Source organism: Bidens hawaiensis, unplaced genomic scaffold (assembly GCF_021521415.1).
Source record: "Bidens hawaiensis isolate Kalapana, Puna unplaced genomic scaffold, B.hawaiensis_p1.1 tig00011858_1, whole genome shotgun sequence".
Taxonomy (NCBI): Eukaryota; Viridiplantae; Streptophyta; class Magnoliopsida; order Asterales; family Asteraceae; genus Bidens; species Bidens hawaiensis.
Genome location: NW_027491943.1, coordinates 230,639 through 302,727, shown reverse-complemented (window position 1 = coordinate 302,727; position 72,089 = coordinate 230,639). Strand labels below are relative to the sequence as shown.

Below are 72,089 nucleotides of genomic sequence, written 5' to 3'. Positions count from 1 at the left end.
ATAAAAGTACCCTAAGTACATGTACAATTAATCATATACACAATATCATTTCTTTGAACAGTCTCGTAGACTTCCAGAGGCATGTTTGATGATATGCATGGCCTCGGGGAACTCCGAGTCACCATGTATGAATGGATCCAGACACTGTATACTCTTAATCTGAGTATGCCCGTTTCTTATAATTGTAACACAAAGTTTTAAGGATTCGTAAATCACATGCAAACAGTTCAGACTCTATAAGAGTTGTCAAAGTTTAGGGCGTATTCACCTTTTGTGATTGTAATCAGTTTCTGACACTGATTCATGTTTATTGATCAGTTTCTGCTACTAACCACTGTCTGTAAATCAATTTCTGTTACTGATTCTTGTTTCTGTTTTCAGCTTGATTAATTGACTGTTATCTCGGATCTATAGTACGAGATTAACATTTGTAAAAATATCTAGATCAACGATCTAGCTTCAGACCCCGTTGTCTGTATTGTATAGCTGTAACCTTGACAAATTATTTGTTTGTATAAAACATTTGGACCTTTAGTCCTTTTGTTTATTTATCAATTATATGTCAAGTTTCTTCTTCAGGAAAAAAAACATCTAAAACCAGGTTTCTTCTTCAAAAAGAAACATTACTTTAACTATAATCATTGTGAATGAATATTTCTTTATCATAAGGAAATATTATTTTAACTAAATCTCTTGTATATGAATGTTTACGTTTCTTAATAATGAAGAAACAATATTTAACTATAACCTTTGCTTATAAAAAGTTATATTATATTTAACAGTAATCAAGGTTCGGGCTATACCCCGACTATGGTCTAAGCTATTATAATAATAATAATAAAATAATAACTTAATCAGAACCCCTACCTCACACGGGTATTTGAAGTTAAATGCTTATGACTGGTCGAGCAGCACTTCTACTATATTTCACGTACTAGAGCTTAGACTATCAGAGCTTCGAGGCTTGACACGTACTACGAGATGCAGCACGCAAAACAATGTAAAACGTGTGAAACGTGAAATGGTTAGTGTGAGTTGGAATGTGCCGAACACCCCTCTATTTATAGCTAAAATTCTGCAACTTTGCGTCACGTGAAGGAGATGTTGTATTAGCGCGAACCGCCATAAATTAGATGAGTCATCACCGGTGCTGCCACGTGTCATCTCATGCTGCCACATGTCTACACTTGTCATCCATGAAGAATAAATAGTTCGCGTCGCGCGAAGGAGTACTTCGCGTCGCGCGAAGATGTACTAAGTTGGTTTAACTATTTTGTCTTTCGCGTAGCACGAAGTTCTTGAACCTGATTCTTCGCGTCGCGCGAAGATTCAATTTTCAGGGTTTCACTTTCAGCCCTTGTACTATCCAAAAATACTAAAGCGGTCGGCCCTTACGCGGCTAGCGACGATGTGAGCGTGCGAAGTGCAAAGTGCGCCATCAAAACGCCACATTACGCCCATTGCCCGAGTCCGTGTTCGAGTCCGAGTCTGAGTCCGTGAGCATGCGCGTCGGGTGCTTTGCACCCTCCCGCTAGGACTATAGAGAGTGGTTAGCCACACAAGAACATTACCATGAAAACTTGTTTCCTTGTAAAGAGCTTCCATTTCTTTTCTTGTTTCCATGTGGGATGAAAGTTATCTTCTTTATTTATACCCATGTGGAATGCTTTCACTTTCTTCCATCTTTCCATGTACGATGGATTTTCTTACTTCCTTAGCATAAAAATGTTTAATTTTTCTCATTTCATTTTTCCCATAACTTATCTTGAGAATATTTTTTAATCCTTCAACTTTCAAAATTGACATATTTGGTCCAAAATAAATATGGGTTTTTCCTAGATGTTACAACCTCCCCACCTTAAAATGAATCTTGGCCTCGAGATTCACTTCTTTGGATGTTTTTACTTTGTTGATTCAGGATTAGATTCTATCTAATCTGATTCTTGAGTTCAACTGTCATTGCAGAATGATTGAGATTTCGAATATGTTGCTAACTTTACATCTTTATTTGATGTAATCAGTCAATCGTTCAGAATATCATAAGTAATTACAAATTGCTAAACACAGTGATCAGTTGTGTTTGATTATTTATCTTACCTTTTGTATTCTAAGCATTTACTAAGGTTAGCTCTGTTGTTTCTTGGATTCGATCTGTCGAATCTATTCCATCTATTGATCCCGATTATTTATTTTCCTTATATTTTGACAATACCGTCATATTTGACATGCTATCAGTTATATTTTGTGAACATTCTCGTGTCCTTTTTCTTTGAATTTTTGATTAATCCCTGTTGATATCCATTAACAGTATTTCTTGAATACCTTGCGATCGAGCAGAGATAGATTTCAGTGATATATTGTCTTTGTATATTTTAATATCTCTTGGCATTTAATTTATCCTTTCTTAATGATATTTAGAATCTTTTCCCTCAGTATGCTATTAACCTACATTTGAAATAGGCTTGCATAAATATCTAGATGGTGTTTCTTTGATTAATCAGCAGACTTTAAGTCTGTTTCAGTTCAGCAGACTCTTGGTCTGATCAGCAGACTTTTAAGTCTGATTCAGTTCAACAGACTCTTAGGTTTGACCTAACCTTAATAGAGTTTTATAGTCGTTTTATATTTTGTATTTACATATGAAGTTTAGTATGGCACGCTTTGGCCTAATAGAGATAGTTCATCCAACTGGATGAATCTGTCAGATGATAAACCAATTAGCATGTTATCGATATTGAATGTCAGTTTTAAATTCAGATGCTCAATTGTCTTTCCTTTTAGAAATACTGAATATGAGCATTCTTGTGTGTTGACAAGATCTGTATGCTAATATTTCATTTATAACTTAGGGAATTAAATACCATTTCTCGGTTTACAAAATTTCTAGTTTCTTAACGAGTTACAACTTAATATACAAAAATTAACTATTCTATCTGACATTCTTTTGGTATTATCTTGTATGTGCCATCAAAACGCCACATTACGCCCATCGCCTAGGTCCAAGTCCGAGTCCGTGAGCGTGCGCGTCGGGTACTTCGCGCCCTCCGATAGGACTATAGAGAGTGGTTAGCCACACAAAAACATTACCATGGAAACTTACTTCTTTATAAAGAGTTTCCATTTCTTTTCTTGTTTCCATGTGGGATGAAAGTTATCTTCCTTATTTATATCCATGTGGAATGTTTTCACTTTCTTCCATCTTTCCATGTGGGATGGATTTTCCTACTTCCTTAGCATAAAAATGTTTAATTTTTCTCATTTCATTTTTCCCATGACTTATCTTGAGAATATTTTTTAATCCTTCAACTTTCAAAATTGACATATTTGGTCCAAAATAAATATGGGTTTTTCCTAAATGTTACAGATACAAACTAATTAAATGAAATTATTCAATTCAATATCCGCCATTCAAAAAAAATCATGGAGTGATTATGTAACATACGCCTTTCTATTGGCTTGTAGACCAAGGTATTGGAAAGATGAAGTCTAAATGAGACAAAAATGAGAAGTGTGATAAGAATTTATAAAAGAAAAAAATTCAAGAAAAATAATAAAAGATCATAATTTAAAATATAAATAAAAAACTAAAAGTTTTCACCGGTTTTCTTGTTAAAAAAATAGATAAAAATGACATAATAACGAAAATAAACAAAAAAACGCAATGATAAATAAAAAATGACACAATAGATCTTAAAATATAGCACAATTCCGAGCAAAATATAGCAAAATATTAAGTGATATAATGCAATATCAAGGAATAAATACACAATGTCAAGGAAAAAAAGTCATAATCATTGACGAAAACAAACAAAAACACAATTTATAAATAAAAATACACAATAATCTTTTTCTCAGCATTATCTCTTTTTTTATTGAGGAAGATGGAGAAACATTTTAGTACTTTTACTTTTTTTATACATTGAGTTATGATTTTTTTTTATTAATTATTTTAAGGTTTCTTTCTTTCTTTCTTTCTTTTTTTTTTTTGTGACCACGGATCCTTCTTATTTTTATCTCCCTTTGTAGCATAATTTAACTCATGTATAGAGTGTGTTAGTTTGTTATTCTGAAAGGAAATGAAAAAATTAAGGGGAAGATCTCTAAATTAGTCCTGTTGTAAGGCCCCGAACCCGGTAGCCCTACTTTAGCGTCGGATTTACTCATAAACACAGTTCTTCAAATCAGAGTTTATTAAAACTTTTCGCGGAATATAAAACATCAATCATTTGTTACAAAACGTTAAACCTTTTCTTTGATACCATAACACAAAACTTTATATTTAAAACATCTTTACTTCTTTCTTCAGATGCCAGCCGTTCAATCCATGCCGTGTGTCATCCTCATGCTAACTCTGTAATCAGCTCACCTGCGTGCATACTAAAAGTCAGCTACGCTGAGTGAGTTCTAGTTAATCAAACGCCATACAATACATACACATACATACATATCCGTAGATACATATCCATACTTTACTAGTTACCCTTCTGTTCTACTTACATACTTGCTACCATACATACATACATATCTACAATCACTATCCTCAGTCTACCGAGAGTACGTTCATAGTTCACCGTCTATACCTGTACTCAAGGTCGTGAACACGTACAAAGGTCCGCAGTCCTTACCTATGTTCACCCTTTATGGTACGTGCAAGGTCCGCTGTCCTTCCCTATACCATCCTGCATCCACAACACGTACAAGGTCCACAGTCCTCCCCTATGTTGCAACCTAAACCATAGCACGTACGAGGTCCGCAGTCCTCCCCTATGCTACCACAATACAACTACAGCACGTATAAGGTCCACAGTCCTTTCCTATGCTGATGCCTATCTATAATACGTATAAGGTCCGCAGTCCTTAACTACGTTGTCGTCTATTATCTGTAACACGTATAAGGCCCACCGTCCCTATCTACGTTTACATATATCATCTACTTTACGTATAAGGCCCGCAGTCCTTAACTACGTTTACATCTATCATCTACTTTACGTATAAGGCCCGCAGTCCTTAACTACGCCATCACCAGCCGAGTCTATGTCCGACAAAAGCTAGAGGGATTTGCCATCCTAACTTACTATGTCGAACGTAGAACTCACATACCATTCGTGTACCTGTATACACCTACTTCACATATACAATAATTACATCATAGCATAAGAACACCCTAGGCGTTCTTTACATCATTCATTTAACAACCATACCTCTTGTCGATACGTGCAATATCCGAAGATCATTCACGCCCCGACAAGTATTCATTTGAAATGTTCATACATCTTCGATGTATAATATTCGTACCTTTATTTTTGACCTGACAGTACGCGCAATATCCGAAGATCGTTCGCGTACCGACAAGCAACCATTCATATCCATCACATATATCACATATGGCATACACTTATCACTTAGGATAAATGTATTAACAACACATCGAGTATGCACACAGCCCCGAAAACATAACACATAAATGGGGCTAGAAACTCACCTGAATACTGTTACGCTCTCCGTTAATAGTTATTCCCCTCTTGAGCTGTGCACGGCTAACTGTATAATATTTACACGTATCAATTAGTTACTACTACTTATGTTGCGTTTCTATCTTTATATGACCCACAACGAACGGGGGTCCGGGGGCAGCGCCCCTGGTAGCGGGGTTCTAGGGGCGGCAGCCCCTAGCGGGGTCCAAGGGGCAGAGCCCCTGGCTGGGGTTAAGCTGCCAGGTCAGCTTGGAAAAATTTTATTTTCGATAACTGCCTTAACACATTTTCCATTAGGTTTTTAATTTATTTTATAAACGAACTTCACTTCAGGCGAAGTTAAACCTTAGGCGAACTTGGCTTCAGGCGAAGTTAAACCTTAGGCGAACTTGGCTTCAGGCGAAGTTATACCTTAGGCGAACTTGGCTTCAGGCGAAGTTAAACCTTAGGCGAACTTGGCTTCAGGCGAAGTTAAACCTTAGGCGAACTTGGCTTCAGGCGAAGTTATACCTTAGGCGAACTTGGCTTCAGGCGAAGTTAAACCTTAGGCGAACTTGGCTTCAGGCGAAGTTATACCTTAGGCGAACTTGGCTTCAGGCGAAGTTATACCTTAGGCGAACTTGGCCGTAGGCGAAGTTATACCTTAGGCGAAGTTACGCTTGAAGGCGAAGTTACGCTTGAAGGCGAAGTTCATCAGGCGAACTTGATCTTGCAGGCGAAGTTGTCGCGCTGCAGATCTGTTTGCCCATAACTCCTTCGTTTCTTAGCCAAATAACTCGATTTTGGTACCCACGGAACCGTATGATCGGCGCCTACAAACCCCAACCATCAAATCGGCCTAAAATCGACGTTTTAGGGGTCCGATTTGGGCAGTTGGGTTTCGGGTCCGGTTAACCCATCCAATCCTAACCATTTTCAGTAATAATAGCTTTGTTAGATTAGTTCTTACCTTACCAACTCAGATCTATCAACAAATCTCGGGTCTCGGCTTCGAATCTAGATCGGTTAGAATGTGTGTTTTGAGGGTGTAAGGAGTGTGTGTTAGGGAGTTTGGTGAGAAAATGAGATATTTTGGGATTTTGGGGGTATTTATATCCCTGAAATCCCATTCTCATTTAACATATCTCAATTAACCCAAGTCCATAACCCACTTCCATTACCCGACACTAGCCCGACCCATACCAACTCCTATTCTTTTATTTATTTCCTGATAACCCGAGTAAACTTCCCATCTATTAATAAGTAATATAATTAATATTACCTTTGAAATTTCGGGATGTTACACCTGTTGACCATGCATTTCCAACTTTAGTCATTACCTTCACGATATCCCCAAAATAGCTAGTCAAGAACCATCATCGGGCGACGGTTCTTTAACAACCGCCAACGGATCTTTGCTACCACCCGAAGAAACTCGAGGTCCAGTGATATCACGCCACGTGTCGTTGAGTTATGATGGGCGAAGGAATAGTAAGACATCTGATGAAACTCAAAATATTTTGCTGGCATTCCCGAAAAAACTTGTAAACAGTCAGCCAGACGGTTTAGCCTATTCCATTCGTTGGCCGACGGTTTAACTTTCGCACCCAACCTACAGCAGAATATGCCAGGGCGCAACTTATTGCACAATAACTTACACGACATTATCTATATTATTATTACATTATAATGCATATAGGCACCTTTTCAACTCCTCCATTCTCTCTCCTTAAGACACCGTAAAATTAAATGTACATTAACGCTCCGGCAAAGACCTAATGCATGTTACCGATCATACTCCGGCGACCATCAATTTCACTTCGGTTACGTAATGTAATAAGATGGTCCAAGCAATTAATTCCGTTCTTTAGACATGTCAAGATGAATGCGAACCACCAATGTCACTTTATAAGCCTACCTTCCATTTCAATCCCTACACCTTTCAGGTCGCAACCCCTATTTCACCTCCCAATTGTCGTTCATTTGACCTCTAATCACTTTCTTCTATAACCGCCATTATCAAGGTATTCAATTTCGCATCAAATTCACATTCCAAATTACCAAATTGTATCAATTGTATACATGATTTCAAGGTTCGTAATTTTAGTAATTAATTGTAATGGTTTTTTTTTTGTATTTTTTAGCGACTTAATTTGGATAGTGGTGGTAAATTGCTAACTTGATAACTGAATACTTTCATTTGCTATGATTATGATGCGTGCTTTAGCCTAGAGAGCATAGACTGGTAAAGGTTGGCAAATTGCGGTAGTGAGGCCATGGATGGAGAAAAAAATGTAATATAAATATTATTTGCTTTCACTTTGAATATATATGTAAGTTCATTCTTTTTTAAGTTTTCATTTTTTTTTGTCAAGGTCATCACCACATGCTTGAGACTAGATGACTATGTCTTTATGAGGAACAAAGTGTTAGCAAGTTAAGGACTTACATAAACAAGATATCAGTTTATTCGGCACTTTTTGTTTCATTAGATTAGATTTATTCGGTTCATTTTCCGCTTAAACCGGTTATAATTTGGTTATTTAATTAAACTTGACACAAAGATTTGTGGAACCAGTCACTAAACAAAACTGAATTCACAATATGGATACGATTAGAAATAGATCAGATAACCGAATTTATCATTTAGTTCGGTTTATTCAAGTTCGATTTTCGCATTTTTCTGGTTTTTTTTGCACAACTCTACGTTTAACTCGCGACCTCGGCTCGATAATTAATATATAACACAATATATTATTTTTACTTTTTACCACAATTTTATATACAATAATAACGTACCATAACAAACCAAGCCCCTAACGACCCCCGTTGCGACCCTAAATATCTATGATCTCATATGAATTTTATTCAAAACCAAGTTTGCTCGCCGCTAGGTGGACTCTATACCAGGACTTTTTAGTCATCTAATCTTTTGCCATTTTAAATAAAACTCAGATCGATGTACCACAAACCAAATTCCCATTGTATCCCCGCTGCAACACGCGATCGCCTTAAAAAGGTATCAATTTAACTCAGGGTTAAAACATGTTATAGCCAGTATAGTTTGTTGAAATGGGTTGTTCTTTTAAAGTACCATAATAGACCGTTGTATTTTCTTATAATTCTAAGCATTGGTTGATATATTTATCTTAGAAACAACCTATCATAGTTTACTCTTTTTTTTCAACTTTCACTTCTTTAGTATAGTGGAATTGGCTACAATTGCTAACCTTTTGATGGTTAAAACAAGTTAAATAATCAATAGTGGTAAAAAGTTTCAGAATAACATAAATACCAGGGAATGCATTATTTTAATATTAATTAAATTAGTTCATATTTATAAATATTTAAATTTCTGATGTTGTTTTCATTAGAATTTATTTATAATATTTTTTAGTACTTAAAACTTTGTTAAGCGTATGCTGTTGTTATTGGTTAAAATTATTATTAATAATATTTTGATTATTTACAACTTATGATATTTCTATTATTGTTTTCATTGTAATCAATAGTATTAGTATTATTAATATAACTATTTTAAATATTATTATTGTTGTTGTTATTTGATTAAGTATGTCATGTTCATGACACGCTAATGCTAATAACTCGAAAATTTAAATTAAATAAAACTATAAAATAAATAAATAAGGAAACTAACAAATTACTCAACAGTATATTGCAATATGATTGACATTAAAAGAATAACGTCTTGCAAATTGTCTTGTGCTGACCTTAAACACTTCTCACTCTATTTGTCTCATTTGTCTTGTTTTTACTAAACCTTCAATAAGATCTCTTGCATTAACCTATAGCGAACTACGATACAGTCATGAATCGTACCGCTGTCATCGAATTTCTATAGCATCTCCACCCCAAACCAGATCATACCGACTGAATACGTATTGTGTCCCCGCTGCAACGCGCGAGCACACCTACTAGTTAATAATAATGACAATAACTATTTATTTAAATTCAAATAATCTAAATACATCATAAAATCCATAAATACTATCCAAATAAATCGTTTATTTCTTCAACTACCTAAAGTCCAACTAAATGTCTTCTCGAACTTCTAAATATTCAACTAGCAAAACTGTAACATGCGTAAAATTAAAGTGATCAACATAAAGTTGAGTGAGCAAAACACAGGTTTAAGTATGTAATTGTATTATAAAGCAAACAATTCATATGTGATTATAAACAATTACAACCTTAACGAAATATAGCAATTACCAAATAAAATAGATGTTGACCATTTCGTTATAGCACAAAGCTAGCTTACTAGGGTAATGTATGCATAGTAAATGGGGATGAGGTGGCCCAACTGTCAAACAATAAAAATAAACACATAACCATATAGCATGTCATCGATGAGCTATAAATCCATAAACACATAATATTCAATTGTAGTTAATGAGATATAGACAGAAATAAATAAATAACTTTGATGTGTATGGTACGCATGTTACCCCCAAAACATAAAAGAGGAAAAAGGGGTGCGAATTACTCACATTAAATATAGACAAGTGGATATATATATATATATATATATATATATATATATATATATATATATATATATATAGGGGTTTAGGATCAAATACAAATAAAATTAACATGCTAATTGTGAGAATCAAGTAGAGTAATTATATATACAAAGTAGCATAATTATGTAATTACAGCATAGAGTAATTATGTATATATAATTACTTTACTTGATTCTCACAATTAGCACACTAATTTCATTTGTTGGTTAACTTTCCCCTATATATATATATATGTGGTTAGATTAAAATAAAAATCTCACTTGAGTTGAGAAAACTCTAGAAACTCATTCTCAACCACATGTTTTTAATTAAAGTTTGAAACTTGTGACACACAATTAAAGTTAATGAAAATATAAATATAAACATAATTTTTTCTCTCTCCTGAAAACATATATAAAAGTTAGTAAAAAATGTTAAAAAATAGCAAAACAGTTTTTATTTTATTTTTTGATACCTTGTATTAAATGTAACAACATATATTACATACTAGTTTGAGGCTCGTGTATTAAACGGGTAATTAATGAAAATTTTAACCTTTAACCATTAAGTGAAATACTGTTAATAATATGATCATATATTGTTAATACAATTACAATTTACATTAAGATTACACAAATATGGTAAAAATAAGTAAAACCTTTCTTGTACACTACACGTGTGATTGTATTGGTCGGTATACATTATTTATCAAAAATCAAAATATCATGTCTGCTTGTAAGTCGTGATAAGGTAACATATAGGTCTGCTTATAACTCTTCTATGTAACAAATAAGGTTCTTCAAGTACATAACAACCCTAAATAATTGATAATATATCCATGAAACTAACAAAAAAAAAATATTCATGCACATAAAATATCATACCTTATAATTAATTAATGTAATGTCATTAGATATCATCTGCTCATGTTTATCAAAAAAAAAACATGATTATCCCAAAAACCAGATTACCTGAACGTTGTTGATATAATCATCCTTAGAATCTTTAGAATTTATGATAAATTTGTTGCCATTAATACTCTGTGTATGACAATTTTTAATTGATTTTATATTTTACAATTAACAATTGTATAATCAAGCAACATATAAAACTGAAAAACTATAACAAAATGATTTGTTTCATTTCATATGAAATGTAATTGCCAGGAAAATAACAAAATATACTAACCTTAAATCCATGTTCAAATAACAGTGAGTTAGCAAAATATTAAAAGATTTAAAGTTGTATAAAGTGAATATAGTTATTTTTATTTTACAGTAGTTGAAAGTATTATACTAGAAATGCTTAAATTTAAATATTAATCATGTGTTATTAATTAATATTATGGGAAGTTGTTGGAATATTTAATTAATCGATATATATATTTTTTTAACAACTTATAAAAAAAATAAGCAAAGATTTCGGATTTTATGGAAGCATGGTAAATGACTTATAACTAGATTAACTATTTTTTTTAAATTAATGTGAAAATTAAATATTTCTTAAAATGTAATGAGGAGCATGATTAAGTTATAAATAATAAAAAATAAAAATAATAAATATTTCTATAGGTTACATTATAATAAGTGTGAATCTTAATGAATTTTTTAACATATTTTAATAAGGGGCATTTGCATATTTCCCCTTCCTAAGTTCTTTATTTACATATATCCCCAACCTAAAAAAATAAATTACATATTTCTCCTTCTTAAAACATATATATTACATATATATCCATTCTATTAAAATTAACTTATTAATTGACTATGTTACCATTTTATCTAACAAAAAACAATAAAGTTATAAAACTATATATAAACATGCCCATCACTCATAAAATAAATCATATAATCTTCAAAAATGAAGATATCCAATTCAATGTTTACGTGATCATTGGAAAGTAAGATCTTATATTTCAAGTTTTCAACATACATGAGAAAGTAAGAATACAAAATCAAGAAAATATGAATGGATCTTTCTTCTTCCTGTCATGGCAGCCCTACCCTCACCCTTGTCATCTTCTCCGACGAACCATTTTTCCGATCTATCACTCTCTTTCACGGTTTCACCATAGATAACCCACCACCGCCACACACAGTTCACCATCATCTCGTTTGAGAGCTCGGGGTAGGGGAATCGGCGTTGTCGGTGGGGTTAGGTGGAGGGAGATCGGTAGAATTCAGATGATAGGGCGTGGAGGTGGAAGGAGATGAAATTAGGGTTTGCATCAATTGGCCGGAAACCCTCGAGTGGTAGTGGTTGTCATTTCAAGCTGTGATGTGGCTGGAAACTCGCCGGAAGTTGGAGAAGATGAATCTGTAGCTCCATAACTATTAATAAACCTTTGTATTTTGTTTCTTAATTAATTTTATTGTATTTATTAGTTATAAGGGACAAGGGTTAAATTAGTAATTTGATAAGAAAAGGGGAAATATGCAATTGTTTGTTTTGGGTTGGGAGAAATATATAAAAATCCCTTTTAATAATAAATGCTATGACTATACTTTTTAAAAAAAAATTCTATATATAGGTTTATTATTTCGAATATAAAGCATAATAAACACTTTAATTATGTACTAACCTACCATTCAAAATAAATATTATGTACTAACCAACATGTAACACTAACGTAAACCTAACTCGTTATATTTGTATAAAAAAAATTAATAAGCTAATATAATATTGAAATTATGCAACTAACTAATGAAAACGATATTCTATGTTTCAACATTCTAAATGATTTTGGAAAGCGAAAATAGTGGAATGAGATTAAAGCAGATTTTTTGGTTTCAAATTTTGAATGCTTTTAATTAAGTAATTTGTCTTAAAAGACATATTAAATTAGTTATATTTAAATGTATAAAAAAGTATAAATCAAGTCATGACATATATGTTTATCAAGCATTTTGTTCTGAGTTATAGAAGAAAATATTAAAAACTATATATTGATCTTCTTATTGCTAAAGCATTTTATACTACACAAAAAAGTCATATAAATAAAGGATTAATTTCACATATACCCTTATAAAATGACAGATAGTTCATATAGTATATCGTTATACATATGGATTATAGTTATAATATTCAACTTCAATGATTTAATGCTAAACACCAATATATATATATATAACAGGTATTCTCTATGTTTGCAATATTTATACAAAATGTTTGGAGAAAATTAAGAAAATACACATTTTCTGAGTTCAAATGCATTTGAGAAAAATTATTAAATCCAAATTTAAAACCAATCTTATATAAAAAATATTATGCACTCCTGCTCGAATCCTAGTTTAAACAATTTGTAGTTTACCAAACAAATCCAAATTCTTCGACAATGATGCATCTTTATTTTCTTTATTTACAACTAGGCTATTGACCCATGTACGACACATGTGGAAATATAGAAATCATCTAACAAACATATATAATTTTAAATGACAAGATAATTTGTAGTGTATTTTTGGGGACGAACACATGATATTTATTACGTACGTAACTTAAATACACAAATAAATGTGATGTAAAATCATTGAAACATGAAAAAACCTATATATATATATATATCACAAATAAATATTGTAATAAATACTGCAAACACATAATATAGAACATAAATACTTAACATAAGAAATTATATTGTCAAAAAGATAACTGAAACTTATCATGTCGGTCGTCCTTATGAAACATCATGTTGAAAAATACTTACACGTTGTATAAGTTCCAACAAAATCGATCCATTTAAACCATGATCATGAGCAAGTACATAAATATTAGAAATTCAGAAGAACTACGTGAAGGGGCGGCGGTAATACAGAGGATGCAAGCGTTATCGGTAATGATTGGGCATAAAACGTCATTTTCCAGCTCGATCCAATCCATTAGTTCATAGAGCTATTTACTCGATCGCGGACATTTCTAGACAAACAATTTAGCTTTAACCATGTTAATGGTCCCATATTATTGGTTGATAGAGAATCAAAGTGAATTCTTGTAACGTCCTCGTTTTGAGAACAAATAAATAAAGTAATACGAGTTTATTTTATTTATTGCGTCGCGTAATATTAATTGAATTAATTAAATAATATGGAATGAATGGATAAGGCTAGGGAGTTGATACGGGCTTGACAACGATTATGGGCCTACGCTTGGGCCTAGCCTATATAAGTTAACCTAAAACCCTAATCCTCATCACTATCATCATCACCCCATTATCAAACACACATACACGCGTACTCACCCTCCTGCTCACAAACATCTCTTTTCATTGTATCCAAGATCTAAAAAGAACCATTTAGGATTCAAGTAATCAAAATCTAATCAAATCTATAAGGTATGTATGTACTAGATTCATCAATATTCATTTCATCTTAATCTTGTTTCCATTTGTGTTAAGATCTAATAATAAAATGAATGAATCTTGAACACTTGGAAATGAAACGAGCCTAAAAAACCGACATAAATGAAATCTAAAAGAACCAAATAAGAAATCAGGTTCTTGGTTTAAATGAATTGGTATAATGTATATAAATATAATCGATTCGAGTAGTGAAGAAACACTAAGTTAACCCACGGGCAGATTATAGATAATCTGGGGGTTAAGTAATGTTTCCCACGAGGATGAGGTCCAGCAGAGAAGGTTGTTCTTCAGGGGACCTGCAAAACAGACACCGTAAGCTCGTCACTGAGAAGGGGGGGTTCCTCCTTGTGACCACCCTCCGGCGTGAGAATCAGACTAGATTGCTCTGAATATAGGTGTATATTTAGAGATTGCTAGATAAGATTGAGATATCACTTCATGTCCTTACCATTCCAAGGTGTTGGAGTATTTATAGCCGAAGGTAGGTTTCCTAGAAGGTACAGCCGGCTGAATAGTATTCCTGTTCCACCAACAGTGGATTATGCACAGGCCATGCTGGTTGGTGGATAGGCTACGGCCGACAGTAATAAGGTCGGCTGTACACTGTTCCTTTACTGCCGGCTGCGCACTGTTCCACCAACTGTAGGCTGCGCACGTCCCATCGTCAGGGTTGGTGAGTAGGCAGCGGCTAATAGTGACAAACGGTACTAGAGGGTGCTCCTCCTCGTACTGTTGTCGGTGAGCTGTCACCCTGTGATTGGTTCATGGGCTGTTCTGGTCAAATCGTCTGTTCTGCCCATACCTTAGTAGGTATAGTACAAAAGATCTTCCAGAAGCATACGGACTGGCTCATTTAGGCGGGAGTATTCCCGCCTTGCTCATTCCTTCTTGTGACTACTGAAGTAGCTAGTGCCTTGTGCGTGTAGCTTTGCTGTTAGTGCGGGTAGCCTTCCCTGATGGCTTGTATCCGCAACTGCGGGAACAGGCGGGGTACTTCACCATTGGGAGGCTTTCCCTGCGGGTACAGCTGGCGTACTGCGCGTAAGGTTCTATGAGCATGGTGGGTCCTGCTGGAGCAGTTGGTCGTTGCGCAGACGTCCCTGTTCAAGGTGAGTCTTGCGGGTCCAACTGGGCTCTGCTGGGACCTACCTCTTCAAGTCCCCCCAGTCCAATGTTCTTCTCATGAATTATTAATAAGTGAGGTGAACTTTTGGACTTAGCAAGGGGTTTTGAAAAGGGGTTTAGATCTAAGGTTTTCCGTGGTGATTCTCCCCGCGGTTTTCCTGATGTCACGCAGAAATTCCCGACTTTTCTGCTTGATCTTAGGGTATGAAGCGGGTAGGTTTGTAACCTTCTCGCAAGTCAGGAGCGTTGAGTCCCACTTGTGTGGATTCTCCATGGGGTTTTGATAGTTTTCAACATAGTGATCAATTATGCTAAAACCACCAATTCCATCTTGGAGTTTCAAACAATATAGTTCTCGACGTTCCCGTCATGCGGGGATGTTATTCCCGTTTCCGCAAGCATGGCCCAGAAGATCCTTCTTGGTTTGAATTCCCTGCAGAGTGCTAAGTATGTGAAGGGTTTTTCCTTGACACTGTACCCGCACTCGTCTTACGGTTAATTTATTCCCAAGGTATTCCTGGTGCCAATTCCCTGCGGGTGCTAAGTATGTGAAGGGTTTTGCCTTGACACTGTACCCGCACCCGTCTTATGGTTACTTGGTTACCAAGGTAAGGGGTATTTTCCCGCCTACTTTTGAATCTTTTTTTTTGAATTTTTTTGAAATTCGAAGAGTTGGTGAAAGGATAAGAACAGTCCAAACCTCTGAAACGTCGTGCGACGGTTTCTTCTGACTGTGTCAAGACGTGCAGGAAGTTATGGTGACGTGACAGTACATGGTCATTCCAGACGCTTTTTCAGGCGCGTGGGCGCGAGTTTTCGGGCGCGTGGCCGCGAAATTAATGGTACGCGTCCTTTCAACAGCTGTTGCCAGCTTGCTTTTTGCCACGTGTCATAGTTTCATTGCACCTTCGATTTCTCTCTCCGCATTAAATTCATCGCCTTAATTGCGATTAGTATATAAAGGGGGAGAGGGTTCTTTGTAATCCACACTTTCACTCTTCTCTTCATCTTAAGAACGATTTCCGGCGAATACTCATCTTTCAGTCGAGCATTCTCTTGAAATCGTTTTCTTCTTTCTTTTTGCAAGATGTCGTCTCGTGATCTCGAATCTACAGCCGATGACAAGAGTACTGCTGGCGAGTGCCAGTGTGCTCTGCCTGGCGATCTGTATCAGTACATCGTCAGGAAGTTCATGCTCGAGTCTCTCGAGCCTGAGTTTCCTGAACCCCACCAGACGGTGTATGATGCCCCCAGAGGCAAGATCGGGGTTTATGCTGCATTCTTTGTTTATGGGAATCTTAGGTTCCCATTGACAAAGTTTGTTTACCGTGTCCTTGAGAGGCACGGTGTGCACCTGACCGAGGTGCACCCGATGGCGATTGCCAAGATTCGGCACTTCGAGTGGGTGTGCCGGATTCTGGGCATTGAGCCCTATGTTGACCGCCTGATGACCTTCTACACTTGGAGGTGCATCCAGGGGTGGTATACATTGATAACCCGGATTAAGGGTTTGAAGATCTGCGCAACCGAGCGCAGTCTTCGCTCGTGGAAGCGGGAGTTCTTCTACATATCCGCTCGCGCCATCCCCCTTGCCATGAAATTCAAGAACGTGCAAGCACTTCCCAGCCTTCACGCCTCCAACTACGAGGAGGCGGAATGGTTTTCGAAGATATCCCGAGTCCAATCTCCGGTTTACCGGTTTGCGGAGTCCGGGATGGTGATGCTGGGGATGAGCCGGGTGTGGAAGGAGGCGGATGAGCGAAAGATTCCGATCGTCCTCGAATACGGTTCGAACTCTATCCCTTACGGTATGCTTTGTTTCTTTTTATTGATTCTGAATTTCTTCTAACCTTTTTTTTTCCTGTTTATTTCAGAGGGGAACGACTTGCAGTCGCTCCTGAACCCGCGGGAGGCTGACGGTCCCGCTCGGATGGGTACTCGCGCTCTAGACGAGAACGAGTTGCCCATCCTAGAACAAACGGCGGATCGGTTCGTGGAGGTCTATCCACTAGGCCACGAGATCCTTAGCGCCAGGCGGCCAGGTAAGGCGCTATTCGACCCTCGACCCCTCAATGTTGAAACCTCTGCTGGAATTCCTTTAATCGTATGTTCTGATGAGGAATCCGCAGATGGTCCTCCGTTGGTGCGGAAGAAGAAGGCTGTCGGCGGGAAGGGGAAGGAGAAGGTGGCCTCCACTGCCGATCCGGCGCCTCGGTCTGATTCGGAGACCGAGAGCGAAGAGGTGGCGGGGAATCCCGGTGGTGATAAGACCACCGCTCCGGAGGCTGCGACTGTCACCTCCTGAGAGCCCAAGAAGACGACGGTGAGCGGCGCAAAGAGGCCGGCTCCATCGGGTTCGTCCCCGCCTCTCCGTACCTTTAGGCTCAAGAAAACCCGTAAGTACAAACTTCCTTTATCTTTTAACTTCATAGTTTTCCATCATTAATACTTATCTTCTTTACGCAGGCGTGGATGTTGACGCATTCTAGGGTGGAGCGCAGAGGAGTACCTCTCCGCCAATGACGGTAGGCTTGGTCAGCCTACCTGAGGCGACGACCCAGGCGCCTGCACCTGCTTCCGCTGGTTCAGTTGCTCACTCTTTTGAGCCGACTGTTCCAGCTGTGATGACGTCACCGCCGGCTGTGAGTGCTATTTTTACAGCATCTTTCACCGAGCCGGCGGTTACTATTGCTGCGGATTCCGCAGCGGCGACCGCGGCGGCCGCTACCATGCCTCCTCCGTCATCGGCAACGACGGCCGATCCTTCAAGTATGCATGGGGCGTATCGCCAACCTCTGCCACCTTCCCATCTGCCTGACCTCTTGGATGGATTTCCCTTGGGTTCAGGTGATGGGTTCGGCGGCTATCGGCCTGTTATTGACCCTACAGGTGCGTAGGGTTCTTTTGGCCTATTTTATATTTTTCAATCATCTTTTCCTAACTGCTCTTTGTTTTTTGCAGTGTCGGATTCCAATGAAGTGTATGTTCCACGATGGAACATTCGCCGAGGAACAACCCTTCGCACCCCTGTGGAGTGCGTGGAGTGGGCTCGTCACACTGCTCCTAGTGGTGCGTTGGGGGAAGCCATGGCTAGCTACCAGGAGGGTAGGCTAAGCAATGAGCTTCGGGTTCTCCTGGCCCGGATGCAGCCGCGCGTCGAGCTGCTTTGTCGTGAAAACGACAAGTTAAAAGCAGCTCGCATTCAGGAAGTAGCTCAGGCGCGGGCTGTCCGGGAGGAGAATAGGAGGCTCTCCGCCGCGGCTGCGGAGAAGGAGAAGGCGTTCAAGGCCCTTGAAGTTGAGGTTCAGGCCCGTCTCGAGGCTCGCTCCAAGGCTGCCCAAGCTGTTAATGAACAGCTTCGGCTGGCTAAGGAGACTGCTAGGAACGCAACTGAAAGGGCCACCAAGGCTGAAGCTGTTGCCGAGCCTCTACGCGTGGAGAATGAAGAGCTTAAAGCCAAATTAGAGGCTCTCCAGCAGGCTCATGATGCCTTGGCGATGGAGGACGCGAAGAAGCTCCAAGAGATCCTGGACCAGAGGGGCGTGCTTGACCACACTGAGCGGAAGCTAAAGGGCGTCGAAGAGGCTGCTGCAAAGGAAGTGTTGCTTGCCAACCTTAATAAAAGTGAAGCCGAACGCGCCTGTACCCAAGCTCAAGCCGCCCTCCAAGAAGCTCTGGTTGCCAAGGAATGGCTTCTTCGAGAAGCGTTGTCTCGGGTAAGCTTTTCATGTCTTTACGCTTTCTTTTGTAAGTAGAAAAGGTTCTGATACTTGTATTTTTTTTTCTTTGTAGGTTGTGCATCGGGTCTTTTCAGAGACATCTTATGACGATGCTATGAGCGCAGCCCTCAACGCTTCTCATGAGGATGGGGAAAAGGCCGGTTTCCTGCTTGGTCTAGGGTTCGTTGAGAAAGGCATCCCGCCTTCCAACTTCCCTTTGTATGATGTGGATACTGAAGCTATTTACGACCAAGCAGTGAACCAGTATGCCGCCTTCCCGCATCCGGTGGTGGAGAAGGTGAACGAAGTCGCTGCTGCTGATGATGGGCTAGCTATTCTTAAAGCTTTCCTTGAACCACCACGCTCTACTGATGGAGCGGGTCCAAGTGGAAGTGGTCCTGAAGCTTGATTCTGAAGATCCCTTTCCACCATTGGCGTAGATTTTTGCTTTTGTATAGCTATCTTTGTAATATTTGAATTTGATGAAATAAAGATTGTGTTAGTTCTTTGCCTTGTTTATTTTACGCATGTTTTGATCTAACTTAGTAATTTCTTTAGTACTTAGATAAGTTAACTTTTTAACGTGGCAGATTATAAGTTTGTCTCGCTTCCTCTTTCATGATTGTGCGGGTATGACCGTCACTTACACTTAGTAGGATGGCTTGACTTTACTTATATCCGACCTGCGTGGAAGTTTTCCTCATCTTTTCCTTTGAAATTTTCTAAGTGTTCAGAATAAGTTAACCTTTGAACGTGGTAGATGATAGGTTGAAGTTTTGCTTCCTTGTTCGTGATTGTGCGGGTAAGACCGTCACTTGCACTTACAAGGATGGCTAAACTTTACTTACATCTGACCTGCGTGTAGGTTTTCCTTAAAACTTGAGATTTCTAGCGTTGTGTTTATGCGGGTTTTGCCGCCTTCCACACGTAACGACTTACTTCTTCCCCCATTTATGCGGTGAATACCGGCACATCAGAGTGGAAAGTTCATAAGTATAAAGGTAAGGCTATCAACACAATGTGATAAAGGAGAATCATTTCCATTAGAAGTGGCTCTAGGCCTTTTCTTTACAAGTTTGGAATTGATCTACATATAACATTTGCGTAATTGAGCTCCATTCCATGTTCTTGGGATGGGAGTGCCATCGAGCCTTTCGAGCGCGTATGCGCCCTTTCCCAGGACCTCTTTGATAATGTATGGCCCTTCCCAGACCGAGGCCAGCTTTCCTGGGCGTTCTTGGTTCGAAGCCTCGTTGTTACGCAATATGTAGTCTCCTACTTTGAAGTTGCAGAGTTTTACCCGCGTGTTGTAGTACTTTTGCATTTGTCGCTTGTAGTTCTCTTCACGCACTGCGGCTAAGTCTCTGCGTTCCTCGGTTAGCATAAGGTCCAACCGTCTTTCCGCATCATTGCCTTCTGGCTGAATCAAGACCCTTGGTGAGGGTAAACCAATTTCGACCGGGACCATGGCTTCAGTGCCATAAGTGAGGCTGAACGGGGTTTCTCCCGTACTGGCCTTCTTCAGCGTTCTGTTTGCCCAAAGGACGTGCGGAAGCTCGTCCACCCAGCCGGATCTGTGTTCCAAGAGTCTCTTCTTGATGCCTTCGACGATGCTCTTATTTGCTCTTTCCACCTCACCATTACCTTGCGGGTGTGCCACTGAGGTAAAGGTGTGGGTGATTTGAAGTTCTTTCAGCCACTGTTGTAGCTTCTTGTCAGCAAAGTTGGTGCCGTTATCGCTCACCAAATTCTGTGGAAGTCCAAAACGACAAATAATAAATTCCCAAATAAATTTTTTGATATGTTTTGCGGTTGTTTGGGCTAAGGGTTTTGCTTCTATCCACTTGGTGAAGTAGTCGATGGCTACCACTAGGAACTGAACATTTCCTGCTGCTGTTGGAAATGGGCCTGTCACATCGATGGCCCACTTCTGAAATGGCCATGAAGAGGTGACTGGAACAAGTTCATTCTTCGGGCGGTGCGTGTTGGGTGCGTAAAGCTGGCAAGACCTGCATTTTCTGATGTATGCCAGCGCATCCGTATGCATCCCCGGCCAAAAGTATCCCGCGTTGTTTAGCTTAGCTACAACAGCGCGGGGACCTGCGTGTACTCCACAGATGCCTTCGTGTACCTCCCTTAGGAGGTAGTCAGCATCTTGGTTGTCCACGCATCTTAAGAGTGGGCCAAGAAAGTTACGTCTGTAAAGGATGTCATCGATGAGTTGATAATTCAGTGCTTTACAGCGTAGTTTTCTTGCCTGTGTTTTTGACTCTGGTAGTGTACCTGCCGCAAGGTATTTTATTATTGGTGTCATCCATGTTTCTGTGCCGGTTTGGATGACACAAATTTCCTTGTGCGGGACCGAAGGTGTCTCGAGGAGTTCAATGCGGATGTCCTTTCCTAAGTGGGTGAAGGCTAACGATGCAAGCTTGCTTAACGCATCCGCAGATTTGTTTTCACTTCGCTTGACGTGTATGACTTTGCAGTCGTTGAAATCGCGCATAAGGGATTTTGCTTGTGCGAGGTACAGGGCCATTGTGTCGTTTACGGCCGTGTACGTCCCGTTGATTTGATTGGCTACTAACATGGAATCCACGTGGGCTTCCAAGTTTTTCACTCCCATCTTACGCGCAATTCTCAACCCAGCCAAGAATGCCTCATACTCGGCTTCGTTATTCGTACTTGGAAAATCCAGTCGAATAGCGTAAGTGTATTCTTGGCCTGCTGGGTTGGTTAGTTTCAGCCCTGCGCCTGAACCCTCGTTACTGGCTGCTCCATCAGCGTAGAGTCGCCAGACATCATTGATGTCTTGTGCTGGAGAGGGTTGAGCCTCTTCCTGGCACTCTTTTTCCCGCGATGCAGGCACTTCTGCAATAAAGTCGGCCAGAACCTGGCCTTTTATGGCTGGTCTTGGCTTATACTTTATCGCGTATTCCCCCAACTCAATTGCCCATTTGGCTAGGCGTCCCGATAACTCGGGTTTGCCTAGAACGTTTGCAAGTTTGAAGTTGGAGAGAATGGTGATTGGGTGACCCTGGAAATACCGTCTTAACCTGCGTGAAGCGTGTATAAGTGCTAAGACTAATTTTTCGAGGGTAGAGTACCGGGTTTCTACGTCTGTTAGGATACGGCTGACATAATAGATTGGCATCTGGATGCCTTTTCGCTCTACTAGCAGGACTACCCCGGTTGCTCTATCTGTTGCGGAAAGGTATAGGATTAACTCTTCTCCCGCTTTTGGTGCTGTGAGCGTTGGGAGTTCGATCAAGCGTGACCGAATCTCCTGAAAAGCTGCTTCCGCTTCTGGTGTCCAGCGGAAGTGCGTTTTCTTTAAACAGTTTCTCAACGTTGACACGAAGGGAAACGACTTATCCGCGTGGTTTGCCAAAAAGCGATTAAGTGCCACTAGTCGTCCATTCAGTGTCTGAGCCTGTTTGATGGTAGTAGGTGATTCCATTTTGATAATGGCTTCGACCTTTTCAGGGTTCGCTCTGAAGCCATCTTTAGTGACGATGACCCCCAAGAACTTCCCTTCTTCCATTCCAAAGGCACACTTGCTCGGGTTGAGCTTCATGTTTATCTTCCTGAGCGTGTTGAAAGTCTCTTCGATATCTTTCAACATCGCTTCTGGGTCAGGGCTTTTGATGACCAAGTCATCCATGTAGACTTCCAAGTTCCTCCCAATTTGGGCATGAAACTGGTTGTCCATCAGGCGTTGGTATGTGGACCCGGCATTCTTAAGTCCGAATGGCATCATTTGGTAACAAAATGTGCCATCGGGCGTCCGAAAAGCGGTTTTGTCCTGATCATCAACGGCCATATGGATTTGATGGTACCCCTTATACCCGTTCAGGAAGCATTTAAGGCGGAATGGTGCCAACGAGTCCACCTTAAGATCAATTTCAGGTAACGGATAACAATCTTTGGGGCATGCTTTGTTCAAGTCTTTGAAATCTATACACATGCGCCATTGTTTGTTATTCTTCGGTACCATAATGGGATTTGCAACCCAAGTTTGATATCTACTAACGCGTACGATGCCTGCGTCAAGGAGTTCCTTGACTTGGGTTCTACACGCGTTAGTTTGTTCTGGCCCCATTACTCTGCGCTTTTGTACGATCGGCGTAACAGCCGGATCGCATTTGAGCTTATGCTCTGCCTTACTTCGGGGTACACCAGTCATGTCAGCTGGTGTCCACGCGAAGATGTCAGCGTTTTTTTGTAATAAGCGCTTGAGTAAGGTGCGTGTGGGATCAACAATCGTTGGGCCAATGGAGACGGCCTGGTCAGGGTACTTGCCGTTGAAGGCCCATCTTTTTGGTTCGGTGATGGTTGGCTTAGCCATCTTTGGTTTGGGTTTAGATGAGACAGATGTGATGCATACCTGGGGAATGCCGGTGATCATCGCTACACCCTCAGCTGTTGGCCATCCCATCATGCTGTGGACTGAGGATACCACGGCGTTGAATCTTGCCATCCCGTCTCTCCCGAAGAGAATGTCGTATGTGTGGTGTGGCTTCCTCATCACGACAAAGTCCACATCTTCTGTGCGGGAGTGTTTCCCATCCGTAAGAGTGACGGGGAAAGATAGGATACCCAGGGGGGTGTTTGTGCTGCCATCAAACCCTTCCATCGAGGCGCAGATCGTTTCCAGGCGTTCCTTGTCTTCGTCATCTAGCTTGTCGAAGAACTGCCTGTACATCACCGTTGACGAGGCGCCGTTGTCAGCAAGAGTGCGAGAAGTGATGTAGTGCCCCAGCTGGCTTTTAATGACGATAGGGCCTTCTTTGCTGGGTCCTCCTGGCACTCGCGGGAAGCGCACCTCAGCTTCCTTCCACGCACATGGTTCTGTCGTTCGCCTTTTTATTCCTCTGATCTTACCATGAACCATGTTGATGCTGATGTCAACGGGCTTTCGTCCGTTGCCTCGGTACCGGTTGTCGTTCCTTCCTCCCTTCTTGATTGATGCCACCAGGTGTGCCAGTCTTCCATCCTTGACGAATGCTTCAACAATATCCTTCAAGGATGTACACTCTTCCGTACCATGACCTTTTGTCCCGTGGAAGTCACAGGATTTGCTCTGATCCGCATTAGGTCGCTGCCGGATCATTGGAGCTTTTGGCCATGGTAGCTTTTCAGTGGCAAATATCTCCGTGACGCTTTTGGTGAGTGGCGTCCACCAGTGCTTTTGGCTTGAAGGGTGTGTGTGATTTCTTCCGCCAACAAGAGGGTGAGAGCTGGATGAGGTGTCAAAGTTTACCCTTGACTGCCAGATACCTAGCTTCCTCTTTTTGTTCTGCCGGGCGATCCGAACATTGTTCTCTCTTGTCCTCTGCGTGTAGAGGTGTGTACTCTGGGGAAGATCCCTTCCCAGTTGCTTCTCCGTCTCGGCAAAGCGCTTGGCCGCCGTCATGATGGCATCCCATGTTGATGGCATGCCATCCTTACCCGTCAATGTGCGGATAAGCTCTGGATATTCGGCGCCCTGGATGAAAGCGGCGCGAACAAGATCTTCACTTATGTTGCCGAGACTTAGCTTTTTTGGAGTTGAAGCGAGTGATGAAGTCTAGTAAAGATTCATCCTCCTCTCTAACGCAGTTGAGGATCGTCCACTGTTCTTCAGTATATTTCCTCTGCTGGCTGAAGTGCTGGCTGAACTTGTTCTGAAAGTCCGCCCAATCATAAATGTGGTGGACCGGTAAACGGTCGAACCATGCCCTGGCCGCTCCAACCAGAGTCATCTGGAACATATAACACCACGTGGGTTCCGTCCAGTTACAGACGGTTGCCCCCGCAATGAATCTATTCAAGTGGTCGTCTGGGTTGGATAGACCATCATAAGTGCCAATGTTGGACATTTGTTTGGCACTTCTCGGGGCGATTGCTTCCGCAATGTCCCTTGCGAACTTTGACTTTCCTGCATTTGTAGCAGTTGGTCTAAAGGTTTTGGAGAAGTCACGCGGGTTTCTCTCCGCATTTGTTGGTTTAAAAGCTTCCCCAAAATTCCTTTTCGGTTGGAAGTCCGTTTCCTTACGCTTCCCTTTCGCCTTATGGCGAGGGTTTGCGTCGGTATCGGATTCTTCCCTCTCGTCGTCTGAGTACTCGCACTCACTGTTCATATTGAGATGTTGGCGAGTACTGCCGAATTCGTCAGCCTGTTGAACTGAATGCAAGCGTTCATCCAATTCAGCTTGGAACTCTCTCTGACGTGCTTTGGCCCACGCCTTCACTTGATCTAGTGTTTGGCGAGGGACCCTTGTTCGTTTTTCCAACTGGGCATCAGTGAACCCCAGTGGAATATTTACTGCACTTGCCCCGGCTTGGGTAGTCGGGGTAGTGTTCGTAATATTTGTATAACCGCCGGTGTTCCCCCCAGTTGCTGGGGTTGTGGTTACCGGGGTTTCTTGGTCGATTACTGGCCTTTGGACCGGAGTAACGTTAACCATTTCTTCAGAAATTTTGAAAAAACTAAGAATTAGTTCTAGCTTTTATGCACGGATGGCGCCAATGAAGAAACACTAAGTGAACCCACGGGCAGATTATAGATAATCTGGGGGTTAAGTAATGTTTCCCACGAGGATGAGGTCCAGCAGAGAAGGTTGTTCTTCAGGGGACCTGCAAAACAGACACCGTAAGCTCGTCACTGAGAATGGGGGGGTTCCTCCTTGTGACCACCCTCCGGCGTGAGAATCAGACTAGATTGCTCTGAATATAGGTGTATATTTAGAGATTGCTAGATAAGATTGAGATATCACATCATGTTCTTACCATTCCAAGGTGTTGGAGTATTTATAGCCGAAGGTAGGTTTCCTAGAAGGTACAGCCGGCTGAATAGTATTCCTGTTCCACCAACAGTGGATTATGCACAGGCCATGCTGGTTGGTGGATAGGCTACGGTCGACAGTAATAAGGTCGGCTGTACACTGTTCCTTTACTGCCGGCTGCGCACTGTTCCACCAACTGTAGGCTGCGCACGTCCCATCGTCAGGGTTGGTGAGTAGGCAGCGGCTAATAGTGACAAACAGTACTAGAGGGTGCTCCTCCTCGTACTGTTGTCGGTGAGCTGTTACCCTGTGATTGGTTCATGGGCTGTTCTGGTCAAATCGTCTGTTCTGCCCATACCTTAGTAGGTATAGTACAAAAGATCTTCCAGAAGCATACGGACTGGCTCATTTAGGCGGGAGTATTCCCGCCTTGCTCATTCCTTCATGTGACTACTGAAGTAGCTAGTGCCTTGTGCGTGTAGCTTTGCTGTTAGTGCGGGTAGCCTTCCCTGATGGCTTGTATCCGCAACTGCGGGAACAGGCGGGGTACTTCACCATTGGGAGGCTTTCCCTGCGGGTACAGCTGGCGTACTGCGCGTAAGGTTCTATGAGCATGGTGGGTCCTGCTGGAGCAGTTGGTCGTTGCGCAGACGTCCCTGTTCAAGGTGAGTCTTGCGGGTCCAACTGGGCTCTGCTGGGACCTACCTCTTCATGGCGCCATCAATATTCATTTCATCTTAATCTTGTTTCCATTTGTGTTAAGATCTAATAATAAAATGAATGAATCTTGAACACTTGGAAATGAAACGAGCCTAAAAAACCGACATAAATGAAATCTAAAAGAACCAAATAAGAAATCAGGTTCTTGGTTTAAATGAATTGGTATAATGTATATAAATATAATCGATTCGAGTAGGTTACGGATTCGAACCCAAATCGTACAAATGGTTATCGGGACTTGATCCCAATCGGTCCGATTGAGGTTATGGAACTCGACCAAATCGGGTCAAGTAGAAGTAAAGGGAATCGACTCCCATGCAACTCGAGCAAGTTGATTTGACTTGAATTGAGTCGAGTGGAATGGTGCATCGATTCAAAATCTAATCGACTCGATTATAACTCGGCTGGAATGTGAAATCATTGGCTCGAAGTGAAAACCTGGAATTAACCCGAGTCCTTACTCGACTCGATGGAAATCATGTATTCGAGCAGAGTAAAGGACTCGATTGGACCCCTGTTCGACTTGAGTGAAGAACTTGACTGAGCAGTAAAGACTCGATTCAAAATACCACTCGATTGAAATCATTTGATCGACTCGAGTTGTGGGTCGATTGGAGTAACGAGCCGAGTAAGTTAGGGATGGTAGACCCGATTGCAGTCGACTACAGTGTGGGGACTTCGACTGGAATCAATGGATCGACTCGAATTCTTCGGCTCGAGTGGGTATTGGTGGACTCGATTGGAATTGATGTATCAAGTCGATTGGACTTGTGAGTCGGCTCGATTGAATTGCCAAGGGAGATGGGTGCAACTCGATCCAACTTCAAACCAAATAAGGAACCTGACCACCAGCTTTTTCAACCGCTCTAATACTCTCCTGTCGCCATGGCCTCCGGAAACGGGGAGCACGATGGTGGCATCTGTAAATGTAAGGAAGGAGGGGTCAATGGATCTTATTATAAATAGTGAAGGCAGAAGGGGCAATTTGGTAATTTGGCTTTAACAAAAGAATAATAACAAAACATATATATATATATGCAAGGAGGTGACCCGAACCGGAGACCCTACTCGTTTAGAACCTGTAGCCCGCCTCAAATAAAAGAATATGATAAGAACATAAACCGAACCTAAAAGCCCAACTTGTTAGAAATCATAACTCGTGTGTTCATTAAGAAACCGTTAAAGTTTGTTAAAGAATCAGAGTAATAAAGTTAAGGTTTAATAAACTAATAAATGAAGCAAAATTTCATTAAAACTAATATAATCGGTTTGATAAGGTCTTATGTTCGGTTTGGTTTGATTAACTTAAAGGATAACTCCGTTAACATAATAAAGAGACTTAAAAATAGGGAATTAATGTGTGTACGTTATTAAACAGTCAGTCGAGTTCAATTGAAGAAAGACATTGCGATTAACTCAGAAAGGAATCGTCTATAGGTGAGTTCTAGCCCCTTTCTCCGTGACGTTTTTCAGGGCTGTGTGCATGCTCCTATGTGATAGTTAATACGCTTATCCTAAGTGATAAGTGTATGGTCTGTGTATGATTATGTATTAAATGTTATTATTATAGAGTGTTGTATGAATGCGCGTATATAATTATATATGCAATTAAAGGATATGAAACGTATGAAATAAATGTAGGGACGATTGACGGGACATGTATGATTGTATGGTTATGCGAGATAAAGCGACCAGACCCTAATAATATCTTAAATTGAGGCAGGAGGGACCAGACCCTAATAATATCTGAGACATGAGAGACTAGACCCTAATAATATTTGAGATAGAAGGGACCAGACCATGATAAATCTGAGATAGTAGAAGTAGGATAGTTTACGGTATACCATAGGAAAGTATGAAAGAAAGTATGTCAATACGTATGTATGTACGTAAAGTATGCATGAATGAGTAATGGTAAGTAAAGTATGAAATACGTATCTTCGGACGCGTATAAGTATGATTGTGAATGTAATGTATGTTAATTGATTAACTAGAACTCACTCAGCGTAGCTGACTTTTAGTATGCACGCAGGTGAATAGAATGAGGCAGGTTTCTTGATGGAGACACATGGCAGTAAGATGAAGACTGGCATCCTTAAGAGAAAGAATCGCGTGTTATTTACGTTTAACGTTTAAGACTATGTATTTTGTTTAAACCAGTACTTGATATTTGTATGAATGGTTGACGTTTATGTTCCGCGAATTTGTTTTAATTAACTCTGATTTCTGAATTATGCGAATGAGTAAATCCAACCCGAGCAAAAGTAGGGCACCCGGGATCGGGACTTTACAATTATCAAGGAAAGCCTTTGAAAATTTTCAGTCACTCCACCGACCGGTTGGAAATTGGTTAATAAGTAAAGATACATGTGCTTGATGAAATTATAATGTAATTCAAATTAGGCAAATTGGCTAAGTATTTATAATGGACCCAAAAATTGTTGCCGACTGTACCGAGGAAAGTAAACTAATGCGATGTTAAAATCTGTAGAAAATAATATATTTCTAAAATTCATTACTTCAATAGAAATATTTAAACAATATACTTTAAAATTTTAATAGTTAGTATTCATCACATTCACTTAAATAAACATAATAATTTAATTGGATTTACGTTGGTGGCACTATTACATCTTATGTTACACTTTTATTTATTACAAGCTAACAAAAACAACCAGAGTTGAATTTCGGCATTAAGCGTTAAAATGTATTGGGACGGTTAAAGACCGTCACCTACAAAACAAATTGTAACCTAATACTTTGATATTTCTATTAAAATAATAGTCGAATTCCGAAAACTTCATGTTGACGTTATCACAAGTGATTAACCTAAGACCATGTAAAAGCATGCTGCAAAAAAAAAAACAAACATAATATAACATTTTAGTTTTTTAATTGATTTACTTATGAATGGGACGACTTTGATTTTGGCAGGTGTGCATGAAACCAAATCAGGCTCATAACCGAAGTAACCTATATAACCCAACCCAACCTAAAATTGAATGAACCAATTTTGACGGATTTAAAAACAATATAATAGTAATAGATATTTTATTTTGGCCCATCAACATGTTACCAAAATTTGCCATTTATTAAAAAATGGGTTGAAATTGACACTTTTACTCAAAACATGATGACCACATTGAAAGAGTCAATGAACCATTATATCTATACTTAAACCTTAAGCAATGTTTTTTCTACTTACATGGGTTAAACCATTTAAATTATATAAGTGGTAACTTATAAAAATAGAAAAGTAGCGTATCACATTAAATAAGATGAATTTAATTTACACTTATAATTTACAAAATTATATAAATCTTTAAAAATATCCTTAACGAATACACTACAAAATGAATGGCACAACATAACGTACCTGAATATTGGGATTGTTTTGATGAACCTAGTGGATCAGCACAAAATAATATGACGGAGCTTATAAAATGTTATTATGAAATTATTTTAAAATGAATTTCAATAGTTACAGTAAAATTGAAAAGTGTATTTCGTGATTTTTTTAACATAATTAAAAAAAATGAAGACAACATGTACAATTCAAACATACATAATCAAAAGGTTTCCTTAAAAAATTTAATTTAGAAAGCAATTAAAAAGTTAGAAAATAAGTTACAAGTTAAATTTATTAGTAATAACAATAAGTCAATTATCAATAAATGAAAATTGATATGCATTTTAATTTCTTTTTGAATTATTTAATTGTGAAGAAAATCTAAGAATACTTGATATATATGAAAGTAATAGGGATGTACCAATCATAAAAGGTCATTTATTCAAAATCCTTATTTCTCTAATAGTATATACTTAGATTACCCGTGACTTTAAAATTTTATTTTAACAGACCTGCAACTTCAATTTTTATATTTCCTTATTTTCTTATTTCACCATTAATGTTAATAAATAAACCGGTTAGGATTTACATTTAATAAAATATTGAATTCATGTATTGAAATGACTTAAAAGATAAGGACCATATATTAAAATTAGTTGAAAAAAATGTGATGATGGCTATGAGATTGACAGTTGGCAAAAGTAGTAGTCTTTTTTTAGAATAGATAGATATAAAAAACGATGTTGCATAGGGTTTTCACAACTCAAATGGGTTTTCATTCTATACTTCTCATATATATATATATATAGGGGAAGGTTAACGTACAATAATCGCTTAACGTACATTACGTATGCGACATACGTTCAGCTAAATACGTTCAGTTAATACATTCAAACCTTTAAAAGTTCAAGCAAAAACTTAAACGCTCAGCTAATACGTTCAAATCTTAAACGTTCAATGTCAAAAACACATCATCCAGAACTCAAAATTGATCGATTGAAACTTCAAATTGATGATTAATTGAATCAATTTCAAAGATCAACCGATCAATTGGCTTCAATTTCAATTTAAATTCAACTGAACAAACCTGTAACGAGTTTTGCGTTTTTCCGATGAGTTAGTTGTCGATGGCGATGATGGTGACGAAGAGTGTTGATGGCGCCGGCGAGCGGAGGTGAAGGAGGTGTGCTGATGTCGGTGAGGGGTGGTGGAGACAGATTGAGGGAGAGGGATGAACAGATTAGTGTAATTGTGATTTTAGGAATCAACGGTAAGAAGTGTCGTGCACGTAATGTACGATAAAGGATTATTGTATTTTATCCTTTATATATATATTATACAATAACTTGAATTATGAGATAACTAAGCTGACAACCAAACTCAATGAAAAATCCCAATCATGAGGTCAAAATCATAAATAAATGAGAATAATGATAATTAAATAAAATAATTAATTAAACCTGATATGTTTAAAAGAAAAACAGAAAGTTCGTTTTTAAGCGAGTGTTCGATTCGTGTCTGACCCGAATGTTGATTTGTGGTCAATTTCGGGTCCAAAATGACCAAAACACAAATACAAACATAAAACATTGAAGAAAAAAAAGTTAATTCGGGTCAAGTCAAGGTTTAATTGAAAAGACCCAATTGAACTCCTAACATAAACCCTAGATCGAAATTGATTAAATTGAACATGAAATCCCCAAATCCATTGAAATTTTTTGAGGGCTTTCGTTCTAGGGTTCATAACTAACAATAAAAATCAAAACTTACCCGACAATTGAATGCGGAACTAGAAGAATTAAACTTGAAAGACCCGTTTGATTTTTGAAAGTCCAATCGTGAAGAACACCTGAGCTAGATCTTGAATTCGTGAAAGAGGAGGAGGTTTATGAGTATATAGCTGAGAATTAATGATAACATACATTAATTTATATTGGAAGAGGATTTAGGGTTAGTGTTTATCAACAAATCACTAAATTTTGTTTAAAACTCAAATATGAACAAGATAAACACTCAAACTTGATAATAATCTTAGATTAGATTATATAATTAGTAGATAAACGATAGATTATGCTAGGGAATATTCTATAACCAAATATTTGAACATTAGAAGAGATTATGATGAAGATTAAGAGATAAACGAGTCAAAAACGAGCTAAAACACGAACCAAAACAAATCTGATATGCTACAGACCCTCGGCCGCGTCGTGTGGCCGACCTAGCCACTCTCGTCGTGTGATGCGGCAAGGTAGTTTCCACCAGACTTCCATTTTTGACATATTTGGTCCCTATATGCGGCAAGGTAGTTTCCGCCAGACTTCCATTTTTGACATATTTGGTCCCTATAGTTTCCAGAAATGTCTTTTTTTTTTTGCCAAAATACATATTTTTAGGAGATTTTAACATGTTAAACTTCAAAACAATATAAAATAAATTAAATAACATGAACTACTAATAAACACTCGATTTCGTTTTTTTGACATATTTGGATCCTTTTTTACACAATTAAGCAACTTATTTATTGTCATTTCATTAATAATAAGAATCCAAATACAAGCCTGGGTCGAGTAAACAAATAAACCGAAATTTACGAATGTCACAGTATTCCCTACTTTTGAAAATTTTGTCCCGAAGTTAAGAAAAAACTACGAAAAAATTTGGTTAAATAAAATAAAAGAATTTTCTAAGAATTTTTCATAATAACAATTTTAAATTAACATAAAATAGAACTTTGCGTGACCTAGAGAAAAGTTCCAAATGGAAATAAAATATGGACACTTATATATAAGATGTGTCGGCGGCATATACATCATGTCCTTACCATTTTTACATTTGTATCGTTACCCAAAAGCACCTTCTGTTCTAAGTTATGACATGTAATCGTACATACTATGATTTCCATACGAGAACTTGGATAATTATGTTTCGAACATGATTATCTTTATCATTGGATGGTCCACATAATTCATCCCATTGTGCGGGTTATAAAAACATAAATTGTCAATAATATATACCTTTGAGGGAAAATAAGGTAACCGGTGAACTTTGATAAACTTAATAAATAAAAATAAAGAATATCGTTACAAATATACAACACATCATCAAAAATGTATTAAGTGAACATTCGGGTTTAAAATAAAGAAAGTCTTTGTTATATATAAAAATCACAAACAATCTTGAAATGAGAATAAACACAAGAAAATGTATAAAGATTACAAATATCGTGATGATGAATCCTTTAAAGTCAGGTATATAGGTTTGAACAAGATTATATGAATTGAGTTTGGATAGTTAAATTAACAAAATGTTATATTATAGTACATACGACTTCTAATAGTTAGCTATGATCATAGACATGCTCATAGCCCTGTTTCAATGAGGAATGAATGCTTAAGGTAAATGTTCATAGGCCGTTAATTTGAGAATAATTGAAAAATATAGATGAGGGTAAATGAATAATGATGGTAGTTGAATTAGACTTGATATAAATAAACTTGAGATAGGAATGAGTTAAACATAAGAACTTTAATGTGATACTACTATAAATAAGAAAGAGTCGTTACAATACTTAAAAGAAATACCAACAAAATAGAATGTTGCAAATGATGAAACTCTTTGAGTAGCTTAAATCTTTAGCTGTTGTTGACTTGGAACATCTGGCCTTGAGCACATTGAAGGATTTGATCTTTAAGAATTTTGAGTATTTTGGTTTGGTTGGGTTGGAATAATTTGAGTAAACTGGGCTTGGATGGGTTGCATGAATGGAATTTGATTGAAATGGGCCTGATGAACTTCAGCTTGCGGTTCTTGGGTTTGATAGATTTAGATTTGGTAGATTTAACTTGGGTTAACTTGATTTGGATAGACTTGAGCTTGATTCGCATATACAAGTCTAGGGCATGCATTGCGAAGATTACTAGGATCACCACAATTGTTGCAAGCTCGATATGTCGGGAATGATCGGGTAAAGGGTATACGGCTTGGTATTGGGTTGAGCAAAAGCTGCAGCAATGGCTTGAGCCATAGGTGGGTTGAGTTGGGTTTACGATAAACCAAGGGATACGTTGGTAACATGACCATAACGATGAAAATTGGAACATTGACGACATGGCGAGATAATAGGATGATGATACCAGCACGTGCTACATAAAGGATGTGGTCCGATGTACAGCTTCTTTGTTGGTTTGGGTTTGACTTTTGAGGGTCACGGGCTTGTGTAGGAGTTGAGTTGGTTAGAGCATAGTAATTACGTTTTGAGGCTTTGCAGTTTTTGGTGGGGATAGGATTTGATGATGATTCAGCTTTGACCTCCTTTGGAGGTTCAGTCTTAGCCGTCAAGGGTTTTGTGAAAACGTTACTCGAGTCAGGACCTAGTCGCAACTAAATACATCACATATAATAGATCAAATGAGACGTAAATAAAACGATAATCGAGTCGAATGATTGTTTCATTAACGATAACCGAATGAGTACAAGATTTCATACATGCATGCATACATATGGTTAAGCTCGATCCACATCGGTGTGCACTTCGAGATGGCCTATCATTCTAGAGAGATTTCTGCGTGGTTGGATTTACCTATTTATAGGTCCCAACCCCTTAGCTTAATCTTCCCTAGTGATGTTTCTTTATTTGTTCTTTTCTACTAAAAAGTTTTTACAATTCTAGCCTTAAACTATATGGAACTAACTGAATGCTTTAGTCGGAATTAAAGGTTTTTAAACAAGTCGAATAACGGAAGGTTTAAACTTTAAACTAATGAAGTTTGGATAAAGGCCCCAAATTTTGTTATAGGCCTCCAAAACAGTTGAGCCAATCGTGACTAGAATGTGTGAATGATTACGTTGTAATTTGTTGAATTGAATTAGACTATATTTAGCTAATGACAAGGTTTTTTTTTTATCATATTGTATTTTTATTATGTAATGAATCATATCAAGAAGAATATGTACAACAGTGACTTTTGCGAAAAAGTAAGATGCAGCGCAAGCGTGCAAGTGACTTTTTTGCATCCTCTCCACCGACCCACTAACCCACCACAAAAAATACTCAATTGTTTTCATTTTAATTAATATTATAAGAAACAATACACATCATAATAATGTAATATAATAACTTATTGTTCTGTTGTTTCCCTGTGTCTGTCATCACTTGATGATGAATAAACTTGAATTGGAATTTGGCCATGCAATGTAATGTTCTAATTATATAAAATTGGTGCAGAAGGGCCCACACCCAGATAATCGGCTTGGCGTAGGTTTCAATCAAGATCTTGTTTACGGCATAATTGGAATGTGGAATCTTGATTGGTGTATTCAAGTGATATTTGGATCCATCAAGTTTCATGCTTTCTGCAAATTCTTTGAGCTTTTGAAGGTTAGTGCTTTGTGATTTTTATTTTTTTTATTACTTAATGGTTTCTATCAATTTGATGAGTCTGTTAAGGTTAATTTATTGAGTTTTTGGAGGTTAGGTTTGGATCATCTCTGAGCAACAGACAAAGTCTGTCTGGAAAATGGTTATTTTATTCAATTTTCATTTTCTATAATTCATTAGTTAATCCTTTTGTTTATGTTATAGATTCGGTTGGTAGATGTTGAGACCAATCATGCCTTAGTAATCATTAAATCTCCGTGTTCTTCAATTGCCTGAAAGAAAAATGACTTTCTTGGTGATAAAATGATTAATTTCATATGCAGAAAAAGATTCATGGGCTGGTTAACCAAGATTCTTAAAGGATTCAGTTCAAGCAATAAATTAGGCAAACATCATGGAAGAGATCAAATGTATCCTCAAACGACAGTGGTATGATGTTCTTTACAATAATTTCTGTATTTTAATGTTCATACTTCAATGTTTGTTATAAACGTAGGACGCGCTATCGGACTTCGATAGCGAAGAAATCGATCGCGCGATCGCACTTTCGCTTCTAGAAGAAGACGCGCGTAGTATTGTCTCGACTGTTGAAGAAGTTGATCATGATAATAGTAATGATGATGATGATGATGATGATGATGATGATGATGAAGAACATTATGAAGATGATGATGATGATGATGATGATGATAAAAATGATGATGAACATGATGATGATCTTGATGATGACGATAATGTTGATGATGATGAACATTCAGTTTCATCAGAAGAAGAAGATCAAAACCAGACAATTTCATCACCAGAAGATGATGAAACAGAATCAAGTTATCTATCAGAAGAAGACAATAAAGGAAAAAAACCAATAAGTGAGTATAAATTTATTATTATTTTTTTTTATTTTCAATGATTCCAAAAAGAACAATATGCATACAAAGATTAATATGTATGCAACAAAGGCATGCATTTCTAAATAACACAAAACTCGCAGGTTTGGGTTTAGTATAAACGGGGTCGGGTCGAACCCGCCAACATGTTTAGCTAAACTGGTCGTGTTCGTGTCAACCCAGCAGGTTTGCGGATTGACCCGTCTAAATCGTTAATTTTTTAAAATGTGTTTAGTGGCTTAATTGAATGTCAAAATTTAAACTTGAAAAACAAAATTGACGTAAGATTTTAATTAAAATGTCATTGTTTTGTATACATCTATACTCTTTTGTTGTAAAATTATGATTTTAAAGTATTGATATGCGGAAAAAAATATGAAAAATAAAAAAGTTCGGGTTAAACAGGCCGTGTTCGTGTCAACCCGCGAATATTCATTTAGTGTTCGGGTTCACATGTTTAGCATGATTTTCGGGTTAGTGTCAGTTGAACACTTGAAACTATCAACCATCGAACACTTCCGGTTTAGCCCCCCTATTTACAAACAAAGATACCCAGTAAAATCCACTCATAACAAAAGCTATTGTAGGGTTTGGGGAAGGTGGGTCCCACTGAGACTCTCTAATAAAAAACCTTTCATTTTTTCTTTATTAATTTTAAAGTATAGTTAATCCAAATAACATAAATATTTAACATGTTTACAAACAAAGATACCTAGTAAAATTCCACTCGCAGCAAAATCTACTGGTAGGGTCAATGGAGCATGGACCCCACAAAGCCCCCCCGTTCCGAAAACCTTTTTTACATTCTTTTTTAGCATGTAAAATATAGTAATTCATATAACATTATAACATTTTATAACGTGTGTATATATTCTAATTATGTTTTAGATGATGAAGAAGAAAACGAACAACTTGCAAAAGCTCTTCAAGAAAGTTTAAACGCACCCTCTCCACCACGAAACCATCCCTCTCCGCCACGAAACCATCCCTCACCACCACAAATTCACCACTCGCCGCCACATAACCACCACGGAGGTGCATTTCCGCCAGTGCCATATTTTTATCCCGGAGGATACAGGTTTTACTTTATTAACAATTAATATTAATTCATGTTTTACATAACAAGTATGCGAAATAAATGGCGGATGATATAAATTGCAGGATATGTATAGGTTGCAATACAGAAATTGGGCACGAGAGGTTTTTAAACTGCATGGGAGGATCATGGCATCCTGAATGCTTCCGTTGCCACACATGCAATTTACCAATTTCGGATCACGAGGTCAGAGTCAACTCGATAATTTTTTTAAATGAGATTTGATCGAGAAATGAATTGACCCGGAAAATGTTTTATGTTTTTTTTTTTTGCATATGTAGTTCTCGATGTCGGAAAACCGTCAGTTTCACAAATCGTGTTATAAAGAACATCATCACCCGAAATGTGATGTTTGCAAGAACTTTGTAAGTTTACCTTAAGGTCTTCAAATTGTCATTATTTTGTTATATTAGGGATGTTAAATAAACCTGTTTGACCCTTTATTCCATTTAATAAAACGAGTCAAGCGTGTTAACAGGTCGATGGGTCACCTGTTGAAAACAGGTCAACCTGAACACGACCTGTTTAACCCATATATCTAAACGAGTCAAACGTGTTAGTGGGTAGACAGGTCACCTGTTTAAGTAAACGGGTCACACATGTCAACCCGAACACCACCTAACCCATTTATCTAAACGAGTCAAACGTGTCAACATGTTAACATGTCACCTGTTTAATTAAATGGGTCAAACAGCTCAACCCAAACACTACCCATTTAACCCATTTATCTAAACGAGTCAAACGTGTTAACAGGTCATCCTGTTTTATTAAACGGGTCAAACAGGTCAATCCAAACCCAACAAGTTTAACCCATTTATCCAAATGAGTCAAAACATGTTAACACATTTGACTCGTTTAACCCATTTACCTAAACAAGTCAAATGGGTCAACTGGTAACCTGTTTAATACAGGTCAACCCGCACACAACACGTTTATCAAACAGTTACAACAACCCAAAACCTGACTATTTTCGTGTCAAGTACCCCCCCCCCCCCCCAATATTTATATGTATGAAAAAATTTAACTTAGCATTTTCATGATTCGTATAGATTCCAACAAACGCAGCCGGTTTAATCGAATACCGGGCACACCCTTTTTGGCAACAAAAATACTGTCCGTCGCACGAGCATGACCGGACCCCACGATGTTGCAGTTGTGAACGAATGGAATCACGAGACACGAAATATTTGTTACTAGATGATGGTAGAAAATTATGCTTGGAGTGTTTGGACTCTGCAATTATGGATACTCATGTATGCCAACCACTTTACCTTGAAATTCAAGATTTTTATGATGGATTAAATATGAAAATTGAGCAACAAGTTCCATTATTGTTGGTTGAGAGACAAGCCCTAAATGAAGCCATGGAAGGTGAAAAAAATGTGAGTAAGTTCTTGAAAATAAATAATTTAAGCGCACCTGGTTTAGAGCTTTATTTCTATAACTTGAGCTCAGCTTGGTTGTTAAATGCTAACTCATTTTATTTATATACACTTATAATTATTTTTATATGTATTTAGAATTATAATATTATGTGTAATATAATGCATTTTAGCTAATTATTTTTATTATGACTTTAGTCTTTTGATAAGGCTAATATCATTAAAGAGCAACATATTTTGTAATTTTTCTCACAAAAGTCTGTCATCATTTTCTTTCACATCAAAGTTGCTCTACTAAATTTGAATAAAATGGTGAAAATAAACTACTTGGAGCAGATACCTCAGGCTGTTTTATATACAATTTAGATGTGCTTATATTTTTCTTAACCTACTTGTTTTCAAAACAATTTAGATGTGGTGGATCTTAAAGTCTTAGGGTATACAATACATAAAATTGCACTTCGCCAAGAAAGTTGAGGGGTATCCAGGGCAACCCCTTGGCCCCCACATAGATCCGCCACTGGGTTCTAAGTTGTTTTAAAGGAAAAACTTCACGATTTTTGATCAAATTTAGCATGTAGAGAGACTTTGATATGCAAAATAATTGTTGAGGGACTTTTGTAAAACAAACATAAAGTAGGTTTTTTTGGGTATTTTTCTTATTAATAATCATCATGGAAATATATTTTTGATATGTTAAATATAAACTATATATATAACAGCTTGTTTAGGGTCACAAGTTTCTCAATATGTCATTGTCACGCTCAGGCTCTAGTTTAAGCCTAGCTCAATTCGAGCCTTTAGCAAACCAATCTCGAGTATCCCAGCTCTGCTAGTTTACAACCCATTTTCATTTTTACCTTTTAATTGAATTATTTTCTGATGTCATGGTCAGGGCCAAGGTCATCATCATATGCCCGAAACTAGAGGGCTTTGCTTATCCGAAGAACAAACCATCACCACTGTATGAATGCTTACTTTAACCTTTAATTATCCGTCGTCTTCTTATTATTATTGTTTTCTTTTTTTCCTTTTTTAATTTTTTTTTTATTTATATATGAATATTAGATAATAAGGCGTCCAAAGGTCGGGGCAGGGCGGATGGTGGACATGCTTACAGAGCCGTATAAGCTAGTTCGTCGATGTGAAGTGACAGCTATTCTTATATTATATAGTCTCCCTCGGTTATTGACCGGTTCGATACTCGCTCATGAAACGATGCATGCGTGGCTCCGCCTTAAAGGTTTGACCTTTTTACTTTCGTGTTCGTTTTTCTGATATCTCAACATAAAAAATTTGCAAGATGGGTCAGTCGGGTTGAGGTTGACCCACAAACACTTTTTTGTCCCTTTTTTTTAATTTTTGGTGAATAATTAATGTGTAATATAGAATAATAAAAAAATAAAGGCTAGGTGACTTTTAACCTGTTTGGCTCGTTACCCTTTAGCTAAAGTTTCATAATTTGACCCATTTGAAATAAAACGCAGCTCAGTTTGGTCTGTTAAAAATGGGTTGAAAGCGCCTCTGCTCACAGTGAACGACTATTTTATAGGCTTGTAAACGGACCAAGAGAACCCAAAGAGCATGTTCCTGTTTGCTCATTAGACTTTAACAGAACAAATGGTTGAACATGAACAGTTAAATGAATAGGGTTTTCTTGTTCGTGTTCGTTCGTTAACATTACAAACGAGCGGTTCACGAACAAACAGAGTTGAACATAGATAAAAGAATATAACTGAGCAACAATTAGTTAAAAGTAATGTGAAGAGCAATGTATTGGGCCCAAAATGTTATTAATACTAGACTAAGCTGTAATGCGCCAAAAGTTTTTAGATGAATATATTGACAGAAGTAAACGATCGAACTTAAACAAACATAAACAAACGCAATTGACCGGAAATAAACGAATTTAAATAAAGAACGTTATCAGACATAAAAGAACAAACAAGACATGCATTTATGCTCGTTTATTAACTAAATGAACAAATTTCTTTGTTCGTGTCTGTTAGCTTCTTAAATAAACGAACATCCAGCCAACTGTACATGAAATGTTCATTGAATGTTCGGTTCATTTACAGGCCTACTCTTTCTTGTTTTGTTCTAATTATAAAAATAATATCACTACAATGATAATCTAAGTTTTTGTATTAAAGAAAAACTTTAGTTAACTTTCAACTTTTTTTGTCACGTTCCCTTTTAGCTAAAGTTTTTTTATATGACCCGTTTGAGATAAAACACAACTCGACTCGTTTAAAGCTTATAATCACATCAACACACAGGATACTCGAATCTTCCACCTAATGTAGAAGAAGGAATCTGTCAAGTGTTGGCTCACATGTGGCTAGACTCAGAAATAATGGCGGGTTCTGGTGGTACAAATATTGCGTTCATGTCAGCATCATCTTCTTCAACCGCACCTGCTGCCGAGTCATCAAAAAAGGGGAAAAGATCGGATTTTGAGAAGAAACTTGGTGAGTTTTTTAAACACCAGATTGAATCAGATTCATCTACAGTTTATGGAGACGGGTTTAGAGAGGGTAACAAATCGGTTCTTAAATACGGGCTTAGAAGTACCCTTGATCATATTCGACTTACTGGAAGGTTTCCGTTATAGGTTAAACTAAAGTGTAAAGAATTATTCACACTTGGAATTACAGAAATGTTCATAAACATATATATATATATATATATAGACACACACGTCATAGGATCAGGATATTCTGAGAACTAGAGTGAGTTTTGAGAAACACAAGAAGCTTGTGCAAAACATCAAACCTTTTTTCTTTTCATATGTATTATATACTAATTATAGGGGAAAAAAAACATGTGTAATTGACTTCTTACACATGTGTGATGTGTAACCGTGGTTGCAAAAGATATGTGAACAGTAAAAGTTACATATGTAATCATCAAACCCACATTTTTTTGCGAACGCAGATACACATCTATAAGAAGTCGACTTATGTTATTTTGTTTTTTATTTTTATATTTATAGTTATTATTAGCATATAATGCATATGAAAAAAGAAGAGAAAAAAGTTTTGAGGTTTGGACGAGTTCCTTGCGGTTCTCAAAACCCACCATAGTTCTCAAAATAAACCCTCCCTGACGTCTATATATACATATATATGCATACATGTATATATGTATATGTGTGTATAGGGAAAAAAAGGAATCTATATATAGAAAAACATGTGTTTTCTTTTGGTTGTTTTACAAGGCAGGCGACTGCTTTATATAAATGAATGTAAAGTGGGTGTTTAAAATATTTTAGTGAAAACTAGCAAAGTTGTCTTGTTACCAATTGGCAGTTTAGACAAGTTAAGGTGATTGGAACATGATGAATCTTTTACATTGTAGTGTTGGGCATGTTAAAAATCATAACTTATAAAACACTATAATGAATCTAAAATAATATTATTTTTTACAACTTTATACAAGTATTTTGTAGCGAACAATATGTAACACGTATTTTTACCAAAGGTGTGCACTTTTGTTGTACAAAGTAAAAAGTGGATGGCAAATCTAATACATTATAAATTGTCTATTTTTATAAGAAAACTATTATTAACACACTCCTGCGTTGCGGCGGAGGTGTAAAACCATGTATTTACTTATCCACTCCACTCGAAAGCATGAAGTTATCACCACTGCCTTCGTTCGTCATCCCCTCTCCCGTAGCCAGTAACTAACGTCAACCATTAAGAAAATTGAACAAACAGTAGACGTAAAAACGTCGAACCACACATGCTCGTTGCATCGCGTTAACATATAGAAATTAGACCAAAATATAAAATATAGAAAAAAAAATAAACTTAACATCTACATGTTGCAATGGGGCCGTTAAACGGGAAAAATAGACAAAAACATTCAACCACACAAATGCGTTGCAACGTGTTAACTCGTTAAATTCAGATGTAAACACTAAACAATACATAGAACCCCTAAAACATAAGGTACAACTTTAAAAGCCTAAAAACTCCCAAAATTGTAATATATATAATGATAATTGTGATACATCAAATGACAAAAGGTATACAAGTTAAAAGTGGATGGTATTAGTATAGATATATTGGTTTTTAATTAATGGTTCCAACTATTGTCTTTTGGTCACTGTTGGTCCAATAATGAATTGGCTACTGATGGTCCCAACTTTCAAAGTATTTGTTCCTAATGGTCCACGACTAACAGAATCCTAACGCCGTTAGTTTCAGGTCGTCGGGAAAACGTTTTTGGCCAGAAAATTCAAATTTGTTGCCGGAAAACACCAACTTGAACACCGCAACCACCGCCAATTGACTCACCACTAACCAACTACCACCACTTGAGCACCATCAACCGATTCCGACAATGGTTCTAAGATTTCCAGCGACCTCAATAATTGGGGCTTTTACTAGAAAAAGGTTCCTAAAGGTCCGATACAAAGTTACCAAGATGTTTGGGATGAAAATGTTGAGTTTTTGGGAAAAAATTGAGTTAGTCGCGGATTGTTAGGAACAAATACTTTAAAAGTTGGGACCATTAGTAGCCAATTCATTAGTTAGGACTAGCGGTGACCAAAAGACAATAGTTGGGATCATTAAAAACCAATATACCATTAGTATATTATATGGTTATAAATTGCTTCGTTTTATAATAAAAATGATAATTGTGGCCGGCAAATATGTAAGTAAAAAGTGGATAACGTTAGGGGTGTTCTTAAATGCCATTTTTTATAACAAAATTGATAGTTGTATCATATCAAATTGCTTATTTTTAAGTAAAAATAGAATTTCATAATTCTAGTCTCAAAACCCAACGTCACTTTGTAATTGTGCTTAAACCTCCCTTAACCCAACGTCACTTTGTAATTGTGCTTAAACATCCCTCGCCATTCCCGCTATTACCAAATCCCCGTCCTAGATGTAAACTTCGAATATGCTCAAGTTGGTATCCCTATGGCTCTATAATTCATGACTAATGCATCTACTTAGCTCCACTCAATACAACGAACCTAGAATTTTTACTACTCACAAAAATCTTCAATAACATATTCATCAATGATTCATTGAAGTAGGTGACAAAAAAATGTAACAAAACAGAATCTCTAACCTAAGAGTCTTCAATGTCTTCCACTGAGTCCCAATGCATCACTAGGACACATCCTCAGAAGCAAAATTTACTAATTTTGGACATCAACTCTAAAAAATGTCCACACCTCCATGCAGCCCCACCAAGACAACAATGCCCAGTTCATCCCTATTATCTCAACCGAACACTCCATGGAATAAATCCCCGATCGTCAATCACTGGAAAATGTCTTTACCCAGCACAAAACTCTATATGCCCTCAAATGTTGTACCATTGATCGCCACCGTACAAGAAATAGCTTCATGATTCCAAACGAACAATCATAGTTCCAGACCAACTAACAGGCAAACAGTTATATAGTAGTAGAGCTTTCATGGAAAGCAAGCGGTACCAAGGGTTTTATGACCGTACACAAGATCAGTTAACACAAACCTTAACCAAAAGATCTTTTAAACGAGCAATAGTTCACATGACCTGCCACTAAACTCCTTTTCCAGTTACATTATCACCAGCACACCCGTTGTTCCAATTTCTCCATGTTATATCCATCATCAGTACCACATGCAAGTTCATTTTGACAAACCAATTAACCAAAATGCATAACCATCGAACATTCCGATCACAACCTCCTGTCTTCAGTTATAACAAGAACAAACAGGAGTAAATCAGAAACAATAAACAGGCATAGCAATGGCATGAATATGAACTTAACAGCTATTCTACTGAATAGTATCAAACTTGCAATAACCAATAAATCAAGTGACTGAAAATAAACGGATAAATCATGCTGACAAATCTTGACCTGAAACAATGAAATATCACAAAATGCAGTTCCTCAACGCAAGACTGATAATTAATAGTCAAACCCGAATTTAGAAAGCAAACCGATATTCCAAAACTTTAAAAAAACAAAAAACAAAAACAAAAACAGGGCACAAAATCCAACATTCAACAGCCAATAATCAGCCCACTGCTTGGCCCAAAGCAGTAGGTAAGTAACCTAGTGATTAGCCCAATAACAATTTTTACCTTTGGTACTTAAGACAAACCATGTGACGAGATCCCGACCACAATCGCCCCAAAATAAAAAAGCTACTCACGGTTGTCTTGAGCAATCGAAACCACGACTGACTTCAACCAAAATGAGGTGATACAAATTAGAATCCTCATCAAGAAGAACTCTTCATGCAATCCATCAGTACTCACAAACCTAAGCTATGCTACCAACCATGTATTTGTTCGGTCCTAGCAATGAAGGACTTGCAACAATGTTATTTCAAGGTGCAAAGATTACAATTAATATAGGCCCAAACCCAAAGCCTTCACTAAACTTTGAAACCGACCCAATGAAATTTTAACATCGACTCTCAACAAATATTTCTTTAACATTGTAAAACCATAAAGATATAATTCTATAAACTTATTTAAAACTAATCAACATCTACACCCACAAGCTTTTCTTTGACAGGTGTCTTATTCACAGCATCTCCCTTGTTTAATTCTAACCTCATATTATTTTGCCATCTGGCATAACCAGAACACAGGACGTAGATTTAGGAAGTACAGCAGTTTTAATCCCTAATTATTTGGCAACCGCACGATGTTCTTAATCAAAAATCTTCTTCAACGATTTTCCTCAGATATTCTTAATCCGAATTTTATGAGAGCTTCATAACTGATAGTCGATGTTGTCGTTATCAACGATTATTGACGGATATTATTGGCAAACCCTAAATTTCCAAGCCGAATGTAGCGATTCATGGCGGATGTATTCGTTTTCCACATCAGTTGTTGAGCGACAACAATTACAGATAAGCCGTTTCATCTTATTTTCTTATTTACAGTTACAATAATAGATTTGCAGTTCTGTTTTTTTAGATTATTGTCACATACAGTGAAATCTAAATTTGAATAGCAATGAGTGATACGTGTGACTTGGTTTTATTCAATTGATTAACCCAAAGTTATGGACACTGCAATTAAGGTAAGCATCCATTTTCTTAGTAGTAGATTAGTGTTATGATTTACACTATCATACTGTATATGAACAATTTAGATTGTAATCTATAACAAAGTTAGGATTTTTATTGTAATCTATACATGACCTGGTAAACCTAAGTTTATTAAAACAACACATATCATAATGCGCATTAATTTTAATGTTATATTACTTGTGAAGCCCATCACAAAGAGATTCTAAGATGTCTTATGAGACATTGAAGAATGTCCCTAAACACCTGTTTATTCTTAAGATGGTTTTGAAACTAATGATGTTTTTATTTAAATGTGAATATTTTTTTTCTGCAAACAAATTAGATTTATCAAAGTTGCATTAAGTTAAACTACATACAATTGTAATGCTATTACCTTTATTTGACTTTCGTTTGTATCATTAATAAAAGAAAAGAAAAGTTTTGAAATAATGTTTTTCTGTTAAATTTTACTTGAATTCTTAGCTATAAAAAATGTTATAAATTTACACTATAAATTAAATACATAATAAAAGTATAAGGGGTAAATTGGTTTACATCAGGGGCTGCCAAGGATGATGTGGTAATTTGGAGTATTATGGATAATCAAAAATGTGGTCAAACTGGTTAGATATGTGATGTTGAATTTCTTTTTTTTTTTGCAATGCTGACTTTTTTTGGGCTAATTCAAGATTTTGTCCCGTTTAGAAAGTTTATGACAGGATTAGGACTTAGGAGGTAACAACACCAACCTTTCTTAGACATGTTTTTTTTTAATATAATAAATCTGCAACATGTTCATGTGTATGTATTTGAAATGTTATCTGATTAGTGCTTTTTTTTGTCATATTGGTGCAGGCTATAATGACAATCTGGATCATATTTACCAGTATGACATATGATCCTATTTCCTTTGTTACTATCACATTGAGCCAACATATACAAAATTGTGTTAGCAGGGTAATCACTTCTCATTTTGACTGAAATCATGTTGGAGGTCTTCTGCACTAAATATGCTTAATTTGGAAGGTGATTTATAATTGCGATAGTCCTTTTTTTTTTTAGTAAACGACCCTCGGTTCGGTTAATTTGGTTATGACACTGGAACTTAAATATGATGTAGTCAGTGCGTGGGATTTTTGTTTACAACTTCATGTAAGTTAAATATAAGTTATCATGTTCATACCTTTATTTTAGGAACATTTCAGTTTTTCTTATTGGTTCAAATTTATTTAACTCGGATTGTGTTAAAAATATTGCTTAAAACTACTCATTTGCCATGTGTGATGGCTGGGATTAATTTTCTGTAAAATCAGTTTTGTTTAACCATCTACGTACATTGATATATAGTTGGTTTTCTGGTTTGTATATACAGTTTTCAAATACTTGCTAAAACTTTAAGAAATCACCCCAACTTCATAATATTCTTCTCTCTTTTTGTTTCCAGAATGTCGATACTTAACTTGATTTCATGAATGAAAGTGCTTTTAACACTTAACAACATAGCAGAAGTGAACAAAAAAAACTGAGGTAAATATATTCCATTCCTTTTTAATTTAATATTTCGTTTCAAAATTTAACAATGATTATCTTAGCTTATTCAAATTGTAGGTCAAGTCTATTATCATAAGTCATCACCGGTACAATCATAAGTATTTTATTTGACATGGAGTGGCATTACAATGATAATGATTTTTATGTATAATTCTTTTCGTAAGTCAATAGGAAATGCACATCTAGAGTAGAGTATAGATATGGGTGCATTTGGGCTTACAAAAAAAATACTCATATTGGCAATTGGACTTAACAATAATTTGGCTTTTTAAAAATAATTCAATGAAAATATATGCGATTAAGTTTGTGATCATCCAAAATGGTTGGAAGTTTTCGCATGTAGATGGAATTAATGTAATGGGGTGAATTGAACCATGATAACTATTTCCTCGCGCTATCAAATAGTTTTTATTTGAATATTGAACTTTTAATTAAGAATTATTCGATCCTTTTATTTGTTGATGGTGTGCTTATGTGCATGCATGTTAAACATAATTAATGATGTTAAATTCACTGTTTTTATATCACAATCCCGTGTAGTACACGGGTTTATAACCTAGTAATAATACATATAAACGAAAACCCTAATATCCTACGTGTCGCGATGTGGTCGCTTCCTTCTTTATGAGAGCCACCAGATTACTTGATTTTTAAAAAGTTGCCTATCATTTATTTAACCCGGTTTTGATCCGGATAACCTTACGGGTCATAATACCCCTTCTTGTTTAAATCAATTAGTCTCAATAATTGTTCGTTCATCATAACCACAATCCCTAATTCGCCGGACCTTCTCAATCGCAAGCCCTAACACCTTCGATTCTATCAGGTAAGAACATCATCATCTCTATTCATTACTCATTCTTCGTTATCAATAGCCTATTCAACTCAATAACGTTAAACCTAACCGGTCAGAATTTGATTCGGATTGGTAAAGTTCGAAATTCGACTCAATATTAACATCTGTTATGGTTTTTAATGTATCTTGATATTAAAACATGTGTAAATAATAATTCTGTTGTTAGCAGCTGCAATTGTTAGGAAACCAGGGGCACCGTTGAGGAAGTGATGTTGGCTTCACCGCAAACTCATAAAGTCCGAATTAAAATCATGTGTACTTCTCTTTGTCATAGTGATGTTACATTCTGAAAATTGGAGGTGACGTTACATTATGCAAATTGGAGGTACAAAGTCGTTGACTTTTGAAATTGTGTTACTCCAGTTTTGTTGAATCTGAATCAATTGAGTGCTTTATTCATGAAGCATCCACCTGAAATTTTTTCAAGAATACCTGGTCATGAAGAAATGGGGTAAGTAAGATTTCATTGAATTGATAAATTTGAATGTTTGATTTGTTGATTTTTTTCTGTTTTGTGTGGTTGTTGATGTTTTTTTCCCTAAATTTTTCAACACGTGTGGTTGTTGAGCTTTTGTGAATAGTATGCATGATTGCTATTTTTGCCGGTTTTAAAAATTGGTTTCTTTTTGCAATGCGATCTGATGATGAAATTGGTAATCGTCCATTATTGTTAATTTTTAGTTTTCGTTATTTGGATATGAGGATTCGTTAATTTTTCGATAATCCTGAATTCGATTGATTAATCTCCCACCATTGTTTAATTATTGGTAAGTATCGATGTTGTCCAGATTTAGTTGCTTTTATTTTTAGGTTTTTTAGATACTTTATTATTATTATTATTATTATTATTATTATTATTTTAGTTTTTGGTGACAGTGGTGGTGGGTGTTAATGTGACGTATGATCATCGGGCAGTGGTGGTCGACGGAGGGTGTTGGTGTCTGGTTCTATTCATTATCCTCGGAGTACACTTGATGTGAGTGAGGGTGCACTATGGATATGGTGTACCTGCACACACTGAAGCACAGACACACACATATGTCATATTATTAGAGGTACACAAACCGGTTTAAAACCCAGAACTGGTTTGGGTTGAAACTGGTTTGGTCTGATCAAGAAAAGTCAAAACCGGGTTATGATCGGTTTTGGTTCGGGTTGAAATGGGTTCTGTTTGGTCAATAAAAGTCAAAACCGGTTTATGATCGGTTTTCGTTTGGGTTGAAACCGGTTCGGTTTGGTCAACAAAAGTCAAAACCGGTTTATGATCGGTTTTGGTTCGGGTTGAAACCGGTTCGGTTTGGTCATCAAAAGTCAAAACCGGGTTATGATCGGTTTTGGTTCGGGTTGAAACCGGTTCAGTTTGGTCAACAAATGTCAAAACCGGCTTATGATCGGTTTCGGTTCAGGTTTTAACCGGTTTTAGCCGGTTTCGGTACGGTTAACCGGTTTGGAACCAATTTCAGTATTGAGAATTACAAATCGGTTCCGAACCTACAGTTTCAATAGGTTCCAGACTGGTTTCTACATAATCGCTTTTAAACCGGTTCGGTTTTGGTTTAACTTTCGGGTCGGTTCGGTTAACCGGTTCTTTTACCCACCTCTATGTCATATGCTGCTTTTGTTTTATTTTTAATATACAAATTTTAACTTTTGGTTACTAAATATTGTAGATGTGGCAAGGGCTTATTGAGAAGTCTAAAGAAAGAGGTTTGGATTTGATTGAAACTTATGTTTTTTGGAATTTGCAAGAGCCTGTTAGAAACCAGGTTTGCTTATTTATTTATTTTTAGATTTTTAAAAATTTATAAAAATCTTGGAATATGATTTATAGTTGATATTGGAATATGATGTATTTTTATTTTACTCCTTTTAATGATTTTTAAGAATCTTGGATCATGATTTATGATTGATAAATGTTTCTTTAGACTTCTTTTTGCATAGTTTTGCTATTATTTATTTATTTTATAATGATTTTTAAGAATCATGGAATATGATTTATAATTTATAATTGATAGATGTTTTCTTAGGCACCCTTTTGCATATTTTTGGTATTTGTTTTTTTTTTTTTGATGATTTTTAAGAATCTTGGAATATGATTTATAACTGATAGATGTTTTCTTAGACACCCTTTTGCATATTTATGGTATTTATTTATTTTTAATGATTTTTAAAGATTTTGGAATATGATCTATAATTGATAGATGTTTATTTAGATACCCTTTTACATATTTTTGGTGGGAAGTGTTTGTTGGTGTTTGATAAAGTTATGATTTTTAGATGTTTATTGTGTTGTTTCCTTATATTTTCAAGATTCTTGATAATGTGATAACCTTTTTGCAGTTTTTGGTGGGAAATTTTTCTTGATGTTTTGGTGTTTGAAAAAATCTATAAATTTTTAATCTTTCTTATGTTGTTTCCTTTGATCTTCATGAATCTTGATATTTTGGTGTTCTAGAAATAGGATAAAGTTTATATCTTTCTTTTGTTGTTTCACTCTCAGCCACATGTAAAGAAAAGTAACCTTTTTTATTTGCTTAAATTTATAAAATTTTATTGAAGTTAACTATTTTTTTTAGTATTTTGGGTAAATCTTAAAAAATATAATCAAGATTATGTTGATTGAGATTAATGCTTAACCAAATCTTGAAACTCAACAATATGACTTTGAAGGAAGAAAAGATTTGGTTAAATTTGTCAAATTAGTGGTTGATGCTGGTCTTTGTGTTCATCTTTGAATCGGGCCTTATGTTTGCGCCTAATGGAATTACGGGTTAGTTAAATTTAGTATCAGTTTCACTTCTTTTGATCTTTAATACTCATAATATTCCAACTTATGTTTATGCTAATTATGTTGTTTTATAAAACAGTGGATTTCCACTCTGGTTACATTTCATACCTGGAATCGAGCTTCGAACAGACAACGAGCCGTTTAAGGTTAATTATTATCTTTTAGTAAAATTAACAAAAAAAAAAAAAAAAACAAGCTTAAATTTTGTTAACCGAATAAGAGACGTTATATTAGGCCGAAATGAAACGGATTACTACCAAGATAGTTAACATGATGAAGGAAGAGACGTTATATGCATCTCAAGGTGGACCTATAATAATATCTCATGTTAGTTAATCATATCTAGCAATTTAGTATGATCCATTATTATTTTTATTTACATAAATATTAAGTGTTGTTTGTGCTTGCTTGATGACAGATTGAGAACCAATACAGTAATGTTCAAAGCAGTTATGGTCCTGCTGTATAATCTTATGTCAATGGGCTGCGAGTATGGCTACGTCTATGGATACATGAGTGCCATGGGTCATGTGTCAGCAAAAGGACGCGCCTGATCCAATTGTAATACAAATTTACAAAAAATAAAAATAAAATAAAAAATGTAAATTAAGTTAAAATTTTGACATGTTAACATGAATTAGTATATGTTTTCTTTTATTATGAATGTAGATTGACACTTGCAATGGGTTTTACTGCGATGGGTACAAACCAAACTCTGAAAATGTCACACCCCAGAATCATTAATTTAGCAGCGGAAGACTTAATTATGCTAATTTGGGCGGTGACAGACGCCGTTTAGCCAATCATTTTTAAATATAATGAATCATAAGTTGGACTTTATTAAATATTTGAGTTTTACACGTGTCAAACATGCACGGTTTTATAAATTACAAGTCTAACTATCATTCACACGCACGACACCATTTTCCCGAATCCTTCACAAAGCATCCATTTTCTTCATTTACCTGAAAAGTATGTTAAAAAAATTTTGTCAACACGAATGTTGGTGAGTTTCTCAATTAAAACCGGGATGTTGTTGTTATCGACTTTACATCCATTTATTCGTCATTCTTATTAATGAAAATTTTCCATCATTCACCATTCTTTTCAATGGGAATTTAATTTCCAACATTTTTCAAACATAGCAATATATTTCTTAAACAAAACGTGTTAGTTGTAAACGAGCAAAGAATACAACACATGTATGACTATCATTATAATAAACCTGATGCATAATAAAATCAAAATATTCCCACCTTTTCAACCAGAGCGACTGGAAGAGTGGGGGGCGTCGCCCCGATAGATCTACCAATATTTTTAGGCCCTTTCTCTCTAGGTTAACGGTTTTTCCTTCATAATGACTCATCCCATTTAACACAATTTGTAAAATATATATCCCTTAGTTTACATACTTTTCCCCTAAAAACATTTACAAATCATTAAAACGAGAGGATTTACAAGAAAACTTACCTTTGCCTAAGTTCAAATAAACTCAGGTGTGATAATATGCAAATCAACGTTAAGATCTTATTAGCATTCATCCAAATAATAACCGGATTCCTATGTTTAATACTAATTATATTAACAAATAAACGTAGATACAAATATAATATTATCCTAACTTAATTTATTTATCCTCACGTTTCTTATTTATGATAATTTTAATAATTAAATTACAAACTTTTATTGTTTACGAAAAATCTTATTTGAATCAATGTTTCGAAATATCTTATAAATATATTGGAACAACATAGTTTCAATTAATCGATGTAAAACTAATATATGTTTTCGAAACTTAACTTGGACGTTATTTAATAAAGCGTATATATTTATTTTAAAATATAACATTCTTTTATCAACATATTATCTGTCATAGAGACATGTGATTAAATTCTGACAAATATAATATATACTACTATTTTTACAAAACATAATATAACTGTTGTTATTATTTATAGCGAAACGCGTTATATTAATATACTTAATAAATTTTTTTTTTCATATTTTATATAAAAGTTTATATTTTCTAAAAGTATATTTATTTATTTTTTTTTATATTAATGGTGGTCACTATCCGGATAAACTATTTCAGTCCAAATATCGTGCATACTCACACGATATCGTCCAAGTCTCGATTGTACAATTTTTAGCACAAGTGGTCATTACTTTATGTTAATTATTCACTTTTATACTATATTTTTAACGTTTATTCGTAAACTTACTATAGTTAAAATAATAATCTACCATATTTTAACAGTCCCAACTATATGCGATAAGACTGTTTAAACCAATCTATCCAAAATCTAACTTCATCAAACTTTTAAGAGATAAAAGTTTACCCTCTCGCGTGTGGTTCACATCTAAAAATCAACTCATAGCCGACATGCAACGCGATCCGGATATACCAGCGCGTTCGTTTTTGTCTCACAAACATTTCTCCGGTCTCGGATCGTCCATACGACACCTCAAAACCTACATGCAAACCATTTTAAAGAACCATTTTCGTTCTAAAATCTGACCAGTAAATTACGAAGCCTATAACTCACCATCCAGACATCTGATTATCAATCCCTTTGGTGGAATCAAAGATTTAGGTGTTAGGAAAGGTCACCGAAAATTTCAGCTCGATCCGACGGCCAGATCTCCAGGAATCTGCATTTCTTTATAGCTGTGTTTTCAAATCCGAACCTGGAAAATGTTGCGAAAATAGCTATCAAAACTATACTTAAACAAATTCAAATCTTATCTTTACCGATTCAAAATGGTTATATATGGGTTGGGAACCCTCGGTAAAGAAATAAGGATGTTCGGACGGTTGAATCTCGCGTACGAGGCCGCTCTTTGAGAACATGCAAACCGAAAGTAATTTGTCCAGATTTTAAAAGATGGTTCTAATGAACTTAAGCTCAAAATCAAGATAATCAGAGCTTACCATCGCGTTCGGGATGTCGAAAAATGATTCCATAGTGAAAACGGGCTTCGACCGCCTTCGGCCGTCACCGGATCGCTGCCAGATCGCCACCCGACTACTGCCGCTGCCGGAAAGCTTTGCAGCTCTCTGCTCCCTCTCTCTAGTCTCTCTGTCTCTAAAATGTTATAAAATGAGAGAATGAGGGGATGGACGGCTATATATAGCCGGTTTTATCTCCGTGGTCTCCGTTCGTGTATCGGTCTCTTGCTCCAACGAACTCGCTATTTTAAGTGACGTTATATTTTCTATGTATCTTTCGTCAAAATATTTATTTCGTTCCCGACTTAAATTTGTCTCGTTAACTTATTATTTCCCTAATAAGTTATTATCGATCGTTTCCCGGTGTCGGTGTCGGTTCCGTGTTACTCCAAACTTAATAAAACTAGTTTAGTTGTTTTTCCCAAAAACAACCCATCCAAACTTATGGTGTCTATTCGATTTATCTTATCCAAATAATAATTCTCGAATATAATAACAGTATATATTTTATTATCTTCTCAATACGTGTGATATTACGACCGCTGTTGAAACACAAATTTGCGTTTTCTCGCTTCGTTATAACTTGGAATTGAGTCACGTTTTCGCCGGAGTTCTTGCTTTTCAGTCCTCTACATTATTCAAATGGATTCAACCATGGACATTTTATCGAATGTCGGGTTGAATATTTACACGCTTAACTGAAAACGTCCGTGTCGTCTTAACTTATCACCAAAATTTGTTTATTCTGTCTGACTCTTTGCGCGTTTTAAAATATATATATATTCCCTTCATTCTTAGGATAAAATACTATATTTAACATAAGGGTCTTAATTCTCACTTAACCCAGTCTAAACATGTCTTAATCTCGTTTATGGAATATAATAATACTTTTTATTTTCCCAGGTATCACACCACCCACTCACATGTCGACTTTTCAAATTAAAAACCCTATCGACAATTTTGCCGATTCGGTTTTTGCATTTTTAAGAACCTTTCAGCTTCAGTTTTGGTTCATGGTTTTCATGATGGGTTCAGTTCACATTGGGTTTTTTTGCCTTTTGAGTTTGAAGTTCTTTCCAAAAAACTGGTTTTATATTTTAATAATGTGACACGACTTGACCCGAACCGATAAAATTTATTCAACGATAAACTACCGACACTCAAAAACTTCTGAAACTTATTGGTCTGTCAGTACATATATTTGTGTATTAAGGTTCAGTTGCAATATGATCATAATCTTAAACAAACAAGTGAACAACCATCATGAAAACTTGAAAAGTTAAGTTTAGATTATCTTCAGACAATTCTGTAGGTTGTAGGGTTCCATTTTTTTTTATCTTAATTGTTTTAAAATTTAGATTATTGGGACATTAAGGCAGCTAAACAACAGGACCTTGGTCATTGGCCAAATATATAAATCTAGGAACAAAATGTAATCAAAAATAAACCAGAGCAGTGTGGCTGCTGGGATTCGAGCCCAGGTCTCCACGGCCACAACGTGGAATTCTTACCACTAAACTACAGCCACAACATGTCTTTGTTGTTTTTTGTAAATCTCAAAGCCTGAAATATTTAAATAATATTTGTTAATTCACACCGGTCGAAATATAATTAAAATAATATAAGAGCTAAATAATAAATCAAATGAAAAACATTTATAGTTAACTTTAATCATAGATCTTCTTAGTTGAAATATGGTTATAAGTTTATAAATAACCAAATTGATTGTTACTAAAACAATTTATACTTATTTTTTTTATCTTCATAAACAACCATATTAAGTTGGAAATGTTTGGTTAGTGTATTTGCTTGCCTCCAACATAAGCTTTCATTCTCCTCTTCAACTCTTTCATATAGAAATCATTAAAATCAGCCATTTAAAACAACAATGTATGCATGATTATGGCATTTACATCGTGAGTTGTCTCTCAAGATCATGAATTTCGTCAAGAAATGCATTTACATCGTGAGTTATCTATTAAGATTTATCAAGATCACATGCATAAGTGTTTTCCTACGCCTCGAAACGAAATCACCACTTTATGTTCATAATAATAAAACAATGTAAATATAAAACAGCAATCTTCTCCAACAACAATGTTTGTAAACGTGAAAGCTTCTACATCAAAAAATCAATAGGCCTTTTGTGTTCAACAAAAACAAAGTTAACAGATCCTATTGTGCAAATTACCAAAATACCCTCAACCAACCAGTGGCAGGCATGTCCAAAAGAAGCTGAACAAGAGAGAGAAAAACTTAACAGAGATCCTGTTGCAGAAATGACTAAAATACCCTCAACTGAGAGTTTGATAACCTCCAAGAGAAGTAGACCCATCATTTCTTGAAGACTTAAAAGTTGGCATCCATGGAAACATCTTTCCTATTTCCTTGCTTAAGTTTGAAGGACTCATTTGCCTATCATTTATCCCAAATTTTGCTCTTTCTATTGCTTCCATAATATCTTCCCTGGTCACATATTCACCATCTAACAAAACCATAACAATCATTATTTCATTAAACCATAACAAAAGACTCATTGGACCCCATCAACATCATGCTACCTAATAACCCATCAGCTGAAGTACAGCTTGCGCTGTATAGGTGACCGATTATTTTTTCAAAATGTGTTTTATGCCATAAGTTAAATTGGTCAAGTGTTTTATGCCAAAATGTAAAAACTTGAAAAAAGAAATTGATATATGATTTTTTAATGAAAATGTAATTTTTGTATACATTTGTATTTTTTTTAGTAAAACTGCAATGTTGGAGCATTAAAATTAGAAAAACTAGAGAACTAAAAAAACTTGGTTAAATGGGTCGTCCTCATGCCAAGCAGCAAATATTTGTGTCATGTTTGGAAGGAGTTGCACAAAATGACCGAAAACCATAAAAACCTGAAAACCAAACCGTATCAGTAACCAAAAAAACCGAACCGAAATGTGAGTTTGAATTTAGGTTCAGTTATCGGTTCCACAAATCTAGCTTATTCGGATTACCGAACCAAATTCAATTGAATAAGCCAAATAAAACCGGTTTAATTGGATAACCGGACCGAGTAAATCGGTTTACAGTTGCATTTGGTTCAGTTAGACATGTTTCTAATTTGGATTGGTTCAGTTCTCGGCTAGGCCCAAAAAAAATTTCAAAACCGAATAAACCGACATCCGAACCGATGAATACCCCTAAGTTCGGACTTCGGATTCATATGTTTACGACATTTTACAATTCTACCCCTAATAAAACATAAAATCACATAAAAACCTCGTCTAGCAGCTAGTAAAGCAGCTTCATTAACAATGTTCGCTAGGTCAGCACCGACAAAGCCTTGAGTAACCGAAGCAACCAAGTTACAAATAATTGCGGTATCTTCTTCAAGCGGGATTCCTCTTAGATGAACGGCTAAGATCTTTCGTCTTCCATTTTCATCTGGTTCACCCACAAACACTTTTCTTGAAAACCGACCGGGCCGACACAGAGCCGGGTCCAGTGCTTCGGGCCGGTTGGTTGCGGCTATAACTATCACATTTATATCCGACTCGAACCCATCCATTTCGGTCAGTAGCTATGTGCCCAAAACATAACATATTAGTTATTCAAGTTATTTGAAGATTAATAAAACTAGGAGTGACAAATAAATAAATTGATTAGTCATGAAATGAGTTAAATTTTATTGCTAACGGGTCAAACAGGCCAAAAGTAAAAACTAAAAAAGTTTGCCAAAATGTTTTTTTAACGCATAAAATTTACTAAATCATTTAATTCGAATATTGGGTTACTGAAATAATATACTCGGTAAATGGGCCGGTTTTAGGCTAAAACCAAACCAAATACCGAAAATTTGGTTTTTGGGTTTTTGAAACCCGTTTGTTTTGGGTTTTATTGGTTATACCACTTGGGCTTGAAAATTTTGGGCTGGGAAAAATACCCAAAATAATAAACTTGGGTGTGCAACTTTGGGCCTAAATAGTTTTGTTAATTAATGCTTAATTGATTATTATAACTTACTTAAAATTGGTTTTTTCTGTTATTGGTTGATAGGGAACCGAAACCAAACAGAAAAACCAGTTTTTGAAGAAACAGAAAACCAAACCGTCGGTTTTTTGTCGGGTACGGTGATCTCAGTTCTGCTATATCAGCTATTCCGGTTACAGTTCAATAACTAATAATATAACACCACAAGCATACGCTCGCACGCATTATACAAAATCCAAAACGTAAAATTACCTACCTGATTTAGTGTTTGATCTCTTTCATCATTAAAACTTCTACCACGTTTACCCCCAACAGCATCAAGTTCATCAATAAAAATAATCGACGGTGCGTTCTTTCTCGCAACGTTAAAAAGATCTCAAATGCGTGCGGCTCCTCTTCCAACAAACATTTCAACGAACTCGCTAGTAGAAACCGTGAAAAACGGGACCCTGGCTTCTCCGGCCACAGCACGGGCTAATAAAGTCTTCCCGGTCCCCGGTGGACCCACGAGTAACACGCCTCTAGGTAATTTTGCTCCTAGCTTATTGTAGTTGATAGAACCTTTGAGGCATAACACAATCTATAAACATGTCTTGTGTTAGTTATGATTAAGTATATTGACGCTTAACTGTGTTTTGAAATGCTTTTATAGTTAACAGATTTGTTATCTTTGGTAAACATAGTACAAGACTATGTTAATTGTCTTGCTTGTGTGAAAGTATCATTACTTTATGTTAGATTTATAATTGTAGAATAGACTACTCTTTATACTAGGAAAATCATGAATGTCGTTAAGTTGACCACCAAAGCTAGCAAAACGAGGCATTGACTATATTTATTGTAACTATAAACATTGACTTTTTGAACCAATAATGCAGTTAAATATGGGATTTTTTGGCACAATGGATGAAATTTAATGCGAGGTGGACGAACCAGATCACGACAAGTGTTCTTGTTGGGCAAAAATTATGAAGGATGGTGACTCACTGAACAAAAACTTTCGCGCAGTGAGTCACTACCAGGGCATACGTGTCGGTATCTGGTTCATCCACCTCATAGGCGAATATTTCACCCATTGTGCCCAAATATACGAGTAATTGTTTTATTCATATAACAAGGCAAAATGAACATTGACATTTTGAACCAATAAAACAATTACACATGTAATCTTTGGGCACAACAAATGAAATTTACGACATTGAGTTTACCAGATCATGAGACGTGTTCTCGCTAGACGAAAATTACAGTTGATGCCGACACATTGGGCAAAAATGGCGCAAGATGGTGACTCATCGGGCATAATTGTCCCCCGGTGAGTCACCACATCAGGCGTAATTTTCGCTCAATGAGGACACGTGCCGTTATATGTTCTGTCCACCTTACTGGTGTAAATTACTCCTATTACGCCAAAGATTTCATGTTTCATTATTTTATCGGTTTAATAAGCTAACATTTATTGTAGCAATTAATTTGCTCAACTTGACTATTTTCATGATTTCCCCGTTTTACACTTCTATATAGCCATAAATAACAAAATATACTAAACAATTTAACATAAAACAGCACAAAACAAACTTAGCATACCTCCATAAGCTCCACTTTAGCACCATCAACACCTTCCACATCATCAAAATTAACCACTTGGTTACTTGGCCTCCGCTTCTTCGCAGGGCTATTAGCAGCTGACAGTTGGCGATAAAGAAGCCACATCAGCGGCGTTAACGGAATCCAAAGCGACAATATAGTAATCAAAGTATTCCTCATTGACATCAACATTGACTGTGGCGATGAACTATATGTAATCCCTTTTTCTCTCATCAAACCAAGTAAATAGCTCTCATCATGATCAATCTTTCTCGTAGAGTATTGCCATTCAGGCGTTAAAGTCTTTGACTTTGACTTCGACTTTGTCAATTTCCCAGCAATATCACTCTCAACCGAGTTCCCATCATTATTAATCCCCAAATTATTATCTACATTTTGGGTGTTTTCTTTACCTAAAGATTCCGTGTTATAATATATCCTTCGCGACCCCTCTTCAAACAAAACTTTCATCACTGAGCCGCTATGAAGATTTGTGATCAAATCCGAGTATGGAACAATTTTAGGGCTTGGCATTGATGTCAACTTCAAGAACAAATAACATAACCCTAACACAAGCGAAAACGAAGTGTATAATGTAACTTTCCTCATATTCTTTTGCAGATAAGTTCTAAACTCGTTTAGCATTGACTTCACCGATACCCTTTTCAATAGTGAAGACAATAGCCGCAACCGTGGCTGCAATCGGAGCTTAAATCCCCTTCTCACACTGTTGGTCAATTGGCTTTCTTTTACTCTGTTTCGGTTTTCAATTATAACCGATTTAACACTTACCAGTCTGTTTTGGGGTTTAAGGCCAGCTAAAGGAAAAGAATGGGTTGAGCTAGATAAGGAAGACGACTGAGTTGAGCATTTCATCGAACAGCTGGTGTGCATAACATGAAATCTCGCGATTTTGACGGATCCATTGTTCAGAATAACAGGACAGGAGGATAATTTGAGAGACATGGTGTTCAATGAAAATGGGCATGTATGATTTTACCAAACCCCTTTTTGAATTTCTGATTGTGCAGCTGTCTGGGTTTATGTTTTCAAGTATGTATCTTCTATTCTTCTTCCTGTTGTTTATCTCCCCATTGTTGAGGAAATATCCTAATTTTATATTTTATTAGGGAAAATCTCGTAACCAATTTTTAAAACTGTTCTAATTAGGTTACTGATACATATTTTCTTCAAATCGGGTCACTAAATCTTCAAATCAAGTCTCACCGATTTTTGTGTACGTCAAGAAAGAAATAGATGATAAGATGTGGGTGTCGGAATTTGCAATATATGTAGTTAAATTTAAAATTTTTTAAAAAACGTTAATTATATTAAAATTTAAAAATAAAAAATAAAATTTACGTCGCCACTCAACGTCAACTTCAAAAAAAAGATAAAAAGATTTCTTATGTGAAACAGAAAAGAAATTGGCTAAAAAAACATGTTAAAACTTTTAATTTAATCAAACACGAAAGTTGAGTTATCTAATTAGAACACTTTTTAAAGTTAAGTGACCTAATTGGAACACTTTTGAAAGTTGATTACTATTCTATGAAGTTGCCCCTTTAATTAATTATAGAAAATAACCAGTGTTTTACCTTTGGTCGGTTTTCGTTACGTTTATTATGGACCAAAACTAAAACAAAACCAAAATGGACCAATACGGTGCCGCAAAGTTGCCCAAACAGGACATGCTGCACCAAACGTTTTGTTTGTATTATATAATAATGAGATAAGAGTTGCACTTTAATTCCCTGTATTATTTATTTATTTATATTTGGATACTTTGTAACCTAAACTACGACTCCTTTACACCCATAGTGTTTCGCTTGGTTTTGATAATAAATATTAAAGGGCGGAACTAGAAGAATCATGAATGCACTCGACCAATCAAGCCAAGCTTAAATGAGCTTGATCTTGAACTCGAGACTAAACTGAAACAAGAACTTGAGCTTCATGTTTTAAAAATCAACGCATCATGGCCTATCTCGTCGCCAACGACACGCAATTCAGTCGCCGTCATTCACCTTTTACAAGAATATATTAATTACTTGACTTGTATTATTCATTCTTTGTTATATAAGGAAAAGGTATCATGAAAACTCTGTTTTCAAAGCATTATTCATACCCATGTCTAGCTGTAGACGTTGCATCTCATCTAACACTATTGTATTCAAAATCTATCATCAGGCTCCACTAGACCTGACAATGTAAGATTTTCCTAGGAGTGTATGTCCAGTACCATTTAACTAACACATTTCGGTGAACATTCATGTTATTTATAACGCCCTGCTTGCGGTGAGCGCATATAAAGTATATATGTGTGAACCCTCGGGTGGGCAAAAGTAAAATTGCACTAATTTTGACGTTATTTTACCAATCTAGTGAAAATAACGTTAAAGGTGGCGGAAGGTTAATCAGGCGTCATGTGGTGGCGTTGATAGCCGAAAGACAAGGGCACATGCACCAATCAGCCGTTGTCCCTGATGATTGAGTGCTATGTGCCTTATGTCCAAGGCTTGATGCAAAACTACTATCGAGCCGGGGGTCTCACCGGAAGCAGCCTCTCTATCCCTATGGGATAGAGGTAAGGCTGTCTACATCTTACCCTCCTCAGACCTTACCATAGCATTGCTATTGGTGGGATATACTGAGTACGATTCATGTTATTTATATTTATAGTGTTCCAAGTCTGGGTGCCTGAAACTTGAAACAAGAAGCCCAATTCTAGTATCAATTAAGCAAATGAAAATGTGATCAAGAGTAAACTACAAAGCAGTCCATGGAACAACAAACAATGAATAACCAAGCTTTTAAAATCAAGAGACACTAGATTTGAATCAAACAATGCACTCCAACTCCCTTGCGTAGCTCAGAGTCTGGTTTATGAGCTGCATCCCCTTGCATGGTGCAGATTCTTTTGCCTTCTGAAATATCACCAATCAATTCTTCACCTCCCAATCAGGATGCTCCTACAAATTCCATTTCATCCAACACAATTAATTTATTATTAGAGCAACAATGCAAGATTTAACTTAAAACCAACCCATACACACCACTAGCTCTATGTACAACCAATATGTTCTATATACATCCAGAAGCTGCATCTCTCTCATCTCTTTTAACATATCGCCCTTTAATCAAGTAAAATATTAATAATTTCTTCATCCCTTTGGCTACTTTTACATATCACCCTCCTACATAACCTATCTTTTACCAAATTTGACCGAGATGTGAATGATCAGGCGCGCTTTTTAAAACCAACGCAACTATGTGGATTAAATATTATACCAACCTCTTTGATGTAATCAAAAAGTTCTTGCTCTGAAGACAACAGTAGCATTTGGCGCGCATCTTTGACGGTAAGTGACTCATGCACTTTCTCATTGCACCCTGCAGTCTCATCCCTACAAATGAGTTTAACCAGTGTAAGATAACATCCACAATTTGATTTTATAATCAAGTAAAGACACAAAAATAGACTTGTAAACGAATCAAATGTTCATGAACCGTACGGCTAGAAATACATTTATTTAATAAACAAACAAACACGAACCAAATTTTTTGTTAATTTAGTTGTGTGAGCGAACATAAACATGTCTCATTCGTTTGTTTATGCTCTTTTATTTTCGTTGTTTTACGTTTGTTAATTGTTAAAGTTCGTTCTTTTATGTGTGTTAATACATTCATCTAAACTTTTATACCTATTAGAATGTAGTCTAGTTTTAATAACTATTTAGGTCCAACACATTGTCGTTCACATTAACATTTAATTGGTTTTAGCATAGTTATGTTCGTTCATCATGATTAGTTGTGTTCGCTCGTGAATCATTTGCTAATACAGTTAACAAACAAACATGAAATCATTGACTTCAATTCTTAACAAGCGAACAACAAAAATAAAACCTTGTTCATTTAGTTGTTCATGTTCAATCGCTTGTTTGGTAAAAGTTAAACGCACGAACACGAATAAAAAACCCTTGTTCCTTTAGTTGTTCATGTTCGATTGTTTGTTTAGTCAAAGTTAAACGAACGAACATGATAAAAAAAACTCGTTCTTTTAGTTGTTCATGTTCAATCGTTTGTTCACTGAAAGTTAAACGAATGAAGGCGACCATGTTCTTTATTTTAACGAACGAACAGGAACAAAAAACACCTCATTCATTGAGTTGTTCATGCTCACTCATTTGTTCAGTCAATGTTAAACGAACAAACACGAACCCTTCCTTTTTCTTAACGAATGAACATGAACAAAAAACACCTCATTCGTTGAGTTGTTCATGCTCGATTGTTTGTTCAGTCAAGGTTAAACGAACGAACACGAACCCGTTCTTTTTCTTAACGAATGAACACGAACATGAAAATCCCTTCCTTTAGTTGTTCATGTTCGATCAAAGTTAAACAAACGAACACATTCTTTTTCTTAACGAGCGTACACGAACAAGAAAACCATTATGTTTAGTTGTTCATGTTCAATCAAAGTTAAACGGACGAACACAAACATGCTCTGTTCGTGTTCATTCAAGCCTACACAAAAACTCTTACCTGACTGTCCTTGCCAACACGTCCATGAAATAAACATAAGTTTCATGAGGAACCGTTTGTCTAGCGGTCAACACGCGGCGGTTATAAGCACCTTCCATAAATGATTGTTCAAGCTCCAGTGCGTGTTTAATACAAGGATTCTCAAGAGCACTAGTTGGAAGCAACTCTAATTCAGTGTGAAACTCTGCAATTCGGTTTTGTACTAGTAGTTTCAAAAGATTAAGACCAAAGATAATGTATTATTGCGGAGATTGTGGAAGAAGATTGCTGTAACACAATAAATAAAAAATCTATGAAATTTTGACAACTTATTTTGTGATGATGTTGTTTCAACACTTTATTACCTGGTCTGAATAGTAAGGCTTAAGTTGAAAGAAATCCCTTTCAAACGCATCTCGATCTTCCATTTTTACACTAAGAACAACAGCATGCTCATAGATGTCCCCTGAAAATGTTGTTGTTTTATGATCAATACTATATAATAATTTATTATGCTAAGATTAATTGGGGTGGTGTCTCAAGATAGATAATAATATTATTAGGCAGAATAATATTACTGGCAAGAGTTAACTCTTGAATTGCATGAGGAGTATCTGCAAACAACGGAGGCAGGCTCTTAAACTCTATCAGCAACACCTGCGAGTTAGTTAATCATCAAATTCAAATTCAATATTTTAGATCTAAATTAAATGAATACCTTGAGTTGAGAGACAAGTGTGGAACAGGTATCGAAATCGTTACGTCTTAATGCAGCTTTCAACCCATCCAAGGCCTCTCTTACTTTCGGACCATAGTTAATTTTATTTGCTCTTCAAAACTCCATTTGGTGTTTCTTCTCTGTCTTCTTTTCTTCCAATTTAATTATTTTACACTCATGGACTCATGGTATAGTATCGGGCTAAGGCCTACGGAGGGACCCTTTCTTTTTTATATAACTACCAACAAATAAAATAAAGTCGGGCTAACTGTGTAGACCAATAACAAAAGATGCCTCCCTACTTATGCGATAAAAGATAGCGCTGGTAGCTCAAACTCACCATCTCTTGTTTCGAGAAGAACCCGCCATTCGAAGGTTCACTGCAGTAAAACCCAGATGGGATCGGAATCGAACTTGAGACCTTGTGGTCTTTTGCCAAAATCTTCAATTCCCCTCAAATCTCCAATGCTAGTTGAGCTAAAGTTAGTTGGCGACTTTGTTTTCCAATAGGGATTCTTTGTTAGTGTTAATGTTGATCAGTTCTTCACGTTAGTAATGGAAAACATAAAGAATATGATTAACCTATAACTAAAACATACCTGTTAGTCTATTACAGCAGAGAGAATAGCTTGTTAGTCTAAAACATACCTGTTAGTATATCATTCAATTATCATTCACAAACATTTATATAGCATACACTTACCACTTAAGGTAAGTGTATTTACTGAACACGTAGGGGTATGCACACAACACCGAAAACATAACAGAGAAAGGGGATAGAAACTCACCTGAATCCTGTTCCTCTCGGAGTTTATGGTCACACCTCTTTTCAATTATGCACGACTAACTGTGTACAAATTACACGCACCACTTAACTACTCCTAATCATATCATAATTCTAGGGTAGTGAAGCCCTGACGAACGGGGGTATGGGGGTGGTAGCCCCTAGCAGGGTCCAAGGGGCAGAGCCCCTGGCTGGGGTAGAAATTTATTTTTCATCAGAAAAACAAGTCGAGTTGAGTCTACAAACCATTCGGATTGCATACGAAGCCAATCGCATCGCATGGCTTAATGAATCGCATCGCATGGATGCAAACAACCGCATCACATGGCTTAATGAATCGCATCGCATGGATGCAAACAATCGCATCGCATGGCTCAACGAATTGCAACGCATGGATGCAAACAATCGCATCGCATGGTTCAACTGTAACATCCTAAAATTTTAATGATGAATAAAGGAAGTTATGTTTAGTGATTTCGCGTAATTAATTAATATCGGGTAAGGAGCGGGTCTTGGACTTGGATTAATTGAGAGGGGTTAAATGAGAATGGGATTTCAGGGATATAAATACCCCCAAAATCCCAAAATATCTTCATTTTTCACCAAACTCCCTAACACTCCAAAAACACACACATACCACACTAACTTCGCCGCCGGACCGAAGGCAGATCCGGGCAGATCCGGCAGACCCGAGTGAGAGAGAGAGCGATTAGTGGTGATAAGCAAGTAAACGAGATCCAAACAAGCCCAAAAAGGTATGATTCTTGATCTTTGAAGTTTAAAGATCCAAGCTTTTTAGTGTATAAACGACCAAAAATGGTCGGGTAGCGTAGTGGGTGATATTGAACCATAGCAAAGGTGTTAAAATCGCTCGAAATGCCGATCAGAAACTAAAACAGCGGCTGCCTGGGCAACTTCGCCTTCATCTGGGCAACTTCGCCTTCAAAGCGATGAACTTCGCCTGCAAGCTAAGTTCGCCTGATGAACTTCGCCTGCAAGCTAAGTTCGCCTGATGACAACTTCGCCTGAGGCCAAGTTCGCCTGATGACAACTTCGCCTGAGGCCAAGTTCGCCTGATGACAACTTCGCCTGAGGCCAAGTTCGCCTGATGACAACTTCGCCTAAAGCTAAGTTCGCCTAAGGTTTAACTTCGCCTAAAGCTAAGTTCGCCTAAGGTTTAACTTCGCCTAAAGCTAAGTTCGCCTAAGGTTTAACTTCGCCTAAAGCCAAGTTCGATTAGGAAGTAAACTAAAAATCTAATGAAAAATGTGTTAAGACAGTTAATGGAAATAAAATTTTTCCAAGCTGACCTGGCAGCTCGACCCCAGCCAGGGGCTCTGCCCCTTGGACCCTGCTAGGGGCTGCCGCCCCTAGACCCCGCTGCCAGGGGCGCTGCCCCCGGACCCCTGTTCGTTGTGGGTCATATAAAGATAGAAATACATTATGAGAAGTGATAGTTAATTGATACGTATACTTGTTATACAGTCAGCCGTGCACAACTGAAGAAAGGGATTACGATTAACGGTGAACGTAACCGTGTTCAGGTGAGTTTCTAGCCCCATTTATGTGTTATGTTTTCGGGGCTGTGTGCATACTCGATATGTTTGTTAATACACTTATCCTAAGAGATAAGTGTATGCCTTATGTGGATAATGTGAAATGTATGAATGATTGCTTGATAGTACGTGAACAATCTTCGGATATTGCACGTACTGTCAGGTTGTAACGCTATGTATAAGGTAAGTATGTTATGTATGTTTATGTGTATGAACATGATAGAGATAATAGAAGAAAGAAATGATAATGTATGGTTACGAAAAGGGTACCGAGCCCTACTAATACTCGAGGTATGATGTATGGTTGTATGGTAACGAAGAGGGAATCGAACCCTTCTAATATTCGAAAACTAGGGACCAGACCCTTATAATATCTGTGATGATAGGGACCAGACCCTTATAATATCTGTGATGTTAGGGAATCGAACCCTTCTAATATTCGAAAACTAGGGACCAGACCCTTATAATATCTGTGATGATAGGGACCAGACCCTTATAATATCTGTGATGTTAGGGAATCGAACCCTTCTAATATTCGAAAACTAGGGACCAGACCCTTATAATATCTGTGATGATAGGGACCAGACCCTTATATTATCTGTGATGTTAGGGAATCGAACCCTTCTAATATTCGAAAACTAGGGACCAGACCCTTATAATATCTGTGAGGTTATAGGACGAAAGGCTCTTTAAAAAGTATGATTATGTATGTAAGGAAAGCATGAAGGTAAAAATGAACGTATGATTATGAATGTAAAGAAAGTATGAAAGTAAAAATGAAAGTAAAAGCACTTAGGTGTATATGAAAGAAAGTTAAGAGATTAAGTATGAAGCGTAAGAATGTATTGTGTGATTATGCGATTAACTAGAACTCACTCAGCGTAGCTGACTTTTAGTATGCACGCAGGTGAGTAGGATGAGGCAGCTCGCTTGAGGAGACACATGGCACTGAACAAGAGTCTGGCATCTGAAGACTTATGATGTTTTAATTTAATGCTTTAATGTTGAAAGACAAAGGATGTTTTGAGACAAGTTATGAATTATGTAAAGTTTTATGAAAGTTTTATATTCCGCGTAAATGTTTTAATTAACTCTGATATTTAGAACTGTGTTTATGAGTAAATCCAACACGAAAGTAGGGCTACCGGTAACGGGGCCTTACATCAACAAATCGCATCGCATGGCTCAACGAATCGCATCGCATGGATGCAAACAATCGCATTGCATGGCTCAACGAATCGCATTACATGGATGCAAGCAACCGCATCGCATGGATGCAAGCAATTGCATCGCATGGCTCAACGAATTGCATCACATGGATGCAACCAATCACATCGCATGGCTCAGCGAATCGCATCACATGTCTCAATGAATCGCATCGCATGGATGCAACCAATCGCATCGCATTCTTTAAACCAATCGCATCGCATTTCTATTCTGCTTTACATGCGATTCAGATTGTTGTTTTCTTCATTGTACCATTCTTTCAATCATTTTCCTCCGTGACCCTTCCTTATGTCCCGTTTTACCATTTTAATGAGTTCTATGTCATAACAACTTTATCCTTTTGTTTATTACGCGGTCCAAACTTACTTGTTCATTCCAAATCTCACTCACCAACTCGTACACTACAAAGTTTACATTCTTGCATGATATAGCCCGATTTAATTAAAACATACCTATTTGATGATGCTTGGACACAAAATATGCTCTCTTTTTAGGTCGAATTTAACTTCGGATTTTAAGGAGAGTGTTTGTGTGTGTTTTTAAGTGTGCATGGAGACTTGGATGGTGGAAAAGAGGGTGTTGGGTCTTTGGAGAGGTTTATGGAGTTTATATACCCCAAGCCCATGGGCCTTAAGGCCCATAACCATTCCCTAATCCATTCTCTATTTCCAAGCCCACTCTCAACTTCATTTATTACTCAACTTAATTAAATAATAACACACCATTAGATAAAATAAAACTCTTTTATTTATTATTATCAAATGTATGATGTTACATAGCCGTAGTTGATGAGAATGATTCAGACGAGATGATTGCCAGCATGGTCGAGTTCCCGTTTAGGATTTATTTTAGTTATGGGGATTCGGGTTCTTGAGAAAACCGAGTGTATGGAGAGAGAGAGAGAGAGAGAGAGAGAGAGAGAGAGAGATACGAAATTTTATGTGTGTGTTTAGGTTTTGTGTTATATTTAATTAATCTCTCCATATATTTATATACACCCAAGGGGTAACCCTTGATTAGCAAGAAAGGATAATATGATTCACCAACAATTACCTAACTAATATAAAAATAAGGTATAATTTAATTATTTTGATCTATTATTATATAAATGATAATGATGGCCATATATAAATATATAAATACGTGAATACATATATTTATTCTTACATTCCCCCATTTGACCGGATAATCATTTATTATGAGCATTAGATTAGTTTACAGAATTTAGAACTCATTTTATCTTTAAACTCAAACTGGAGCAGAGAAATACAGACATTGAATTGAACATCAGCTCAAAATCCTCATTAATCATAATGCAGTCCGTGTTTAAAACGTAAGTAGTTATGATCAAAATTTGTAAGTAAGCCCTTCAAATATTTGATTTGTATGCTAATTTGTATACATGCTATTATGAATGCATAACATATTAAGAGACATACAAAATCAAAACTAGTGAGGAAAAATTAATAGTTAATCATTCATAGTACGATATGCAGTTGTACATGGTCATTAATAAACTCGCCATGATTATAAGTGCTTTCATAATACTTATAGGCGATAGACCTTTAGTTATAGGATTCTCACGCATATCATCCATGTATTCTATACGAAAATTTAGTTTTCTTAATTCGTTCATAAACGAATAATTAATTTTATATCGAACTTTAATGCAGCACCTCTCAAACTGTTACTATTTGAGAAAACATGGTAACTGACTTTATCACAATAATAAGTATTCAATATATAATATATATGGAGCTAATAAACTTATGAGTCCACTAATAAATATTCAACATCATTTATTGATTATGTTGTCGTTGTTAGTTAATATGACTCCTCAATGAGATAGATTTATCTGCTGACATAAGAATCTATCCTCAATGAGATAGATTTATATTTGAACATGACAAAGTTTTTAGAGTAATCAACCGGTTTGAATTCTTACTATCATAGTCTCTCGTTTCCTTTAAAGACATTTAAATACTCTTTTAGATGCTTCGCATTAATCTAGACATATATATATCTAGTGTGCTGCAATTTGAGCAATATATGAGCGAGTATAGACTTGAACTTACATAAGACTTCTAGTTGATGAAGCATAAGAAAATAATCTCAGTGATCCTATTATCCTCTAAATGAGAGCAATATAGTTTGTTACATGCATAAGGACCCATTTAAGTTAAGCTTATGAAACAAAACTAACATCCCTTTAGGTCTATCTCAGAATGTTATGGTATCTATCACGTAAGGGATATCTATCACATTAGAGATATCTCTGAGATTTATCATATCAAAGTATGTATGAACAATGCTTTGACTTATGTAGCATATACTTGTCAAAAGAATATCATCTATATAAGGACAAGTTTGTTTTAGTTGCTCCCACTTATCTTGAGGTAGGTACATTAATCCACTTGGTTCTTGATGAAAATAATTGTATTAATATTTCATCACATTTGCTATTTGCATCAACAAATACATGGATTTTATTAACTCACATACTAAGTGTTCTTTGACCTTTAGTTTAGAAATTTTAGGTTGTTTTATGAACATGTAAATATGTAAGTCAGTTGTTAGGGAAAGTTATTTTAATGTTTATCTAATGTAGCCCTTAGCTATTATAAGCTACTAGAACAGTAATGATCCTTAAAGAAATCTTTTCTAATACATGTGAGAAGATTATTTGATGATTTATTCCCTCTTGAATATAACATTTAACAATTAATCGTGCTTCTTTGTGTCTTAATGTTTGTGTTAGGATTTAATTTAGTTATGAACATCCTTAGTTGTTTCAACAAAATTTCAAACGTTATTATGACTTATAGAGTTTAGTTTATATTTAATTAGAGAGGCTGCATAATCATCAAAGTTAGTAGGTTTTAAAACCTAGATGACCTCTTGAGTTGATTATTAGGTTTACTAGAAGTTTCATTTTTATGGATTAGCTTTTGGTTAGGTTGATATCATTTTCAGGATTCTAAGTATGTAAGAGTTGGTGCAGTATGGTGTACAAGAGGTGTAATCGGAGTTAAATTTAATGACTTTCTTCTCTCTCCCCCCCGCCTCTTGTACTTCTGACAAGTCATTATAAGGACTTTTTCTACTCCCACTGACCTTAGAAACTTTTAGAAATTCGCATGCTTAGGGTCAATATTTAAAGACCAATATATTCTAATAGAGAAACAAGTTAAATATTCTAATAGAGAAACAAGTTAATGACGTTAGGCGTTGTGGTTTCTCCTGGTGAGGATTATTTTAGTAAGAAATCTGAGTATGTCCATATTTAAGCAACAATGAAACTTTCGTAAGACTAACATTGGATCCTAAGGAGATTTGTTGTAATGATATAGTGTCGTGATGGAGCGGTGTCTTGTAAAAGAGGTGTAAATTGAGATGACATCAAGTTTTCACACTCCACCTCTTGAAAATCTTGCAAGTTATGATTAAAACACTTAATGCTCCCACTGATCTTTGATGTGTTATAAAACACACTTATTTTTCGCATCTTTTATCTATCTTTTTATATTATATTTAATGCAATTTAACTTATTTTATCTAGGTTTTACATAGTTTTAATTATCTTGTAGGTTATGGGTTAAAAGAATGAAGAAACCGGACTTTTTGAGGAGCTTACGGGCCTTTTACGCATACGATTTCAAGACAAAGCTCAAAGCCCGGCCCATTTACATCATGGACAAGCCCAAGTCTTACAATAATAATAATATAAAAAAAAATTAAACCCTAAGGAGCCCTAAGCAGTTCGATCGCAGCAGGCAGCCAAGGA

At 36.5% G+C, this 72,089-nt stretch overlaps 2 protein-coding genes, 2 long non-coding RNA genes, 1 other non-coding gene and 1 pseudogene across 8 annotated transcripts; 2 read left to right on the top strand and 4 right to left on the bottom strand.

Moving 5' to 3' along the window:
• Positions 1-35,714: 35,714 nt before the first annotated feature.
• On the top strand, positions 35,715-41,366 carry LOC143539274 (protein DA1-related 1-like). Of its 3 annotated transcripts, XM_077032626.1 has the most exons (10): positions 35,715-35,819; positions 35,887-36,001; positions 36,044-36,256; positions 37,163-37,352; positions 37,436-37,556; positions 37,652-37,735; positions 38,420-38,752; positions 39,648-39,716; positions 39,821-39,995; positions 41,032-41,366. In XM_077032626.1, the coding sequence occupies exons 1-10, from the start codon at positions 35,724-35,726 to the stop codon at positions 41,364-41,366; spliced, it is 1,731 nt and encodes a 576-aa protein (XP_076888741.1). In that variant the 5' UTR covers positions 35,715-35,723. The 3 variants fall into 3 exon arrangements, with proteins under 3 accessions (XP_076888741.1, XP_076888740.1, XP_076888739.1); XM_077032625.1 differs by having other exon boundaries at positions 35,715-35,816; positions 35,887-36,256; XM_077032624.1 differs by having other exon boundaries at positions 35,887-36,256.
• A 9,490-nt stretch (positions 41,367-50,856) lies between these two features.
• On the top strand, positions 50,857-51,712 carry LOC143539273 (uncharacterized). The gene is made up of 5 exons (XR_013136409.1): positions 50,857-50,972; positions 51,070-51,136; positions 51,225-51,317; positions 51,409-51,551; positions 51,660-51,712. It is a non-coding gene; the product is annotated as an uncharacterized LOC143539273 (long non-coding RNA).
• A 3,684-nt stretch (positions 51,713-55,396) lies between these two features.
• Positions 55,397-55,468, bottom strand: TRNAH-GUG (transfer RNA histidin (anticodon GUG)). Its single transcript has one exon. It is a non-coding gene; the product is annotated as a tRNA-His (tRNA).
• Positions 55,469-56,082: 614 nt separating this feature from the next.
• On the bottom strand, positions 56,083-60,468 carry LOC143539272 (putative inactive ATP-dependent zinc metalloprotease FTSHI 3, chloroplastic; annotated as a pseudogene). The gene is made up of 4 exons (XR_013136408.1): positions 59,497-60,468; positions 58,169-58,492; positions 57,202-57,502; positions 56,083-56,425 (listed from the first exon to the last, which is right to left on the bottom strand). The product of XR_013136408.1 is annotated as a putative inactive ATP-dependent zinc metalloprotease FTSHI 3, chloroplastic (transcript).
• A 1,870-nt stretch (positions 60,469-62,338) lies between these two features.
• LOC143539269 (26S proteasome non-ATPase regulatory subunit 8 homolog A-like) lies at positions 62,339-64,305 on the bottom strand. The gene is made up of 3 exons (XM_077032623.1): positions 64,042-64,305; positions 62,792-62,903; positions 62,339-62,468 (listed from the first exon to the last, which is right to left on the bottom strand). Exons 1-3 carry the CDS (start codon positions 64,137-64,139, stop codon positions 62,439-62,441), a joined length of 240 nt encoding a protein of 79 aa, XP_076888738.1. The 5' UTR covers positions 64,140-64,305; the 3' UTR covers positions 62,339-62,438.
• Positions 64,306-64,388: 83 nt separating this feature from the next.
• Positions 64,389-64,811, bottom strand: LOC143539271 (uncharacterized). Its single transcript, XR_013136407.1, has 3 exons — positions 64,739-64,811; positions 64,599-64,677; positions 64,389-64,486 (listed from the first exon to the last, which is right to left on the bottom strand). It is a non-coding gene; the product is annotated as an uncharacterized LOC143539271 (long non-coding RNA).
• Between the last annotated feature and the right edge of the window lie 7,278 nt (positions 64,812-72,089).

Coding starts and splice junctions, on each gene's coding strand:
- LOC143539274 (XM_077032624.1), top strand. CDS start 35,724: ATGGGCTGGTTAACCAAGATTCTTAAAGGATTCAGTTCAAGCAATAAA. Junction 35,820..35,886: donor TGTATCCTCAAACGACAGTG/GTATGATGTTCT, acceptor TTATAAACGTAG/GACGCGCTATCGGACTTCGA. Junction 36,257..37,162: donor TAAAGGAAAAAAACCAATAA/GTGAGTATAAAT, acceptor ATTATGTTTTAG/ATGATGAAGAAGAAAACGAA.
- LOC143539269 (XM_077032623.1), bottom strand. CDS start 64,139: ATGGAAGGTGCTTATAACCGCCGCGTGTTGACCGCTAGACAAACGGTT. Junction 62,904..64,041: donor GTGTTGGCAAGGACAGTCAG/GTAAGAGTTTTT, acceptor ACTCATTTGTAG/GGATGAGACTGCAGGGTGCA. Junction 62,469..62,791: donor TTTTTGATTACATCAAAGAG/GTTGGTATAATA, acceptor TGGAATTTGTAG/GAGCATCCTGATTGGGAGGT.